We start from the raw sequence: 72,089 nt of genomic DNA on the forward strand, positions 1-72,089 counted from the left end.
ATTATCTTCATTTTAGAAATGCTGGACCTACAGTTCAGAAAGATTAAGAAGCACTTATCCACAGTCCCAGACTTGCTCATAATAGAATTGGGATTTAAATTCTGGTCCACAGACCATAATTCTGGGTGCTTCTATTACCTTGCACTGACTCTTTCTTTTAAGAAAAGCATTCCAGTGGGTCTTATATTCAAATTGTTGTATATACCTGGAGCCACTAGCACCTGCCATGTACACCATGCCTATGCCTATTTCATGAAAACTACTCAGATTCAAGCCTTTGTTTACTGGTTGGAGTAATTTGCATCACACTAGACAAATCACAGAGTAGACCAAATAATTTTCCAGCGTCTTCATCTCTTTCACATTCCATTGTGATTGTTAAGGTTCTTTTAGACTAAAGAGATGTACTGACCTTTAAGAATCTTCATTCAGATACCAACACAGGGATTTTCATTCTGCTCTGGGTTGTGGCTGGTACAGGGCTTCAATTTCCAGTCCATGAGGGTGAAGCAGCACGGATACTTTCCTTGACTTTTAATAATTGATTTTAAAAAATTATCTAGTTTTATTCCATTAGTTGTAACTCTTGAAATTTAACCAAGACTATGTAAATTAACAAATTAAATATATTCAGTGTTAGAAATGTCTAAGGAAGAAGTAGAAAACCCAAAGAGACAAATTTCCATGAAAGAAGCAAGGGGGTGGGAAGCATTGTGGACAAATTACCTCCAAGCAGGAAGGCAGTCCCATAAAGTGTTCCTATCAGCTGTGCCCACGGAGTTGAGGAAGAGGACATTCCCTGGCTTATACAAAATATACCAAGGCATAAAAAGTTTTAAAAGTTTGCAAATTGCTTTACAAAGCTAGCAGAATCCTTACATGTGGTTCAAAATAAATATCACAAAAGAACAAATTACAGGCTTACCTGTGAATCAGCCATGCCCGGATCTTCCCTTGGTGCCGCCATTTTTTCTTCCATTGCACTATTCTCCCCTCGCTGGCAAGAAGAGCTCCCTTCCTTCTTGGCGCACAGTAGGTCCTTTGCAAACATGTGAATGGCTGGTTTATCTGCTGAGGTGAAGCATTCGACAGGACAGTGATGGAGCACAGATGGTTAACTTCATTTTCTACTTCTTAGAATCTCTCACATAAAAACTGCTGAAGAGAACACCCTTCTTGTCAGTGTTCATACTTTAAAATTATAACTAAACTATAACTAAATTATAACTAACTATAACTAAAGGGCAACCTATTGAGACCTCACAGAATTGTAACCAGATAAACTTAAATTAAGCAATGCTTAATTTGGTGTTAAGAGAGTGTGTAATTATTCCTGACACAGCACAAATTGAGAGACACGGCAGTTTGCTCTTACAATAGAAACCTTTCTGAGTATTTAGGGAGCTGTTCCTACTCTTCTCCCTGGGCCTAAGAAAGGCATCTCTCCAAAGTTATATTTCCTGTGCTCACTTCAGCAGCACATATACTAAAACTGCAAAGATACAGAGAAGATTAGCATGGCCCCTGTGCAAGGATGACATGCAAATTTGTGAAGTATTCCATATTTTTGGAGATACCTCAAAAAAGTAGGATTCGAGGTCCCATTTGACCCAGCTATTCCCCTGCTGGGTATCTTCCAAAAAGAATTAAAAGAATCATACCACAATGATATATGTGCACCCACGTTTATAGCAGCACAATTTGTAATAGCTAAAGCTTGGAAACAGCCTAAGTGCCCATCATCTGGAAACTGGATAAAGAGGTGGGGTTTTTTATTAAAATGGAGTACTACTCAACCATAAAGAATGACAAACTAGAGACATTTATAGCTAAATGGATACATATTGAGGCCGTACTCTTAAGTGAAATAAATAGGACACACATGTGTAAATACCAAATAGTTTCTCTGGTGTGAGAAACAGAAAGTGTAAATAAGGATTAAAATGATTAAAATGAATAATTGATACTTTGAAATGGGAAGAAAAGCTCCAAAGGGGTAGGAGAAGTGGGGGGAGTTGGGGAAAGGAAAGAAGGGAAAGGGAAAATTATGAGAAAAGGAAAAAATGGGAACAAAGACTTTGTAAATAGGGAAGGGTGGACAGGGAATAGGGAAAAAATAAGAACCAAGATACATCATGTACAGGTACAAATACCCAATGATAAATGTAAATGTATTGTATACCTAAAATGTACCAATAAAAGAATTTAAGGGAAAAAAGTTATATTTCCTTTTTTTTCTGCAAATAGTACACTTCCCAAGAGTTGAACAGTTGACAAAATGAATCTAAGGATATTCTATTTTTAATTGGTAAGTGATAAGCTTCTTTTCAGGTCATCAACAGCTTTCATCTGAATTTATGGTTTGAGTTGTTCATCTGTTTTTTATTCCTTCCACACAACATTACATGAACAATGTATGAACATCAACGTTACAGGAGCAGATGGTCACAGTACCTATGATGGTAAGAAACAGATCCCCAACCAATGGTGTATGAACACATGTATGAAAATTCCCTTCAACTTTCCATGCTTTGCTGGTTTTAAAAGAGAAACTTTGCTCAGGAGTGAATATCCAAAAACAACCAGACCACAGACGGCCTTTCCAGTACCATCTGCCCAGGTTCTTTGTATGCTCCAGCATCAGATCTTGCGGGCCTCCAAGCTCATCAGAGACTTTCACTCATGCCACTTGCTGTGGCTTGAATGTGTCCCCAAAGTTCACATGTTGGAAACTTCATCCCCAATGTATCAACACTGAGAAGTGGGACCTTTAAGAGCTAATTATGTCATGATGACTCTGAGCTCATGAATGGATTAATGTAGTTATCTTGGAAGTGGGTTAGCTAACATGATATAAGGCTCATTATAGGAGTGAGTCTGTCCTCTCTCACTTCTACCATGTTATGACACAGCAAGAAGGCCCATGCCACAGATACAGCCCTGGATTTTGGACTTCTCAGCCTGCAGAATGTTAAGAAATAAACCTCTATTCTTTATAAACTACCCAGTCTAAGGTATTCTGTTATAGCAGCAAGAAATAGACCAAGATACTACTGCCTCTGGTTAGAATAACTTCGTTAAACCTCTCTTCCTACCAAGCCCCTGCTTATTCTCCCAGGCCAAGAGCTACTGTCACTCTCCCTATGAAATTTTCCACCAAGCCAAAAAAAGTCACTCCTGTGTCCCCAGCAGCCAGCATAGTCTATGATCGCATTATAATTATTTGAACATGACTCTGCTCCCCCTAATAGAAGGATAAGCTCTGTAGGGGAAACAATCATTTTCACACATTTGCACTTGCATTACCAGTGCCTGGAACAATGCACTAGGACACAGGAACTCAGAACACTTTTGTTGAATGGCTCTGTTGAGTGTTTATTGGTGACCAGTTTTAATTTGATATAAGATGTAAGCAAAAGAACTGACAAAGGCATCATAATAATAGAGAAATCATGTTCAAAAAAAAGAAACATTGAGAACAAAGGATTCTCAGACTGGGAAGGCAGATGATATCCAGATCCAACAAGAAGAAGCCTGAGAAAGAGAGGCCTGGATGCCCTAGAAAATATTTGCTCTGCCCTGATTCTCTTGTTCATCAGTCAATTTGGTTTTGAAGTTAACTTTTCTTCAGGGGAGACGGTGGGTGGTACAAGCCAATTGTTTGATTACCTACTGCTCTGTAAAAAACTACCTTGAAAAGGAGAAACTTAAAAAAAATTACTGTTTCGCTTGCTCCCAACTCTGAGAATCAGGAACTCAGACAGGGATAGGTGAATATTCCCGCTCCAGGCACCATCTGCTTGGGTCAGGCACTCACTGGCACTGAGCTGGTGGCCCAGCAGAGCTAGAAGAATCAGGAAAAACTTCATGTACTGTCTGGCACCTTGGGTTCCCTGGCGGCCAATTGCTCTCTCCAGTCTCCACTCCACACCACATAGTTAGCTTTAACTTCCTCATAGCATGCCGGTCTAGGGCAATTACACTCTTGACATGGATCCTGGCTTGCAAGAGGGCCTGCAGTTGGCCAGGGATTTAGCTCAGTGGTTATGGCACCTCCCTCACAAGCGCAAGATCCTAAGTTCGATGCCTGGTACCAAAAAAAAAAAAGAGAGAGACCCTGCCGCATGTGGAGCCGTAGATCTTTTGAGGCCCTCGCCTTAGACACAAAATAGACTGACTTCTGCCACATCCTATTGGTCAAAACAGGCCATCCTGTGTTTAGGAGGAAAATAATTGGGTTCCATCTTTCGATAGGATGGAAAGCAAGGAATTTGAAGTTATCTTTAATCCACCACATTTATTTTGGGGGAAATGATAAACTTTAGATAAACCAACCATCAACATTTCTCTGGGCCTACCAAGATGAAATTATAGAGTCTCACAATTAGACTATTCTTTAGCATGAATAAATTCCTCATCACTATCATACACAGTAAGTATACTTTACTGGGCACTTAGTGTATGTTCTTGAAACATGTCCATACTTTGGTATTTTGTAAAATTAATCACATTTTAAATGCACCAAAGGAGTTGGCTAGCTAAAGGAAATCTATTTCTGCAGGAATATTTTTCACTTGCTCATTTCCATAATGGGTCCAGTTCTACTTATCATTATTCATTTCATCAAAAACTATTTGATAAATGTGATACTGAATATACTCATAAATATTTCATCAAACAAGAACTAATTTTATAAATTGGAACCATTTCACATGAATAAGTACACAAAGAGGAAAAAACACTACTTCAATTACCAGGAATAAACTATTATTTTGCTGAAATTCTACCACAGTTACTCTTGGAAACAACTAATATAACACAGATCAGCAAGTGGCCAAAACATCTTTTCAAAGTCGTAAGCATTTATTCAGCAGAATACTAGGTGGCAGCTTTGAGAGAGGTTACTTAGGAATTATCTATAAGAACTGTCATTTAATCTTTGATCTCTGGCTACATAACAGCTAAAGATGCAATCTGAACATTCTAAGATTTGAGAGATACATGATACATAGTTCATTAACCTAGCCCATGAGAGAAAGAACTAGGATTTCCAGGTCAAATATAATTTTCTCAAAAGGATGAACCTAGTTTTTCCAAGTAGCAGTGAGATCTACTTGTCTCAGTAAATTTTTGTGGAGTTAATTAGTAAGTGAATGCATGAGTGGATATATCACTTGCCCACTTCCTCAATATGCTCTCAAGAATTCCACAGGCACACTAGAGAAGCCATTTAAATACACAGGGCAGTGGCAGTAGGAATGAGAAAGAGAGAGGAATAAATTTCAAAAAATAGATTGAAGGGACCAAACCAAGACATGGTGATCCAGTTCTATGTGACACGTAAGGAAGAGGAACCATGCATTTCAAGGTGTCTGGGCAGATGGTGCTGACATCAAATAAATTAAGGAAAACAGTGAAGATTCCAGCTTTCAGTGAGGGGAGAAGTACATTAGGAGTGGATGGAACTTCTGGAATCCAGGGAAGAGGTCCTCAGGAAGTTGACATATTTGTCCAGTGCCTAGGGAAGAGGCCAGAGTTAGAAGCTAAAGACTCAGGAACTGTCACTTTTATGTGGTAGTGGTTCCTTGATAATCTATGTGATTGCCCAGAGTGTGGAGGGGGAGACTTGGGCAGGGACGGTTCCCAAGGAAACACAAGCACTCACTTTTCAGACCAAGAAGACAGGAAAAGAATAATCAGAAACACATCCGAAATATGCAGAATGGGGTACTTCAGGACCCAAAGAAACAGACTCTCCTTGAAAAGGGAGTGAGCCGCCCAGTATATCTACGGTGTGTGAAAGGGGTAACCAGGCCTCTCCACGTTGTCGTGTGGGACACTCACAGGCCAAGCAGTGAGAAAGTAATCTCCCAATGAATTCGCTGGGGCTGAGGACCACTCCCTTAACTTCGCCGGGCCTCCGCCTCTCCCCTGAAAGGTGGGGAAGGTAATTAAGACGTCCCTTCTCCCCACTTTAAAGGTCTATTCGATTTTGATGAAAAATGCATGCGACTACATTGGGAACTAAAAGGCATGTATTGATATAAAAGCAGTTTTTAATTTGGTAGGCAGATCAATGATCATTAATAAATGCCTGAATTTAACAGTATTTGAGAAAAGCATAAATGCTTTGCATTTGATAAATGCTGCATCGATGGACTCTTTAAATTGTAAACACAGGACTCACGTTGTGACAACAGAGAAGAGAAGCTGTCGAGGCGGACTCCTCCCTATCCGGGTCAGTGCTCGCCCCCGCTAGCCTCGCCCTCAGAGTCCTGGTCCCCCCAGCCACCAGCGCCGTGGACAAGACCGAGCTGATGCAGAGGACCAAGCCGGCCGAGCAGGCCCAGCAATAAGACGACATGGCTACCTGCAGGAAGGCAGTGACCCGAGCAGGGCGCTGAGCTGTCCAACGAGGAGCGCAACCTGCTCTCGGTGGCCTACAAGAAGGTGGCCAGGGGCCACCGGGCCGCCTGGAGGGTCATCATAGAGCAGAAAAATGACACCTCCAAGAAGTTGTAGCTGATTAAGGACTAGCGGGAGAAAGTGGAGTCGGAGCCACGGTCCATCTGCACTACTGTCCTGGAATTGTTGGACAAGTATTTAATAGCCAGTGCAACTAATCCAGAGAGTATCGGTCTTCTACCTGAAAAAAGAAGGGCGATTACTTCCCATATCTTGCTGAAGTTGCATGTGGTGATGATCAAAAACAAACGATAGATAATTCCCAAGGAGCTTACCAAGAAGCATTTGATATAAGCAAGAAAGAGATGCAGCCCACACACCCAATCTGCCTGGGGCTGGCTCTTAATTTTTCTGTTACTATGAGATCCTTAATAACCCAGAGCTTGCCTGCACACTGGCTAAAATGGCTTCCGAGGAGGCCATTGCAGAGCTTGATACACTGAATGAAGATCCCTACAAAGACAGCACTCTCATCATGCAGTTCCTCAGAGTCAACTTAACATTATGGACATCAGACAGAGAAGGAGAAGGGGCTGAAAACTAAGTGCACATGGTATCATTCTTCCTCCCGCCAAGAAACCTTTTCACACATCTCCACTCCTACCCCACTTGGATTTCCTATAGCAAAGAACCCGTTGGTGTGTATGGAAGCAGCCATTTCTAGTCTTTTCACACTGCAGCTTTGGGAAAACTCTGTTCCTTGGTTTGTGTTTGTCTTGGCCTTCCTGATGTGTAGTTAACTGCTGTAGAAAAGTATTAATAACTCCATCTCATATAAACATAAGTAACTGCCAACACTTATGTAGAGGACTAAAAATGTATCTGGTATTTAAGTAATCTGAACCAGTTCTGCAGTGAGTGTATTTTGTAGTGCTGTGAAGATATGAGGACGATGTAGTTAATTACAGTTTAAAGAGTGTTCTGCATAACTTCTTAGTTTCTACATTCCCTCCCTTTCTCTTCTTTGGGGGTTTCCTTTCAGTAAGCAACATTTCCACCCTCCCGCTGTGTTCCTGTTTGGTAGGAATCCGGAAGTGTTAGCCTAAATGGAAAGCACTTGGTGTCACTGGGCTGGGAGGTCACAAATTGAGAAGCCTCATACCACGTTTGGTGGAGGTCATGTCTGTCTGTGACAACAGGAGTTTCCTTATTCACCTTCATTTGCTGCTGTTTAAATTGACAACTTCCCTTCCCAATAAAAATTCACTTCCACCCCCCAAAATAAAATAAAATAAATAGTAAATACTGAATAACACTGAACTCTGGTTTTCCCTAGTCATCCCAGTATTCCTCCAGCATCTGCAACCCTGAGCTGAGATTCAGAGTCCTCAAGCCGGGTCTTGCTCCCAACCTGTGCCTGAGGACTCCGCTGTCACCATGCCCTGGTCAAATGCAGCTGTTTGATGCTAGGGCTGCCTCCCTTCAAGACTGAGCTTCTTAATGGCAGAGCCCACCTTATCCATTCTCTGTCTGTTTATATCTGTGCACAGATAAAAATGCTTGGGACACATTGCTTGGAACATGGACAGAGCACTCTAAGTATTTACCAAAAGAGACAATAAATTAATAGTGACCTCAGACCATTATTTAACCTTACCTTTATTATGAGAGAATAAAACTGGATTATAAGTTTACTGTAAATCCTTGAACATTAATATTTTCTCCAGACACATTAAGCAACACCAAGGAAATGCTTGACACATGATTTGAGTAATTATGAACATATACAATAAAAGATGATAAGCATTTGTGATCGTTCAGTTTTAACAGATCTAAACTCTTCAAGACTGGCATTAGAATTATGTGGTTTGCAGCATCTGTCATGGGTGGAGTAGTGGTTTTCATAGACAACCAAAAATGATAACAGCTCCGGCAACAGGCAAAGCTCCAGTCTAGAAAAGACTCTTGCCCTTGTCTCCCTCCCTCTGTTTCACTGGTTGAGCCACCTGCACATATCAACCCCCACCTCGCCCTACCATCCCATGAAAGATCTTTATGGATTCTTACCCAAATAAAACATGCCAAGAACTTAAGAACAGGAGTGATTAGAAGAGAGGTGATTGTCACCTCCGGATGGCACCTCTTTGACCTGGAGCAGCTGTAACCTACAACTGACAACTGAGCTGCAGGAGGTGTCACTGAAAGTCACAGTAGGACAAGTCTCTCTATCATTTTGTTCAGTGGTTTGAGCAGCAAAAACTACAATTTGCCATCATAGGGATTTGCTGCAAAATATAATTGCATGCATTTATCTCTATGAACTTATACTCATTGCTTATCTGTATAAAAATTTGCATTGAAGGTGTTTTTCCCCAATACTGTCTACCACCCTGGGAAACTTAAAAATAAATGGTCCAAATTCAGAAGTTAAATGTCATTTACGCAATGAGTAAGGTCGGGGGTAGTAGTAACCAGGACTTCCAAATAGGCAGCTGTGTGAGTCCCAAGTCTAGTGGCCAAATTCTGGTGCATATTACTTGCTTTAAAAAAAAATCCCTTTATCCTAAATTAGATGAAGTATATACCTCCAAACAACCAATCAGGAAATGTCCCTCCTCTAGGATAGATACCTCAGAAACAGCTGGAATGCTAGAAGTCTCCCATTTTGGTCCATGCTTCTCATCACAGGACTAAAGGGGAAGAGGAAGTGGGAGGAGTAGGGGAAAGGAAAGAAGGGAAAGGAAAAAATATGAGAAGAAGGAAAAATGGAAACAAAGTCTTTGTAAATAGGGAGGGATGGAGGGGTTGAAGGGAGGGCAGGGGAATGGGGAAAAATAAGAATCAAAATATAACATATAAAGGTACAAATTCTCAATGATGAATGTCATCATATTGTATACCTAAAATGTACCAATAAACTCAATGGGCCCCAGCATCAGCCCTCCATGTGTGGGTGGGGCTTCTCTCTTCTCCTGTGGCTCCAGGGTGAGGATTTCATTGGCATTTCAGACGCAGCTTCACCTCCAGTCCAGGGTAACGCTTTACATTTCATGACCTGGGCTGATCTCGCCAGCTACCAGCCCTCAAGGAGTGTAGCAATCCCTGGTTCAGCAATAATGCTTAATGCTAACACTGTCGCTTTCAATTCTCCATTCCTGAGGGTTTCATAAAAGAAAAACAGCTCCAAAGACAATTTTAGTAATTCACTTGAAATTGCCCTTTTTTCCCTAAAATAATCTAGTGTCACAGAGCAAAGGAAGAGAGAACCAAAAGATGCATAAACTTTGTCAGTGCCAGGAAAATCATCATATAGTAAAGTGCAATTCCACAAAACTGCCTTAAAGCAAAGAGAAAATTGCAGAAAGGGTAGATGTCCTGCTTAGTTTCTTCATTGCTGCCTATAACAAATTTGGTAGACTTGCCTGGAAAGGCCACCAATTTAACACCTAAAAATGCTTTTTATTTGAGAGATTTCCCCATGTAAGATTCATGGTGCACCCCAAGAGAGCAAAGGGAAAAGAACACTAATTCTTCAATAATGTTGCTACTAAATCCTAAATGAGGTTTCAAAAAGTCGTCTCCTTAAGAACTTAATCAATGAAACTTCCTACTTCAGAGCATACATCCAAGTAAAAGCTTCATCTGTAGGAATAGCAGTTAGACCTTTGGACTGGCTGTGCTCCTATAATCTATCTCAATATCCAATACATTTCAGAGTGCATTTTGTCAGAACGCAGCTTTTCCTTACACTATGTCTCTTTTAAGGCATATTTTTGTGTCACTTTTAGACTAGCAGGAAACATGTTCCTTGAATCATTGCCTTGCTTTCTTGTCCAGTGGTTACTGGATACTTTGAACCAGGTACTGTGCTGAGTTTTTCTTCAAACACTGTCACCCTGACTGCAAAATTCACACTCCAGAAAGGGCATCGAGAGATTTCAAAAGTGTTCAAGTTCAAGATCAGAATGAGTATCAGATCTATATTTAAACCTAGTAGAAAATACCTACTTCTTTATGATTATTAGCCAACAGCCACATCATCAACTCCACTTTTGGCATATGGCATATTCTCAAAGCTTGGCTCAAGATGCATTTGAATGAATATCCTTAAATATTACATGATAGCTCGAAAATATCAATTGGAAACAGTCTCCTTGTCAATTTTAATAATCTGCTTAAATAGGGATCCCAATCTATTTTCTTCCGTACTTTGTAAAGTAAGAAATTCAAGTCTAATTTTCAAAAGTGTGTGGATCACAAATATAGAACATTTCACTCACACTACAGAAAGCTAACAATGTAGCCCAAAAGTTTTCATAGGCTTTTGTTGTTATTCTAATCTATTCCATGACAGAAAGATACAAGAATTAGAGCCCGGGATGTCAGAACTAGTAGGGATCTTAAGGGCCTCTACATTTTATCTGATTGCTTTATCAGCTGATCGTTCAAAGACATCTTGTTAGCCGCTCTTCCAAAAAATGGTTGTATCGGATGCTTTCAGCTGCAAGTAACAGAAAACCCAATTAACAGTAATGTAAACAATGGGGAAAAGGTATTACCTGATGTACCAAGAAGTCTGTTGGTGGTCGATTCCCGAGAGCTGGGTGCCATGTACCTTTCCCCTCTGCCATACTCATTATCTTGAGGAAGCCTCCTTCATACATGCTTGGTGACTATAACAATTCCAAATGCTACGTAATGACAAGACACCCAGCAAAGAAGAAGCCATTTTTCCTACACTTCTCTTTGTATATCCCAGGGGACACATTCCCCTGAACATTTCTCACACTTATGTCACAATAGCCCACATTTGCCTTTGGGCATAGTGAGATCTTTATTCTTCTGTTAACCCAATTTTTAAACAAATGCAGTGCTCTACCCGGAAGCAGGAAGAGGATGGTTGCTTTAGGGTAAGTAATCAATAATGTCTAGCACAGAACTTCCCCCCAAATAATCCAGCATACCCTACCTACCTTAAAATTGGTATGAGTTTATTTTTATGCTCACCCTCCTTAATATTTTACCTCTACAGCATGCTTATCCTTCCAGATTTCAAGAAAATCTACCCAAATTTTCAACATACTTTCCTTTCCTATTATGAGCCATCTTTCTCCCAGGGATTCTAAAGAGTACCTAAATACAGAATCATGTGCTATTTGCAGGCCTACCTGGGAATCACACCTCCCCAAGCACACAATTCTGGAAGAAGAGCTACCTGATTTTGATGCTTGTGCAAGGAAACACTTCAAGGCTCCCATAAATCACCTCTCTGGAAATGATTTTTGCAGGAACCTACCCTAAACTTTCCCAGCCCCAACTTTTCTCAGAATATGCAAACTTGCTATAAAGAATAACTGTATTGATCTTCACCTCATTTCTGAGCTCACAGACTCCTACCAATGAGAACCAGGGAAAACAGCCCAATTCTAACCAAGCTGGCATCGCTGATCCAGTGTGCCCCATTCTAACATTGTCCCCTCCCCTATCCCTGACTCATTTAGGTCTTGAAGCACTAGCCAACATGTGAGCCTTTTCTAGGATTTTTCATTTTTGGTTTTGCTTTAGTCTTGGCCACAGGTAGAAATGTAGGATTTGGCTGGTGAGACCATTACTGATAGCCAGGTCCCCATCAAAGAAAAAAAAACCCATAGCAGGGAGCGTTGTCATAATCTATAATTTATAAACCCTGTCACTGTGTTAATTGCCCTTAGAAATTTATTATTGTCACCACCAACAGCATTCACTGATGAGACACAGGTCAGGGCTCCCTCCAGCTGCTGGAAGAGTGAAATGTGCAGGGGGAGGAGGGGAGGCATCAGGAGACACTCCTAGGTGCAAGGGCTTGAACTTCATTAGCCCTTTCCCTGTGGTTGTTTACATATGTATGTGTGCCAGACTGGATACACCGCAGGAAATTTCCACCTAAATCTGAACTGAGAGGATCATAGAATAATGATGGAGATGCACATTCCAGTAAGACACTGTGGAAAACCTCATCCTGGAGGGCCACCCCAAAATCATCTAGCTGCACCCCGTGCAAACCCCACTTGTGGGACCCCCCATAAATACACAGGAATGTACAGACACTTCTTCTTGCTGATGTCTTCCTTTCTGAAGGTTTTCTGTTTCCCTATTAAACTCATCCACAGCTACACTAGAGGACACTTGAATATTGCATTCATTGCAAACCAAGTCTTTGACACGGGTACGAATGGTGCTTTGGGGTGAAGGGCAAGATTTGGAGTTGAAGGGAGGTGATGGACGAGATATATATATTCATTCATTTTCATATGTCTTCAATAAACCCATCAGTATTTGAGGAAGCTTCCGAGTCACACTTTGAGTACCCAAACTTTAATTATACAATATAATTGTTGTTAATAGAACATGTACATTTCAACCCAGCAAGATTGGTGGTGTTTAATGCCAGCATGACATATTTCCCAAATCATTGTCTTTATTTGTATAAATGGGAAAGAAGCAAAAATCCCATCAGCTCCCTGCATAATGAAGAGGGAGGGAATGTGCAGCCTGTGCTATGGTGGCCAGATGCTCTTTTATCTTTTTGCAAATCAACATGCAGAGCTGGTGGTCCTCAAATAGAAAGCATCTTTCCTCAGGGATGGCAGCACTGTATGTTTGGAATGATAACATTCTATAAATAAATAAAAAAGATTATTAGGAACACAGTGTAAATCTCCTAGTCAAACACCCCTTCAAGCAACCATCATCAGTGATTCAGTTTGGTCCCCTGATCCCACTGTATACAAATATGCAACATAAATACAGTATTTAACAAGCTCCAGAGAAGAGGTGGCACTCGTGTAGCAAAGACCCCTTCTGGACGAATGAGCTTTCCTTGCCCCCTGTCTGGCTGGCCACCCCCAGATATCAGTTTGTGGTGTGACTTTCCTGCCTGAGTGAGACATCCACCTCGCAACTGATCTGCAGCATAACCACCTATTTAAACAAAACATGAAAATATTAACTTGGTTCCCACATCCTTTTTGTTCTACTTCAGTGAATCCATAGGGTATCCATTAGAAACCATATCACATTTGCAAATATCCACAGGCTTCCTTGAATTTGACACTCCAACAAGGTTTAAATACAGGATTGAAGGTGGCCATGAAGGCAGATGCAACTTGGGATCCATGAGGAGGATCTCATGGATTCAATCCCTAGTATGGCGACTGGCTTTCCCTGTGACTGTCTAGTTCACTGTCCTTTTCTCTGTTTTCTGTCATTCTCTGTGTGTCTCTTGTACTTGTGTGCTTTCTGCATCTCTTGTTTCTTTCTGAATCTCTATCCTCTCTGTGTCCTTGTGACTCTCCCTCCACTTTATTCTTTGTTGTTCACTATTTGGATGTAGAACCCGGATCAGCATGAGTTGACAGAGAGGGTGACACTCCTTGATTGTGACTATGTCCTAAGCATACTGCCCTGACTTTTCTGCTGGCTAATGGCACGTTGTAGCAACAGTAGCCTCTAGGTTTGGGGCTGCTCAGAAACCAGTTACAGTTGTTTCTTCTGCCTGGTTACCTGCCTGGACATGAGAAACTTTAGCATCTAGTACTTTGTCCTTTCTTGTTCAGCCTGAATTATAGAAATAAGTCACACAGGTACCACCAGAAGGCTCTTTCAACTAGGGGCCCCTGGGTGAGAGGGCATTTCTCAAGCTGCCCACTGAGCATCCCACCACCCCAAGCTGCTTGCTGTGCAAAGGGGAGAGCAGGCTCCTGGATTCACTTCCCACTGGGGACACCTGCCACCAGGAAGCATCCTCAACTACTCTCCTCTTCTCGGACACCTTCTGTATCAGACTGCTTTCCCATCACTGAGACAAAATACCTGGCAGCCACAGTTCAAAGGAGGAGAAGTTTAACTTTGCTCATGTTTTAAGGGGATTCAGTCCATGGTTGGCTGTCTCCCAGGCAGAAACATCATGGCAGAAGGGCTTGGTAAGGCAAAGATGCCTAGTTCATGGCATCTGAGAAGCAGAGCACAGAGGAACAGCGCCAGAGAGGAAAGGGAAGGAATCAGACATAGATCCCAAGGCCATTTCTCTACAGCCCACTCAGACATAACAAGCAGTGTGCTCTTTGAATCCCAAAGTCAATCAAGTTGGTACTCCATGTTAACCCCACCTTCCATTTCAGTCAAGCCCACCTTGATGGAGGCTTCCCAGCACTTGTGTTCCTGCCTTGCTTGGTTCACAGACATGACATGATAGACTAAGGACCAGCCCCAAGGGAACTCCAACCAGACTGAGGCCCCCCAGAACCCCAACCTCAGGCACACCTGAGAATTGCAGCTCACAGATGATGAGACCAATGTGGTTCAGCATGTGACAAGTTTCTCAAGAAGGCTCTAATAGCCAATTTTAAGCCACTGGCAATATTTGATTTCTAGAACATCTCATTTGTAGGATTCATATCTTCTCTTTGTTATAACCAAATTTTAATCAAGTACAGTCAATGAGCTGTATTACTTTGCCAGAGTTTCCATAACAAAACACCGTAGAATGGATAGCTTTAACAGCAGACACTTATTTTCTCACAGATCTAAAGCAAAAATTCCAGATCAAAATGTTAGCAGATATGTCCCAGTTGGAGGAGATGGGTCACAGGGGTGTTATTTGGAAGGGTGTATTCTTGTCCCAAATTCCTCCATTCTCTCTTTCTACTCCCTGGATGCCATTGGTTGAACAGCTTTCCTCTGCCAGGCCTTTCCACCAATACCATTTCTGCCTTTGAACCAGCAAGCCCATGGGCTGAACCCTCTGAAACTGTGAAACAAAAGTAAACCTCTCCTTTTTTTAGGTTTTGTGTGTGAAAGCTGACACAATAATGTAACAATGTAACAATGATACTTAATGAACAGGGTGGTGCTAAAAAAGACAAAAAAATTTCAGCCACAAATTGATTTTTTAAAATCTCTTATGGATTGTCTAATTTCAGCTTCTCACAAGGAAGGTTTTTCTACCTCAGTTTAAAAAAGCAGGGAGAGGGGGCTGGGGATTTAGCTCAGTGGTTTCGCCACCTGCTGCACAAGCTCAAGGACCCGAGTTCGATCCCCGGTACCAAAAAAAAAAAAAAAAAAAGGGGAGGGGGTAGGGTTTTATCTATAGTTTTGTGCAGTGTGTGCATGTGTGTGTGTGCGTGCACATGTTGATGAGGGAAAAGTGGCTGTTTTGCTCTTATCTGTTCTATATGTCACTTTCATTTTTTAAAAAAATTAGTTAACATGTATTATTATATGTATTATGGAGTTCAGTATGATATTTCCACATAGGGATACAGCATGCACCGATGAAATCTACCCTCCCTTTTTTTTACCTCCCACCTATACTCCCTTCCCAATCCCTAGTAATCACTATTCTACTTTGAAACTACTTCTTTTTAGCTTCTACATATGAGAGAAACACGCAGTACTTGTCTTTCCATGTCTGGCTTACTTCACTTATTAAAATACCCTCCAGTTCCATGCATTTTGCTGCAAGTGACAGGATTCTGTTTGGCTTCATAGTTAAATAATACTCCACTATTTATATATAACACATTTTCTTTATCCAGCCATCAGATGGACACCTACTCTGTTTCCATATCCTAGCTATTGTGAATTCTGCATATGGTCCTTTCTGGATTACTAAGCCCTTTGTTGTGTTTTTTTAAATATTTATTACATTCATACACTATGCATTGCTTTGTTTGGTTCTCTCTTGGATTCCTTGTGAGAAACTGAGAAGTTTTAACTGTTCGTGGAGTGCATGGAAGTTGCATCTAGCAGATAGAGAGGAAAGCCTACCCGAAGCCATTCCTGTTTGACAAGCTTTCTGTGAAATGTAACCCAGCTTTGGCTCATCATTTATTTCTCCCTGCAGTAAACACGACCAGCAGTTTGGAGTGCGGGTGAGTATTGTGGATAAATAGGAAAATCACTGCTCAGATATCAATTAATCACACAAAAAATGTCCCAGAAATTTGTCTCCTGTGCTCCAAGGCCTGTGTTTCAGTAGCTGATTGAGGAAATTGAAGCCCTGAGGTCTCTCTGGCCCTAGCCTTGCACAAGTCTGGAAGAGTGAAGCCTTCACAGAAGCCTGAGACACAACTCCTAGGTAGGGCTCCCCCAGTGAGGAGGCTCTGAGACACAACTTCTTGTTTATCACAAACGAAACACAAGCCACACCCTATGGTGCTCTCCATGCCTGGCCTCCTGTGTGTGATTTCTGAAAGTCACAGAAAAAATATATTTTGGTCAAATGTGGCAAATAAAATACACATTTACCTCTTCTCCCATCCAAACCCTGACTGAAATGACCATAAAAGAATTTAAGATATATGAACTCATACATTAAGGAGAAGTAGAGAGGCAACAGATAGAATGTCAAACATTTAGGGGAGGAAAGGTGATACAAAAATGGCAATGGCCTGAGCAGAGTGGAAGAAGCTACAGCCCAAGAACATGCAAGTTGAGCCCAGAACCTGGGGCTCTTGGATTCTTGGTGCTGCAGCTTCCTGGCAGGTGGGGTAGGCAGCTGCAGTCTGGAGCAGAGGCACCGAGGGTGCCCTGAGTGGGTAACGCTCATCCTCTGCATGGCACAGCTCACACCCTCTGTGCAGATGCCTCGCCCCTTACTCCACCCCAGCCATCACACCCCAGCCCGCTCCTAGGCCTCTATCTGCACATCTCCAGCTCAGCCTGTCTGGGAGGCAAATGTGCATTCTTAAAAGGACTTGAACCAGGGAGCATCAGAACTATCAACCAGGTACTGGGTTGAAAGGCTGTTCGCCTTGCCTTTTTCTCTGCTCCCTGAATGCAGGAGTTCAGCTAGCTACCTCCTAGGAAGGAGAAGGATAATGCTCCAAAGAAAATGGCCCTGGGGAAAAGACCTGGAGAGCCTCCCTTTGAAACATTCTTCATCATATAAGCCAGCTCATCTCCCACAGTACCTACAGAGGGACAGGCACCCCATCCACAGAGCCTCCTGTGAGCTCTTATTGTATTAGATCTTAACCTAGACATTTGAGTAAGTCCTCAAACTTGAAAGAAGGAAACAAAAACAAATAATTTTTTTTTTGAGGAGGATGAGGTGGCAGAACTAAGATATGGAGGCAATAGAGGGAGCAGGAGGAAAAAGCAAAGCCAAAAACAAAACAAAACAAAAAACTCTACAGTCATTATCATGAGAAGATTTTGACAAAATATTACATTCATGAAACAAGAATAGGATAAAAATATAATCAGAGAGCTAAAACGAGTATAGGAATTAAATATATCATAACCCAAAATTTAAAATATTCAATAGAACACTGGAAAACAAGGTTGAAAAGCTCCCCTTGTAGAGTCAAAGAAATGAGCAAGAAGGAATAAAAGAAAATTAGAGACCAATCCAGCATTTCCTACATCTAAGATTCCAGGAAAGAGAAAATTGAAAAAAACACAAAAATGGAATGATTCTCCAGTTGGCTAAGTTATTGAGAACTGAAGAGAGTGCCCAGCACACTGTATATAAAAAAATACAACCAAACAACATACTGAAAAAAATATTGCAGAATTTCAGAATACTAGAGATGGAAAAGATATTAAATTTGCAAAAAAGAGAACCTATCACAAAAGACATAAGAATAAAGATGGCCTGGTGACTCTTACAAGCAACTCTGAGGTTGAATGACAACATAGCTATGCCTCTGGGAAACAATTTCAGTCTATGACTATATCAAACCTAGCTCTTAATCCAGTATGAAGGAAGATAAGGAACTTTTCAGATAAACAAAGACAAAGGAAATGTACTTCCTTTAAATTCCTTTTCAAGAAGCTAACTAACTGGAGTTAGTGCTTCACCAAAATTCTTTCTTAGCCAACAACGTAAAACAAAATCAAAAACTGGAAGATAAAGAAGAGGAAAGTAAACTCCAGAACAAAACAAAAAAAAGGAGCCCAGGACAACTGTCCTTTGGAACGAAGAGCAACAAGGGCAGGCAGCAGGAATCTGGAGAATTCCAGGAGAAATACAGTGGGCAAGCAGTAGGGAAAGTCTAGATTATCTGATACATCTACTTTGGGGAAAGTAGTAGGACAAACATTTTACACAGCTATCATAAGATGTGAGGAAAATTAGTGTTCAGACCACAAAATACTAAGTAAATGAAAAACAAAGGCAGTTATTAACTTCAGGGGAAAAATACCATAAACTAAAGATAAATATAGTAATGGTTTAGCTAAGTAGTAGACAATATTTGCATAGTCACAACAATGACTGTGGACAAAGCTGAGGATCTGTGAATATGCAGAGAGAATAGTGAGAGAGGAAGGCAACGATACAGAAAAGCTTCACTGCCATGAAATGAAGTAAATAGACAATGACTAAAATAAAGAAAGAAAGAATTAGCACTACTAGCAAATTATTTATAGCTGTGTAAATACACAAGAAAAGTAAACACTGAGGTAGCTGGAAGGAGTTGCCAATAAAGAGAGTAGAGGTGGGAAGAAGTAGAACTGGGGCAATTGTGTGTCTGGTTTTAAGCCTTTGGGTGTAAATTATTTTAATTAAGTTCATATAAATTATAGATATCCCTCTGTATCTGTAGGTACCAAACTCTGAATGCTCAAGTCCCTTCCATAAAATGGTGTAGTATTTGCATAAAACCTATGAACAGTCCTATCTATTTTAAATCATCCCTACATTACCTATAATGCCCAGTAAGCACTACGTAAGTGCCATGTAAATAGTTGCTATACTGTACTGTTCAAGGAAAAGAGTCTGACCATGTTCGGTACAGATCCAATTTTTTTTTTTGATTTCAAGCCGTGGTTGTTATTTCTTCATTGTTTTTGTTTGTTTGTTTGCTTGTTGTGAATGGTGAAACCGGGAAGTTTAGAGGGACAACCATATTCTAATAAATATGAAAACTATACTGGTAGGTAACATCTAGAAATAGATAAGAGACAGAGAGACAGAAAAGAGAATGGACAAGGATGAGAGTTTGAGTACATAGTCGGGAACATTCTGTTGATGCTAGAAACCACTGAGAGGAGGCCCAGGCAGAGCCAGGCACAGGTGCTATTTTGTTGAAAATGGAAGATGGGCATTGGAAACTCAGGCAAAAAGAAGGCTTCTAGATTCTAGATCTCAGGCTTCTTAGATTCCATAGGAAATATTATGGTTTGGATGGAGAGGAAAATAACATTGGAACTAAGGAAAAAGTCCTGACTTCTGGGAGAGTCTGGCAAAAAGGAACCTCAGATGGTCACGTGCCAACCTTGCATTGCCCAACTTCAGGGGGAGATGTCTCACATCGGATCCAGGTGACCAGTGCTCCCTGGAGTGAGGAAGGTACGCACACCAGCCCTGTGGGTAGAGATGCAAGATCTAAGTGTTACTTTTTAAACTAAACCTCAACTCTTTAAGTTGCACTTGATCCTTGTAGCTGGTAACTCCAGACCTTCAGTGGAGAAAATATGTTACTCTTAGGAATGACAGTGGAGCCTTGAGGAATTTTCCTCTAAGGAGACAGCAGACTACAAGCTCGGGCAGGTTCTTCAATGCCCAACTAGTAGCAGAAGTGTCAACAAAGCCCATGGGTAAGCTTGGGGAGGGGTCTCACTGCCATTCCCTAAGGAAATTGTGAGAACACAGGCAGATCACTTGCCTGGCTGGATGTTGAGACATTCCTGAGAGGAAGAGTGGGCCGAATAAACTGCATGGCCCATTCCAGGTCTGAACTTTCAGTGACATCTAAGCTACCCCTGCTGGAGGAGCAGCCACTACTTTACCATGCTTCATCTTCTGCCCAGAGGACTCCTTCATGTCACTGCAGCTACTCCACTGAATTTTAAATGTGTGCCTTGAGTCAGCCCCAGTAAAATTCCCTCTTGTGTCTTTTCTTCTGATTATCATAAATCCACAGTGATGAGTTGGTCATAATCTTGTACTGATCACTTCCTGGACAGGTGTCTCGGTGGCAAATGTCACACCACATCTTTTGGCACGTCCCTCTTTGTTGTTCCATGTGAAGTGAAAGGTGACTAAAGAGATCTCTAGCAAGCCATGGGCAGCAGAGAAAGCAATCTTCCATGTCGTTGCTAAGGAACTTCTAGGTCATCAAACCCAGAGTCTGTGAGTTGGCCTTAAATTTAAATTCCAATTCTTTTGGTCCACCTCCCTCCCCTGAGTTTATGGAATCTCACTTACGACAAGCAGTGCTTCCACTGACCAGTGGGACTAGGGCAACCAAGATTTCTGCAACCTTAATCCAGGTTGTCTTTGTTGATCTGCTTCTCCCACTACTTGAAATGGCTCCTCTCTGGACATGACCTATTTCACATCCACACTCTTCTCAAAATTCTAAATCTTTGGGATCTTTCTCTTTCACTCTATCTTTGGAGTCTTTTGCACCTTCCACATGTGCACAGACCCCCCACTCCCACCACAGTGCACCTACGCTAAAGCTCACTGGCTGAACAGTTGACTCTGCCCACTGTCTCAGGGCATTGCTTCCCCTCATACATAAATCCGCGTAGCCCTTCCTCTGTCACCTTGAACACCGCTGAATGTATCTTCTATCGGTGTTAATCTCACCAGATTGTAAGTGCCTTAAAGGCAGGATGTGCATCTTGTACTTCTCAGCCCCTCCTACAGCAATTGGCATGCAGCTCAAGCATCCTTTATTTAATTATTATGGTTATTGTTGAATTAGAAGGCTTTCACCCAGATGCACTGCTACATACCTGCAATTCCATCTACTCAGGAGGCTGAGACACAAGGATTGCAAGTTCTAGGCAAGCTTGAGCAACTTAATGAAACCCTGTCTCAAGACGAAAATTAAAAAGGGTTGGGAATATAGATCAGTGGTAGAGAACCTGCCTCATATGGTATATACAGGTCCTCGATTCAACATCCACTACTCCAAAAAAAGAAAAAAAAAAAAATGTTTGAAGCCAAGACACACACCATAGGTCATAAGTGACATAAACAACTTTTACTCAATTCCATCAGGTCTGGTCACCTTCACTACTAGAAGCCTGGAGTTAGCTTCATCTTGTTGGACCCTGGCAAGGTATTGGCAAACAGAGAAGCCACGGGCCAAGACTGATTCACATGATGAGTGATGGTTAACAGCATGGCCGGCCTCCATTTCCTCCTCTGTGAAGCTGGAATAGTAACAGTCCTGATCTCACAGCGTCATTATGAGGATCGATAGCTCAATGACTATAAAAATTGCAAACTGTGACCATCACCCAGCTAGTAAAAGGTATTCAATAAATATCAGTGGATATTACTATGACTTCTTCCTTTAAACCTAGGTCCAAGTCTGTACTGATTTGACTGTTTCTCACTTAGGATTCCCCATCACCACCACCCCCCAAAAAAATCTTTGGTGACCTAACCTCTATTATGATTTTGTATGTCTTATAATTCTTCCTTGATGCAGGGTCCTGCACGGGACTTTGAATGACAACCAAATGAGATGGATCCAACCCTCAGCTGAGTGCTAGGATACCACTTCAGCCTCCCCATTAGCAAGCTCCATAATAAAAAAACACTTCTAATAATAAATGTGAGATTTCTATAGGAACAAACTATAGCAATGTGATGATTAAGTGAGACGAAGCATTTTGAAGAATGTGAGTGACTAAAAAATTGGAACTTCTTTGCATTGCTTTTTAGAAATTCCAAAATTTATCCCTTTTTTTTATTTGCTTGGAGTGGTTATCAGTGCTGCATCTCAACACAGGAAAATAAGCTTCCATCTCCAAATGTGCCTAGTTGGTTTCTCCTCGCACCATCGGAAGTGGGGGGTCGAGGGGATGCTCCCAGAAGAAGCCCTCCCTTGCCCACGCTGAGGGTTGAGATGCACACATCGAATACAAGAGAACAGGTCTGTCTGTACTCAAAAGTCACATCAGTCATCCAAGAGTCTGAAGCAACATTGACTACATAATGACCACCCTGTTATTTGTCCAACTGGCTTGGAAATAAGTTTATATGGAAGATTGGGAGAGGAGGAAAGAATGAAAGGGGAGAGAGAAAGCAGGGAGGGAAGGGGAGAAAATGTGAGAAAGGGAGGGAGGGAGGGAGGGAGAGAGAGAGAGGCAGGCTTCAGACACCTTGACAAGCCACCCTGTGGCCACTGTGTGGAAGGGCTTTGAGGCGTCTTCTCCAGCAAACAGCGGGCCTGGAGCTGCGGGTCTGGGAGTGCTGTGTGGCAGCTGTGTGCAGCCTCTACCTGCTGCCACTGATCTGTGTCCTTAAGGTGCCCAGGAGGCTGCATTTCCAAGAACTGCCAGGGCCATTGATAAGCTGTCAGTCGGGAAGTGAGGACGTTCACAGGTTCAGACCTGAAGCTTGGTCCTTAAAATGAATTGGAAGCATCTGGCTCTTTTGCTGTCAGTAGGTAATGATGCAGCCGCGTCACACACCCAGATGTGATTCTACATTGCTGCAGCTGTTCTGGTGGGAGTTTCAGCACCCAAAACATCTGCTGCTGGGATTCTGTGGTACCATTCTCACTCCATCTCTCTGGGCTCTTATTCTTCTCCCAGAAAATGTACTTTCTTTCCACTCTGTATTTTTTTCTATTTTCCGAAGGCATTATTCCAAGGTCTGTGAAACACAGAAGATAAATTCATATTGTCTTCAAAGTTCACAGCCCAACCGAGGGGGTGTGGCACTAATTAGTTATATGGGGTTTGATGAGATAGAACATCGCAATCAGGCAAAGACTTCACCATTTATTGCACACCTAGAAGAAATGGCTGTAACTAAGTCACTTCTGTATGTTAAACACAATGGGAAGGGAACACATTTAAAATTGAAAATGTTAATCTCCAGCATACTTGTCTGCATCATCAATCTGTGTGCATAAAGCTCTCTCAGTTCTGCATATTTACTAGGTAAAAGACCCTTTTAGAGCACGATCTCTCAAACATTTAGGTGATATAGTAATTTACACAATAGTTGGAAAGATCAACAGGAAATATCTAGAGTCACAAAATATTCACATTTTAACTCAGTAATTGCTGGGAATTTATCCTAAAGAAATCATCTGATGTACGGAAAGGGCTTATGTATAAAGATGCTTATCATGGGATTAATTACAGTGAAAATGGTTTTGATTGATTGTCCCAAAATATGGTATTAGTTAAGATAATGGGAAGCCTCTACTTCCTAGGATACATGGAAAATACATGCAAGGGACTGAATTGTTCCAACTGCCCAGGCAGCAATTAAAAAGATATTTACTGAAACTAATAATAACATGGGAAAATATTTCTGACATATATTAAGCAAAACAGCAAAACACAAACTATTTTGCACAGTATGCTTAGAATCATATCAAAACTCAGCATTTGAAAATGACCTAAAGTAATTACCCCAAAACAATAACAGCCATTGTGCTTGAGTGGTAGAATTACACGAAATTTTCTTCTTTTCTCTATTTTCCTAATTATTTATGAAATGGTTATATTATTTGAATCAATTTTTTAAAAAGCAAAAAAAAGTGGATCCTCACAGTATGGCCAAGATATGGAATCTACCAAGGAAAGTGAGTTTGAATAAAAATGAGAGCGAATCAGATCAAACCCAATGTCATCACACAGAATCTGGAGCTAGCAGACTTCACCTGGGAGCCTGTTCCCCCTCTCAACCCCAGCTTTCTGCCTGTTTTATCCAGCTTTTTAAGGAATCCAAAATGAAACTAATCCAAGATCCCTTCCCTGGATAGAATTGGAAATACACTGTCTGTGAGAAAACCAACCTCACTTGGTATGAAAGTTCATGAAATCAGCACACATGGGGAAATTCATTTTCCTTCATTTCAGGGATAGAAAAAAACTTGGAACACAATTCGTCTCTTTGGTTCCAGCAGGTAACGTTTCCAAGCCCTGGAAACTTGGGAAGGGCGAATACAGCACTTGTTCCCACTGTAGCCGAAAAACTTTGCCAACCTCATATAAACCTGAAGGAGAAAGCAGACCCAGTCCATATTGCTTTGGACTGATTTTTGTTCCCTAACTGCCCTCAAATTTTAAAATAGTAAAATTGATTTTTTAATATCCAAAAATACATTGCTGTTTCTTAGCATTTGGAGGACAGCTTTAATTTAGGTGTGAAAGGCAATGATTGAGTGACCATAAACTGATTAATGTTGGGATTTCTCAAGGAAATGCTGGCCCAGCATCACGGTCTTCATGCACACCATTATAATTCTTTGATTTTCTGTCACTACGGACAGTGTTAAAAAAAAAAAAAAAAGAAAGTAAATAAGAGTAACAGAAAATCCATGTGAGGTGCTGAATTGTTCCAGCTGCTGAGGCTCTGTTAATTACATCATATTTTCATGGAGACACGCAGCTCAGACTTGCCAGGCACCTGCATCTGGAGGCCACGCCTGCCATCCTGCTGGGGGGGAAGCTCCTCTCCCCAGGCATCTCAGGGAACTGCAAAAGAACAAGCTACCCCAGGAAAGCAGCTTGTACAGACCAGCTCTCAGAGGCAAGACATGATGATCATCGTGTCTTCTGTTACCATAGAGATAAGAGGTCTGGGAGCTGGAGAGAGGCCGCTGGAGTGGTGGGAAGCGGGTTAGTCAGTATGCACAGTGTGAACCTGAGGAAAATGAAAGTCTGTTCTACTCGGATGCCCAGGCCTTGGTGGGCTAAGTGGGAGAGAGAGGAGAAGAAGAGATGAGAGGCTGCGGGGAGCAGGCAGAGAGAAACAATGAGAGCAGAAGGAAGGACAGGCCTTAAAGCCAAGTAAAGTGACGGGCCACAGGGAACCACTGTGGATTTCCAGGGCAAAGTCTTTCAGCAGCCTCCTCTCTTGCCAGGGCAATAAAAGGAGGCTCCCAGCACTAGCACAGACTTCAGAGATTGTTTCCATGAAGGCCCTTTAGTCTTTTCCTATCACTGAGACCTCTCCAAGTTCCTCTCTCTGGTTTTCCTTCCTCCTTTCCATCCTATTCCCCTTCCTTTTTCTTCTCTCACATCCTTCTGGAAGTTTCCAAAAGCCTCACTTGCTGTCCATCTTCATGTGTGCAGGGACAAGCTCCTCTGGTGTCTCTATTTCACCACAACTCATTCTCTTCCTCTTTTTTTCTCTCTTCGGCACTCAGTTCCCTTCATTTACTTCTTGCTAATTTTCCTCATTGTAACCTTTTTGTCCCTAATATGGGATTGAACTCAGGACTTTGCTCATGCTAAGCAAGTGCTCTATCACTGAGCTACATCTCAGCCCTTTTTATTTTTTATTTTAAGAGAGGGCCTCACTAAATTGATGCTGTTCTGCCTCAGCCTCTTAAGTAGCTAGAATTACAGACTTGGGCCACTGTGCCCAGGTGTGCTGTAGCTTCTTAAATAGACAGAGGAAAAGAAAATCCAGAGCTATGAAGAAGCTTTGAGACCTTCCCCAATGTCCAGTCCCTGCTGCCCAACCTCCGGCTACATGACAAGATCCTGCTTAAACACAGTCCTGGCCCAGGCCTATGATTTTCAACTCCTTCCCTCAGCCTCCAAGTGTTCTACATATACTGTATTTTAATCTCATTATTTACATATTTACTTTTAAATGTGTGACATCTGCTTCATATTCCCTCCCGGGCCTGAAAAAAAAAATCCATTTTAATGTATATCACACTTAAACGTGCACATGTGTAATATGTATGTACATTAATACAGCACATGTAAGTGTGCATTACCCTGAATTTTAAATATAAATTCAAATCAGTATGGAGACACCTCGAAGAATTAGGGCTAGAGGCCCCATTTGACCCCGGTATTCCCCTGCTGGGTATCTTCCCCAAAGAATTAAAAGAATCATACCACAGTGATATATGTGCACCCATGTTTATAGCAGCACAATTTGTAATAGCTAAAACTTGGAAACAGCCCAATTGCCCATCAACTGGAAACTGGATAAAGAAGATGTGATTTTTTTTATAAAATGGAGTACTACTCAGCCATAAAGAATGAGAAACTAGAGACATTTATACCTAAATGGATGCACATTGAGGCCATACTCTTAAGTGAAATAAATAGGACACACATGTGTAAATACCAAATAACTTCTCTAGTATGAGAAACTGAAAGTGTAAATAAGGATTAAAATGATTCAAATGAAAAATTGATAATTTGAAATAGGAAAAGATTCAAAGGCGTAGGGGTGGTGGGAGGGGAAGGGGAAAGGAAAGAAGGGAAAGGAAAAATTATGAGAAAAGAAAAAAATGGAAATGAAATCTATGTAAATAGGGAAGGGTGGAGGGGGTGAAGGGCACACAAGTAATGGGGAAAAAAGTAAGAACCAAGATATATCATGTACAGGTACAAGCACCTAATGATAAATGTAAATGTTTTGTATACCTAAAATGTACCAATAAAAGAATTTAAGGGGAAAAAATATACATATATATATATATAAATTCAATTTTAAGTTTAAAACCTTGTACGTTTTAATGCTTCGTGAATTTGTGCCAATCAAAAAAATCATGGTGTGAGATTAGAAATAGAGATTCTCCTAGTGTCTAGGAACTGTGTCATTGATTAGGAACGTCATAGGGCTACACCAGAATTTTTATAAATTCAGGCCTGTGCAATTTATTCATAAAATTGTATAAAAGCACACCATAAAATCACAAGAGTCAAGGGCTTAATTCAATACCAAGCAAGGAGTTCTGCCTCTCTATGGAGTGTGTGTGTGTGTCTGTTTGTTTGTTTATTCGTTTGTAATACTGGAATTTGAACCCAGACCCTTCAAGCTGAACCTTTTGTAATTCTGAGACAGAATCTCACCAAGTTGTCCAGGCAGGACTTGAACTCACAATCCTCCTGCCTCAGCCTCCCAAAATGCTGGGATTACAGATGGGCACCTCTGTGACCACCTATGGGACATATTCTTTGTGCAGGGCAATTGCATCGATGCAATAGTAAGACAGATCACCCCATATCAGAGAGGGCTTTTGCTTTTGTTTCTATGTCCTGATTGTTTTCTGCATGACTTTTTCACAACTTTAAAATACAAATTTTGTTCTACTTTTCAAGCGAGAGTCAGAATCCGTCTGATCGATGGGGTCACCCAGCACTGCCTAGCCACCTGTCAAACAAACTTGTCAATTTCCCGGAGCCAGTAGGCTGATTCCAGAAGCTGCTCTGAGGCTGGGACCGTTATCTGTGGCCCCCAATTTGAGTTTTTGTACCCCTTCCAATGGATTCATTTTTGCAATTTGCTGCCCCTTTAAGGACAATTATTATAAATTTGAAATAAAATATATGTAAACTATTATTTAATTTGCCTTATATATTGGGGCTTCCACATAGCTTTCATTTGAAAAGAAATCCTTCAAGAGAAAAACTAAAACAGGAGAAGCCCAGGCTTCCCCTCTGGCCCCTTCTTGCTCGCTCCCGTGACTTCAGCCTTCAGCCCTGGTACCGTCCCTTCAGGCTTCTGTCCAGGTCTGCACCCTGCCTCCCCTCTCTCTGACTGCCCTTGCTCTTGCAGGCTGTTTTCATTTCCACATTTCCTCCATTCAAATTTGACCCAAGGACTCTTCCCCTAAAACCCTGGCCTCCTCATCCACCAAAATAGACAGGCTCATACTGCGTGGTCCTATTGAAAATGACTTAAAGTTACCACCGCATGGGAGGCAGGGTTGGAGGTCAGATCTGCATCTCAGCCAGAATTCCTCAAGTCTTAGCAAACCTACAAAGAACCAAATCATCAGCCATGCATGGAGGTACACACCTTGGATCCCAGCTACTCGGGAGGCTGAGGCAGGAGGATGGCAAGTTCAAGGCCAGCCTGGGCAACTTAGAGAGACCTTGTCTCAAAATAGAAAATAAAAAGGCTTGGGAGTGTAGCTCAGGAGTAGAGCACCCCTAGGTTTGATCCCCAGCAGCAAGCAAGAAAAACAAAAAGGGAAGAGAAGAGACCAAGGAAGGGAGAGAGAGAGAAAGAGAAAGACGGAGAGAGAGAGACTTTGTCAAGCTCATGAGACTAGCATCAGAACCCCTTGTGAAGGGTTCATTTAAAAGCAGGTTCCTGGGACCTGACCTGACCTCTCTGAGGGGCTTGTGACCCAGGGCTCCCTTCTGAGCAAGCTCCTCAGATCGTGCTGTGCTTAGAAGGTCGAGGCCCTGCCCTGGTGCAGAGGGCAGCGTTGCTGGGGACACTACCTGTGCCCCCTTTGCCTCCAGGGGGAGACACCAGCTGAGAGGCGCGCTGGAAAGGGAAAGACACGCACAAGGAGATAAACACACACAGGACAGAAAACACAGTAAGCTATTTTGAAGAGCATAAGAACAATCATTCAAAATGCCTTTTCTCCAGCTCCAAATGAATCCATCAGCAGTGGCAAAGCAGAGGCAGGCTGGGGACACTCTAAGCCATGGCAGAAGCCCAGCTCCCAGCCTGTCCTTGAGGAGATGCAGCCGGGGAAGGGCCATGTAGGGCAGTAAATGGAGGCACACGACAGAGGTACCAACCCCAGCTCTGTCTGTTCTCCCTCTGCCCCACCTCTCCCAGGCAGGCCCGGAGCTCCTAGAAGGCCAGGGCAGAGAGCTCAGGGACAGAGCAAGCAGCCACCAGCCCTGGCCCCTTCTCCAGCTGTCATTTGTATCTCTGTTCCTCCTTAATGAAAATCCACCGTGCACACCAAAAGAAGGACGAGGACACTTCGTTTTTATTCCACATGCATCTCATTTGTCTTCCGTAGGTTCTTCCATAATCTCATCATTATTGCGATGGCCCTCGGAGGACAGCTGACTTGCATTAATCAGCCGAGCCCCTCATCGCTCACCAGATTCTTTACACTTTTACCATGCCCTGGGGCATCCTAACTTACTTGAAAAATTAATAAACCTCCCCCCTCTCATCGTACCTTATTAATGTCTGTCTTTGTAACCCATTATCCCTGCATATCATCAGAGATCACTGGAGGGTGCAGTGGTCACCAGCTTGTTCCCCTAATTCTGTCCTAAAACTGGAACGCCCTCCCTTGAATGGCCAGGAAGAAAATGGCCTTCCCAGGCCAGCAGGGGTTTGTTTACCAGCTCAATGGCACCATGGACCAAAGGCAAGAGAACCCTTAGGGTTCAAGGAAAGGCCATTAAGGCCCATTAAGTTGTTCTCTCCTCCTCCACACCCCTCTCCCCTCTCCTGTGCACCCTAGTAAATCTGACTCATTAGCTTTGGATGTTTTGAAATCCTGGTACATTAATCACTTGTGTTTGTACACCGTTTATGTGGGTTGTTGGTCATGGTTTGTAGTTATACTGGCTGTCTCCCTTGCTTACTTAAAGGTACAATCCAATTGAAAATAAAGATTTTTGCAGGTTTGCTCATTACACACAGTGTCGGCAGCTGGTGAGTGTCTTTTGCAATTCATCAGAGGCCTCCCAGACCACCTGCTCTCGGCATCCCGCAAACAGCTGGCTTGGGTAAGTACCATAAGCTATTACCTTATACAACAAATAAATAAAGAAATGGATGGATGGGTAGACAAATAAATAAAAAAATTGAATTATCACCTCCTGAATCCTTGCTTCTTGAAGGGAAAAGTACATTTTTAAAAGCCGAAGGAAAAAAAGATACATCTAGTTCAAACCTTGGTGATTCTACTTAAATAAAAAGAGGGGCGGGAAATGAAACTCTCAAGACTTGGAGTGGAAATATTTTGTCATTTGAGTAACAAGGCAGTCAGAAAAAGAACTGGATGACAGGCTGGCAGGATGGATTGGTATAGAATGTCAGAAGAGGGAAGACTGAATTTAATTGTTAATGGGTTTTTTTCCTCTCTCTTTTTTTTTTTCTTTTTTCCCTGAAAAAAACCACAGGGAGGCTTTGTGGAGCTTGGGCTAAGGCCACCAGATGCCTCAGGACTGGGAAGCCAATTCTTGTTTCCAAGGTTGTTGCCATTTTAGTTTTTTTGCTGAGTGCAAGTGTGACTCTTAGCCCAATTTTTGACCTTGAGAATGAGCCCCTGGGTGGCATCACCCTGCCTTGGTCCCTAGGCTAGGGACAATGGGAGCAGAGACTGGCTCCTGGGGATATGGCCTCAGCCCCTGTGAATAGGAAGAACAAGGTTATGTGTTGTGGTAGAACTTGACAAAGACACAGAAGCCTTAAATCACTTGGGGGTATGAGGGACAGGTGCTTGACCAGGGGCTATTTTGAGAGAGTTCTGAAGTTTGTCAGAGCCTGAGATTTCCCTGAGGTCTGCTTGGCAACTTGGAGTGTGTGCGTGTGTGTGTGTGCGTGTGTGTGTGTGTGTGTGTGTGTGTGTGGTGCTGCAGATCAAACCCAGGAATACTCTACCACTGAGCCATATTCCCAGCACTTTTTGCTTCTTATTTTTGAAACAGGGTCTTGCTAAATTGCCCAGGCTGGGCTTGAACTTGTAATCCTCCTGCCTCAGCCTCCTGAAGTTCTGGGATTACTGACATGTGCACTGTGTCCAACAGCAAACTTCTTATAATTTGGAGCTAGATATTATAAACATTACCCAGTACAGCTATGATCCCTATTTTTAAAAAGTTATTCATGATACTTGGTTAAAAAAAAAAAACACCATAGCAGACTGTACTCAAGGGGAGGGATACTACAGTGGAATTTTGGAGTAAGGGAGAAAGAGCAGGCTAAATAAGAACAAGTAGAAATCGATAAACTAAGCAAGGATCAGCAGATAGAACATTACAAAGAGGAAATATTAGGGCTATGAGTGGATTTTGCCAAAATTGACCTAACAGGCATCTTGCTTAGGGAAGCCAGGGCGATTAAATATCGCCTGAGGCAGACAGAAGATAAGGAACCCAGTATGGTGTATGTATCAAGGTAATCATATATCAAGACAGGGGATGCTAGGGCAAAATCAAAGTTAGATCACAGGAAGTAGAGAGATACGTCTTTCTCAACTGAGAAGGAGATGGGAGGAAGATGGAGAGAACCAACAGGAAGGGGATTAAGAACAGGAATTAAGATGTGTTATGTGCATGTATCGACTCCACACAAGGAATGTAAACATGATCTACTGCAAACATGGACTAATAAAATTTTAAAAACGGACTTACCAGGTGTATTGGTCGGCTTTTTGTCACTATAACAAAATATTTTCAACAGACTACTAAGGAAGAAAATCAGCTTATTGAGCTCACAATTTGGAAAGATCACAGGCTCTGTCACATCAGGGAAAGTGTGAATGAAGGAGGAAGTTGTCACATCTGCAACAGGGACCAGAGAGCTGGGGGAGGCCAGACACAGGCTGCTATCACAACCTGCTCTAGCAGAAACCTGCAGAAAACCAGCATTCCCTCCAGGGGGCAGTGTTCCCAGTGACCTGAGGAACCCCACCCAGGTCCTATCTTTTAAAGTCCACACCACTGCAGTGTACCACTACCCTGGGAAGCACGCTCCCAACACATGGGCCCTGGTGGGAAAAAAACACATCCAAACCCATGTGTGTGTATGAATTACCAATGGCAATCTATAGTGGACCCTCAACTTATGACCGGCCTGATATACGAACAACTTGAGTTATGACTGGAATTTGAGTTTTAACTTATGATCAAAGTCTTGAGTTATGACCTGAATGCCGACCACTTGTGCTTCCAGATGGGCTCAGATACAGATTTAACCCTTAAAGAGTTCTGGAAGGAACATCACAGCATCCTTTCCTGGGTGGGGTTCAATGAGAAATCCTGGGCTGATGTCTCTCTAAGGGCACTGAGATCTGCCTGTGTACAGGAGAGACTTTGAAGGCTGTGGAGAGGAGCCTGAGCCTTCATTGACCAACTTGAGTTACAACCAGCCCTTGGGAAGGAATCGAGCTCATAAGTCAAGGGTCCACTGTATTAACAAACTCCCTCTTATCCCCTGTTTTAAAATTAATACCTTCTAATTACACAAGGAAAATTATTACATAATTTTACCAGAAGCCAATTATGTAGTGTATATTTTCATTCCTGCCAAACTCCCCAAACAAGAACTATTTATACCTTAATTATTAATAAAATGTAAAATTGTCTCCTCAAATTTTTATTATAAGATTCCATATTTATTTTCACCGACATGTCAGCACTAATTTTTTTTATTCTTTCTTCCTTTTATTTTATTATTGTCCCTTCTCTTCTTTCCCCTTTTTATTTTAATGTTCTTTTTTCTTTCTCCTTTCCCTTATCTTATTCTTCCAATCGCTAAATTCCTTTCCCATTCTATGAATGCCACTTAATCTTTCTTCTATTTACTAAATTAATGTAGCTTATAGTAAAATAAGGCACTGGAAACACCTAGATGAATTTACTTAACTCTATAAACACAAAGGTTTGGTCCTAGCTATTTTATTAATTGTTACCATAACTACGCATGCAAGAATCTTCGCACCAGGGAGAAGGCCCTCTAAATCAACACAGATTAAAAGGCGCGAGTATCAAGCACACTTCCTAGCAGCTCATGACACCTTGTTTAACCACACCCCCCATGGGAAACAGCAGTGATAGATATTAAGCCATAAATGAAAGTTTGACTAAGTCATGCAGCAAACATAAGGATGAATAAATCTCACGCCAGCCACCAAGGTCATACAATTAACCCAAATTAATAAACACCAGCATAAAAGTGTTTTAGAAGACTAAATTAATAAGATTAAATTTTATCTAAGTCATAAAAAAATACAGATAAAAATAAAAATCATAAGCAAAAGCAATCTTAATATATCTGAACACACAATAGCTAAGGCTCAGACTGGGATTAGATATCCCACTATGCTTGGCCATAAACATAAAACTACTGCCCTTGTAAAACTAGAAAAGAGTTCTGGCATGGGCCAGGTAGCTACCTGACACACTGTTTATGAGCTCCGTCAATCAAGTTCCTGAATGAAGCTCTTAGAAGACTATTTTTATTTTCTACCGGCTTAAATTGTAATAAATTTGCAGCTTTATTTTTGCTGCTTTTTTAAAAAGAGTGTTTATGGAGTGACTTAATGTGGAAGAAAAATGTGTCACATTTTACCAAATTGAAAAGGTGAGAAATGAAGGTACACCTACATCCTTAAATTTTTCTTGCTTCAATTCTTCAAGAATTTTGCCACTAAGAACCAAGCTACTCTTTGTGGTAGAGGACTGATACCATCAACCTGGGGGCTTGTCAAAAATACAGACTCCCGGGACTAGAATCCACATTTTAACACTTTAGAACCCCAGGTGGCTTATTTGCACATTAAAGGTTGACAAACCTCTGCTCTCCTGTGCCCTGGATTTTTTTAGGTCGAAAGTTTCTGATAAAGATTGCCACCAGCCACATCAGTACTGAAGTTATCATAAGAATTTGAATAAGAAAATGCAAACCAGGCGATTTCCTTACCAGTTCTTTGGAGCGGCCGCCCAAGGTAGAAAAGAATGAATGAACAGTTAGAAAACTCTGGGTAGACTTTCTGACCTACAACTTAGGAGAATCCTAATTTTGGGGTAGTCACTCCTCTAGGGCTTAATTTCCTTACTTGAGACTGCAGATAACCGTAACTCTAATAGCAAACTTCAGGGTGGTTTAAGAAATAAAGGAGAGCTTATGTTCTATCACATAGTAAGGTTTAAAGAGTGGTATATATGTGTAATTAAACTGTGTTAGTAATAAGTGATGGGATGCTGGGGCTGGATCATTCACCAATTGGATGAGCTCCCCGCGCTGGTGATAGGTGAGGAAGAGATAAACTCTAGTACGCTACAGTGGTACAACAGTTTAACCTTTTCACTGGTGGCGGTGGATTCAGGAGCCAACTCTGGCCCCTGAGAAGTATGAGCCATACAATACGAATACAAAAATTGAGTAACTGTTGCTGAGAACTACTAATTTATTGAAGCAAGATTATGACCAGCTCGGGATCATTATTCAACAATTCAGACAAACATATGGGACCCAGAGGGCCTTCGAGGCAATGTTTAAGGAAATTTTGATCTCCTGTAGCTGGTGAACAGACAGAAAGATGGGGCTCAGAATGTAATTGGTAGAAAAGCAGAGCTTAGAGAAAGTTAAATTCTCTTCCCAAAAGTTTTCCTATGTTGAAATCAAGGTCCTAGAAGGGCATGTGTAGGATTTGAGATTTGGAATGGGTATATCTGAGCAATAATTTGGGAGATTTTACTCCCAGATTTCTCAAAGCCCTATGTCCACTCCCTTTGTTAGAAATAGTGACCTCCAACTTGCCTGAAGATCATTCAGACGCTCAGATGGAGCAGGTGTCTGCATTAGTGTGTCAGAGGTCCCCAAGGCCACCCTCAAGTTTGATGATTCACTAGGAAGACTCACAGGACTCAGCATATGGTCCCACTCACAGCTGTGATTTATTACAGCAAAAAGATACAAAGCGAATTCAGCAAAGGCAAAAGGTGCATGGAATAAAATCCAGAGGAAATCAGGCACAGCCTCGCAAGGGTCCTCTCTCAGAGAAGCCGCAAAGGACACACCTCATTGTTCCAACTGGGGAAGCTCAGAAGAGATTCAGCCTTTAGAGCTTTTATCGGGAGCCAGTCATGTAGGAAGCCTCAGCCTGTTATCTGGGAAAATTCCAGACTGCCAAAGGAAAACGGATTTTGCTATCGTTCATATCTAGATGTTCCCCTCAAAGCCTCATGCACTCATAGGTGGGGCATTTGGAAGGTGATTGGATCATGGAGTGTGACACTTATCCATGGATTAGTCCACTGATGAGTTTTTTGCTACATGTGATGTTGGGAGGTGAAGGCTGGTTGAAGGAGGTGGTCACTGGGGGTGTGGCCTGGAAGGATCTTGCTCCCTTGATCTCTCTCTCTCTCTGCTTCCTGCTACCACACCACGAGCTGTTACTCCTCTGCCATGCCACCTTGCCTTGAAGCCAGCCAACCATGGACTGAAATCTCTATAAAATGAGCCTCTCCTCCCTTGATGGTGTCCCAGCAACAAGAAAGTAACTAAGACAGATCTTCAGCATAAACCATATTGTTTACACAAACAATAGGTATAATGACCCCACTCTTGTCCATTCAAAAAATGATAGAAACCGTCCCCAAATCCAAGTTCTCACATGCCAGTCAAAGGCATTTCAAAGGACTGCAGTCAGGTTTGCTATGTTAACTCTTAACTGCACAATTCACAATCATTTTGTGTAACAAACCAGCTCAAGACTTCGTGACTTAAAATAACCAATCTCTATTTTCTCACAGTTCTGTGTGTTAGCATTTGGGGCTGGGCTCAGTTGGGGCAGTGTGTCTGTACCCTGCCAAGCAGTCACGTGGTAGTCTGGCTGGAGTTGCCGCGTCCCAACAAGCTTCACTCACTCATCTGGCAGTTGGCTGTGGCTGTTTCCCAGGACGTCTCAACTTTCCACACGTGGCCCCTCCACATGGCACAGCTCATAACATCACTAGATTCCAAGAGGGAGAAAAGTAAAAAAAGTGTGCATGGCTTTCTGAGGCCTCAGCTCATAAACCTTCCAACTCTCCTGTATTAGTCAGAACAAGTTCTGTGATCAGCCTGGGTTCAACAGGAAAGAGAAATAGATGGAGGGGAAAGGCAAAGAGGTATGGGAGGAATTTGGCATCATATTTTGCAAGTTAGCATGGTGCTTGTGCAAGTCATCAATTTACTGCCCCTTGGGTCCCATATACCCTTCTTTGCTCTGCTTCATGACCCAGGAACTAGACCTTTTAATGATTTCTTTCTTTTCAAAGGGTACAATATTATTATCAATAAAAGGCATTGGATTACACTGCAAGACCAAAGTCAGAGTAAAGGGCTTATCTTACTGATTCCATTTTGCATTTTTCTTTGGCCTGATTGCCAGCAGATCTGCATGCAGCTACCCTAGTAATAACTTACCAGCTCTTGTGAACCTTTCCAACCTCCCCATACCCTCCAGTCATGCCCGCCACTACCCAGTGGGCTAACTCCTGCTGACCATGTCCATCTGTGCCTTCTAGAATGTTCCTTCATCACCAGCACTCTGTGTTTCCATAGCGACTGCCTCCTCTCCAAAGGAGGTCTGGGCCTCAGCCCCAGGGAAGAAGGAAGATAGGTTCTGAGGTCTTAGTCCTTTTCTTCTGCACTCTCCCTCAGCCCTGCCAAAAGAAGCTGCTTTCCGCGTGTGGCATTTCTATATCCATTAGAGTCCTCTTTTATCCCTTTTCATAGTTAAATAGATTTTACTACTTAATACTTTTTTGATTAAAATTTTTTGGTTCAAATTACTGGTATGAATTCTGTCTCCTGTTTGAACTCTGATTGATGCCAACCCATCCCCTGAAACACAATGCTTGCCCCTCCTCCCCTCCTGAAAAACAAGAAGACAAATAACAAGGCTAAATCTCAGCACACCTTAGCTGGGGGAGTATTGTTCAGCTAAGAGAACAGGGACAGGGCACCACCGATTTGCAAAATCAGGTAAAGTGTGTCAGGAGGAGTTGGGAAAGTGTGCGCAGGAGTGGATGCTGGCAGGTGGGGCTGAGGGACATAGAAGTGAGCAGGGGAGAATTCATCACTGTGTGGAATTCCCCCGTCATACACATTCTGGGCAGGAACTCCAAAGACAGTACTAATATACTACCAGGGTGGATAGTAGAATCTTGGGAAAATATCACGGCCCATGTGAATGGAATGACTAATGAGCTAGAAATACCAAAACTGATGGAGCAAACAGCCTGGTAAAGGAATTAAAGGCTCAAAGAAGTTGATATAATAAAGAAATATACTAGGCCAGTCAGAAAACCCCCAACCAGCCAACAATGTGCCACAGACAAGCCCAGAGTCTGTTTCCACGAAGGAGGAAAGGAACCCAGCCATGCCAAGGGCTCTGGCATTATCTAGAAGCTTGGTGGTAGCTGGCCTTTGTAGGCCAAGGCAAAGAGCAGGAAGTCCCACTGCAGAACTAAACTCTGAAAGCAATGGAAATCTTGAAAGCACAGAGGCCTGCTGGTAGCACCTTGCCAGTAAGAGCAAGGTAGCGACGAATTACCACATTTAAAGGCAAGGTTAGAATGGCAGCCAGAGTCCTTCAGAGAGCTATACACATGGCCAATAGAACATGGTCTTTCTAGGAGCAAGTTTGGCAGACAGTTACAGTACTAATTAATGATCCAACTGAAAGAAATCAGGAATGAATGGTCAAGACTCTGCAGGCAGTTGCCCTAATAAAATCTCATGATTGCTTGACAGAGCAGTGACTGAGAAGCCAGTTCTCAGTTCCAGAATGACTAAAGGAAAAGACAGGTCCCCAAGACAAAAGACTTGCAATACCACAGCAAGTGCATTCAGTAGCAACTCTTCCAGTTTTTCCCCAAAGTTGTCTATACCCATTAAATCAGAAAACTTTCTGGTAGAAAAACTGGAATAGCAAACACTTACAAGGATTATTGTCCCAGGGTTTGAATTGACTGATATTCAAGGACCCAAAGTACCATTAATGCCCATATTATTAGAGGGGACTATGAAGGTCAGTAATGCTCTAGGTCCAGATCACTGGGTCAATAGATCCACCCAGTAATCATTTCCCTGTATCAAAATAGAATGGACAGATACGATAAGTGACAGATGTCTTGTATCCCATCCTTGATCCATGGAATAGGGTTGTTGTGATGGAGAAAGCCAAGTGGAAGCGTCTGAAAAGTCTTCACTACCTCCTACCCACAATAGCAAATGTGAAACAATACCATATCCCGGGGAAATAGCAATAGTGCCATCATCCAAATTTTAAAGAATGCAGCAATGCCAATGGCCACCTTATTCACGTTTAATTCACCACTCTACTCTTACAGAAATATTGATGATGGTAGATGACACTATACATCACCAGTGGTGTTCTGGGAAACATTTAAAAGAGGGTCTCCAGGGGTTGGGGGAGGCTTGCTTCACAGAATATACCAATTTCCTTGGTGTGATATTCTCGCTACAGGTTTAACAACCAGCTCATTCCAGTATGTATTATTCTATCTGAGATCTGGATTCTAAACATGCTCATAGCTACTAGGGTGTCATTGTCCCCAAGCTCATTGATTGAACGGGGCTAGAAAATATGTCTATGTATGAGAGAGAGAAAGAGAGAGACAGAGACAGAGAGAGATTTAAAAATCTATGATTTCATGCTGGCACCTCCAGTTCTAACCCAACAGAATAGGGCTTATTACACCTAAGGGTACCAGATAAAGTACAGGATTCCAGGTTAAATTAGAATTTCAGACCAAAAAAATGTCCTATGTGTTACCCTGTACTTTTATTTGGCAATCTCAGTTCTAGCTGTGTCCATTTCCCCCTTCCGTAGTCAGAGGCCTGACTCCCATTGTCTTCACCATGGCTCTCAGTCCTCCAGGTCACAGTCCAGCTCCTGGGTGCACAGCCCCATTCCCACCTTCCACGGAGAATCTAATCCCTTGCTTGATTTGCCTCCCTCTGCCCTGCTAATGGCCTTGTCAGGACAAATGGAGGGAGGGAAAGAAGGAAGAAAGTCATTTTAAAGAATGTATGGAAAGGGGGAAGGAAAATATTGGAGCTGTAAGGACAGGCCAAAATCTCAGTGACATACCACAATGTTCATCTCTTGCTTCCAGGACTCCGGGAGGGTGGTGGCTCTGCTGAGCCCAGCTTGCTTCTGCTGGGTTCCTAAACCTTCTCACTCCGCATCCCAGGCTGAAGGGGCTCCATGTCCCAAGCTGTCATTGGGGGCTTCTTGTACCACAGGACAGAAGCTCAGGGATAAACCAAACTTACGTGCTTCTTAAAACTTCTGCTCAAAACTGGTCACTGTTCCTTTCATCCACAGTGCACCGGTCACAGCAATCCCACAGCAAAGCCCCAAATCAGGAAAAGGAAGTGTCTCTGCCCACTCCAAAGTGTGGCTAAAGAGAGAAGGGGAAGAAAAACTGGGAACAAGTAATGTGACCTACCACCAATGCAAACCGAGCAAGAACAAACACAGCCAATGTAGCAGCCATACGTAAAGGATAAAGCCATCAATGGAAAGGAAAAAAATCTCATATAGAATTTAAAAAGCTGAACTGCTCTTTGTGAAAAAGATATGCCTAAAATAAAATAACTCAGGATGTTAGAAAGGAAAAGAATAACCATAAAAAAGGGAAAAGGAACATTGTTATTATCTGAAAATTTGACCCCAAAACTCTATACAGAACTCTCTTGTAAATTAAATAATTATTTTATCTACAAGTCAAAGAACATTTCCTTCCCCAGCATACCAAGTTCCAAGTCTCAAACCTTTGTTTTTAAAATGTTCAGACTCACACTTACCAGTAATAGAAATTAGACATGAAAGAGAAGTCAGAAGTCTACACTATATGGAGATTATTCCTTTTGGTCAACATTTACAAAATAAAACATTTACAAAAACTGAACTATATAACACTGTGGAAAAAACCCACAATAATCTCCAACTAATAAGTATTGTTCAAATCACATTCACTGACCACAGCAGGGGGAAAAAAATACCAAATAAAAACATTAATATCATAGAAAGAAGCAAGGACTAAAACCCACTCCCAAAGGATTGGACCATTCTAAATTTCACTGGTAAACAGAAAAAAATCAAAATTGCAATTGTAGAATATTTTAAAGAATAAAAATAATGAGAACATTACATATATATGCTAAAGCTGGCATTTCTAATTAAAGGGAAAAAGATGTTGGAACAATTAGCTAGCCTTCTGGGGGGAAAAAAGTAAATTTGGATCCTTACTGCATCATTCCTTATGCCAAATGAATTCCAGATGGATTAAAAATTAAAATATAAAGAAGGGAATCCATACTTAGCCATAGATTTTTTTTATAGTTTAAGGGTGGCCGAGGCATTTCTTACATTAAACCAAAGGCAGAAAATAAAACAGATAATATTGGTATATTAGACTCCATTAAAATTTAAAGTTCTGAAGAGAAAATAATATCTAAACAGAAATTAAATTCTGAGGGAGATATTGCTAAAATTTTAAAACAAAACTGTTTAGCCTTAATAGGCTCAAGTGATCATATCAGTCCATATTAAAAGTTGAAATCCACCCAGAAAAAAATGCAAATTGCATGAACATTTCAGAAATGAAAATTATAAATAGCTAGGAAGTATATAAGGAGATGTTTGGCCTTGCTAGTAATTCATCCTTAACCCTGTGTGTCAAGGCACAGTAGATGTCTAGGAAGATAGGCACCTAAATGTTAAGAGGGATTATCTCTGGAATGGGTTAAGATATCAGGGTGGGTTTCATTTTCTCCTCTCCCTTTTGAAATGGCCTTAGATTTTTTTTTCATCAGTATATATTCACTTTATATCTTTTTGATTAAACTATCCAGCATACTAAAAGTAAACAAATAAAAAACTGATGAATCTGCTTTTGTTGTTCATGAAAACTCTGAAAATCCATTTGTAATTACATGATATAAGAATGCTATTGACAAGGGGAAATGTTCGATTTTATTAGAGGATTAAAAAAGACAAGCTATAAAATTGTGAGTTAACTTTTATTTTGTAGGGGAGATACACTAAATAACTGATTTTTTTCCAGTGATTGAATTGTGAGTTGTTAATTTTTTGTTTTTAGTTATCTACAATAAATATTTAAGGTGGAAAATCAATATTTCTTAAATAGCATAAGTTATAACTCTATAAGTAGCAATCCCAAACTAGGAATGGGGCCCCCCAAACATGGTAAAGATTAGAGTTTTCAGTTTTCTTTTTCAAGAATAAAGCAGAGGTTCCATCAGAGTTGTAGGGCATTAAGGGGTTGACATACACTTGGTGCAGAAAGACAGATACCATATGATCTAATGTATATCATAAAACGGAAAAATGGGGTAAAATGGTAGTTACGGAGCCTAGGGTGTGTTTTGGTGATGAAATAGGGAATGGGAAAATGTTCCTCAAATATTAGACAAGAGGAAAAAGTTTTAGTGATCTATTGCACAGCATGGTGGCTGTACTTGTTAATAGTGTGTATTTCAAAATTGCTAAAAGAGTAGATTTTAAATATTCTCACTACAAAAAAGCATAAGATATGATGGATATGTTAATTACCTTGATATAATCAGGCTACAATGCATACATACATCAAAGCAACCCACTGTAGCCCGTAAGTATATATAGTTGTTATTGATCAAATAAAAATTTTTAAAATAAACACCCAAAATTTTAAATAAGAGTAGAAGTGTTTATGCAGTGTCTAAGGCTCGCACAATTGCTGATCAGCAAAGATTATTGGGCACCTGCTAGCAGCAGGCATGAGAGGTACAGAGATCGATGGGATGGAAACCCTATCTTCATGGGCCCCATGTCTAAGAGAAAGACCCAGGAACACACAGGTGACATCTTCAAGACCCTCTATACAGGGCCAGAGAGGAAGAGGGTATGAGGGAGGGCACCAACCACAGTTTGCCCTTGTGAAGCCTGGGAAAATCCTGCCTAAAGTAGGACAACCTGGTCAGCCTAGAGTAGGGTTTGGTGTAGAGTGGGGTTTGACCAGAAGTCAGTCCACACTGAGCTCTGAGAGATAATTGCACATGTCTGTAGGAGGCAGGGGCCCTGCCCCCTGGTCTTCTGCCTGCCAGGTCTCTGGAGAGAGGACAATGAATTGTCTTGGAGAACAGAACTGGCTTTGCAGCAGTTCGTTTTCTGCCTTTTGGGTTACCAAGGAATGCCTTTTAAGAGCTGGTTCCCCAAAGAGGTCTCAAATTCTGCAATCCTCTTCTGTCCTGGTGAGGATGAGCAGGGCTCTCCTATTGCTCTGATGGAGAACACCATCTGTGGGGCATAGCACTGTGCACTGAAGGGGCACCATTCACAGAGAAGGTGGCTGTCCTATTAGGGTGAGGTGAACAACCGTCAGGTCCTGGGGAGACTGAAGGCCGCTTGCCGGGTGGGCACCATACATCCCTGTAATTTGACTCCCAGCAGCCTATTCAGCCACACCCAACGGAGAATCCCCTGTGTTCAGGATGAATAGAGACAAAGCAAGTTCCTTCTCTATAAGATGGTGGAGGAGAAAAGGACAGAATGATGGGGCACCAGGAGTGATCCAAGGCTGAGCAAACACCAGGAGCAGATTCAGCAGATGGTGGCCAGCTCAGGAACCAAAGAGAGGAGTCTGTGCAGACACCGTCACAGGAAGGAACTTCCTGGTGACTCCAGGACACCTACAAGGCAGCCTACCATGCAGGAAGGGGAAAGACAGCTGGCCTCAGGTCATGGGCTCCAGCTAAGTTTGCAGGGCCCCTTGTTCACCATGCTACTGCCCGCTGTGTGTATGGTGGCTTGCATCTTTGACACCTTGAAGGGGCTACCATGCTCTGACCTTGCACTCTGACCTCAAAGTCAGGGAAAGAATAAACTGAGCTCCTATCTTTTCCACTTCTGGAAGATAAATTTAGTGGTGCATAAAGTGTGATCAAAACATACAGTGAATATTCAAATAAAAGTTTGTTACAGTAAAAGGCACATTGCCACTAACCCCCCTGAACCCCCTTCCCTTCCCCACTTTAAATACACTTATCCCATTGTTCTTGCTTTCTGAAGCAGTCCTGGGAGTCCTCCTTCATGTTCTTTTATGGCTGCCTCCATGTCCTGAATCCATTCAAAAGTTATGGAAATTTCTGTCAAATAAAAATACTATAGTGTGTCCTCATGAACTTTATTCACCAGTTCCAGCAATACATGATTTCTAGCTCTTCCACGAAGTCAAAAGAATCAGGCAAGGTAAGCATTTTGAATCAATTCAGGACATTGAGGCAACCACGACAGTGCAACTAATGATACTCACCCAAGAAGACTTCCAGAGCTGCTTGAAAAGGTATCAAGAAAAATAGGATAAGTATGTTGGAAGCAAGAGGGAGTATTGGGAGGGGGAAGATTCATGTCAATGTGTCCTTTGTTGTAATAAAAATTTGTAAAATGTAAACATTCACCATAGTTTTTATCACACTTTGCACAAAACCTGTTTAGGAAGTCATTTTACCCCAGCATGCCTGCCCTACCCAATACTCACCAAATTTACTGTGCATTCACTGTTTCTTGAAAATGGCACTGGCATTTCCTTACTTTCTGTCGGGTGCATCCCCTGTGAGCAGAGAGTAGACCTGTTATTTCCTTTGACATAGGAATCCAGCAGACCAGAATTCTAGGCCTGGGAAAAGGTTCCCCAGGGAAAATATTTCAAAAGCTGTGGTACTGTCTCCTGGCAAATCAAGCAAACATTTGCTTAGACATTGCTGAAGAGAATAGAGGTCAAGAGCAGCTGTACTGAAGCATATTTAGGGGCTTCTCAAAAATATACTGCTGCCACCTGCCAAGCCAGGTGGCTCTAGCCAGACTCCATCAGCCTTCTCAACGGCTGCTGTCAGCAAACAACTGAAGCGCCCCATTCCCTTCCGCCAAAATACTCTGGTCTAGAGATTTGCAAAATGTGGCTCTTTGAATACTAATCCCCTGAGGTGCCCCCTATTAAAAAGGAATAATGTGGCCATATCAGGTAGGACATGCAGGAGCCCACTGTCTTGGAGGCCCTGGACACCCCTCCTCTGGGCCTCAGATCTGACAGCATGAACCGTCTTTCATAGAAAATGGGTAGCAATCATAAACTCTGACTGCTCTTTGACACTTTTTATGTCAGAGACAATAAATCCTGTATGCTGCATTGGTCAGGATCCAGCAAAAAACTGGATCCAATTTGGAAGGTCCTGGAGCCTCGAACTACTGGAAGAGACTATAACAAAACTGTGAGGAGAGTGACAGGGAAGGGTGAGGAAAGGGTGAGGCACCCAGAGATTGGCAGCAGTGAGAAGCTGTGACCATCCTCCGTCAAAGGGTGGGAAGACAACAGAGTAACCCTGGAGGCTGGTGAGGGCTAGAGCCATGGAGAAGGCTGCCCTGTGGAAAAGAAGGAGTAGAGGGCTCACCACCCTCCAAAAATGCAACACCAACAAGAGTAGAGCAGAAGAGACTCTCTACTCCACACAGGAAGTTAGGAGGTGAAGGGACATGAGTAGAACCATGTGTGGGAGTGAGTCTCCTGTGGACAGCACAAGGAGGAAAATGGCAGCCTAGGGTATGTGGGGCTGGTGCACAGGGAAGTAGAATAACCAGCACACAGCGAATACATCAACAACCAGGGAACAAGACACAAAAAGGTGGTGTTTCTCCTTTGAAAAATCTCTCCTTTTGTTTGTCTCTCCATGTTCTATTAAGACTAGGGTGGAGGAGCTAAGACGAGAATAAGGGTGTTGAGTTTTGCAGTACCCTTGTTTGGCCCTGTGTTTCTGCCCTGAGGAAAGGAGCAAGAAGCAGTAAGACCCTGTTTCCTAGTTAGAATGGCTGCCTTTTTGTGCCAGCAAGGATGATGCTACACACTAAAGACCCTCCTCTCTCATCCTGCCCCCGAGACAGAGCAAACCAAACCGGGCCTTGGCCTGGATACTTTACCACAACCAGAGGGCAAGTAATTCCCAAGTGGTGTTTTCATTGCATTGTGTAAGAAATAAAAGGACAAGCCTCTTTGGGTCAGTCTCTATCACTTGATGTTCTGAAATTTTACTGCAATAAAAAGGAAATCAAAGGAGGGCTTGATGCAGTGAGGAGAACTATTTCTAACTTTGATGGATCATAAAACACTCCTTCTTGGCGATCTATAACATACATTATTAAAATCTCTAAGTAGTCCTCCAGAAGAAAACCCATGCAACTCTGTTTAATCCAGGTTTCCTCCATTAGGTGAAAATCGATTTTTTTTTTTTATCCAAGTGCCCCTTGGGAAGTACAGTCTTCCGTACATCTTATTTCTGGGTTCCAGGTTGAGCAGGACAGGTAGCTGAGTTGAGTAGGGCCAGTAGGTCTCCGCTCAATTCGTCAGGAAGGTGTGTGAAAGGCCAAAACTCTGCTCAGGCAAACTTAACAAAGGGGATAAGATTTGTTTCAGCCTAAAAAGAAAGGACATGGTGATCTTCATTTTTTCCCCCCGGTACCAAGGATCCAACTTAAGACCTTGCGCTTATGAGGCAGGCATGGTGCCACTGAGCTAAATCCCCAGCCCTGGTGACCTTCATTCAATCCCCCCACACCCCATATTTAAAGAGATGAACACCTATACCACCGATGCTAAGAAATGGCTTGCCTCACAGGAACAAGACCTCTAAGAGAAAAAAGAAATCTGAGCCATATGTGGGAGATGGAGGGAGAAATGAAATCTTTAAAAGCAGGAGTGGTAACTGTGACTTATCAGATGTGACTGTAGGAAGTTGTGTGGGAGTGTGGCCAGGCTATTACCAAAGGAACAAAATCTGAATGGCCCACAGCAGGTGACAAGGACACCTGAGGAAATCAGTGACCAAGGAGAAGCCTGAAAGTCCCAGAGGAGCATTGTGAATTTGCTCTCTAGAGCAACTGGGAGCCCTAGAAACTTTACAGAATCCTGACAATGAAAATAATGCACAATGCAGTGTACAGGCCAGCTTGGAAAAGGACCAGCAAGAGGTCAGAGAGTCAGCTAGAAGGTCCCGCTAGTCCTCATCTACAGAGGCCAGGATCAAAACTAGCACTGTGACTCTGGAGCTATCAAGGACAGAGGTGAATCTAAGGAGTAACTAAGCTAGAAACTGTATTTCTTTCTGGTAAATTTTTTACAGGGAACTAAGGAGGCAAGGGAGTTAAAAATCAACTCTGTTTATGAGGCTAATATGGAATTCAAGGCTTCAGATTATGGTGGATGCTTGAATTTCTTGGCAACTCTTCCTCTTCATTTTAGTGCTTCATCATACTCTGGGGTAGCTGGCTTAAACACTTCAGCACCTTTTGTGCCCATCAGCTCTGATGCCAGAAACAAAGGCAGTTGGCTGGGGAAATTATGGCCAGAAATAATAGAAATCCAACATAAAAGGAAGGCTGGAATGCATTCTTTGGTCCTAAAGGAAAATAAAAAGGAGGCCTGAGGATAACCTCATAAAAAATAAACTACAGGTCCATGTTATCCCATGATCTTGGGCCCAGCCTGCTTCCAGGACCTCAGAACCAAACTTAACCCAACACTAACTACAACACTACCTCCACCAGGCAGACAGACAGCACAGCCGTCAGACGGATGGTGTTAAAATGACCTTCTGCATCTGCAGAAAAACACCTATTCCACTCCTATGTGTCTTATTCTACAAGCACATTCTGATAGCACCTAAGCTCATATTCTCATAGGTTCTAAGAAGTGATAATTTGAGTTCGCCTTCATAGTGAATGAGGACGCCAACCCCAGGCAGACAATGGGGAAGAAGTACCTGTCCACATCATCTGTACCTGTCCATGACACATCTGTCTTATTTTCCCAGGTTTTCACCTATGAAATTGTTGGCATTTGTCCAGTCATTCTCCTGACAACCCAAATACAAAAGTCTGTGGTCATCTTTGACCTGCCGCTCTTTCTCATTCAGGTGTTATTAGGTCTGTCTCCATAGTATCAGTGACAACCATTCTCTCCTTTCTATTGTTTCAAAGCATATCACATAAGCTTGGGCCTTTGTATTAATCCATTTTCTGTCTCTCAAATATAAGAAAATATTTGAGGGTAAATAACTTATAAAGAAAAGAGGATTCTTTAGGTCATGGTTCTGGAAGTTCAAGGGCAGGGCGTCCACATCAGCTTGGCTCTAGGGAGGATTCATGGCAGTTGGCTTCACACTGATAGAGCATAAAAAAGGAGGAATCTCACCCCCAGACAGGAGGCCAGAGAAAGATTGTGGTTCCACAAGTGTACTACATTCACCCCTTCCAAGGACAGTTCTCCCAGTGATTAGTGACATCCTGCTATGTCCCAGCTCCTAAAGGTCTGTGACGGTTGATTGACTGTGTCAACTTGAGAAGTCTGGTTGAGAAGCTCAGCTAAATGGGCTCAGCAATTCCACATCCTAGGGTGCAGGAGATCCACCCTAGGGCACCTCATTGCCTGGATGTTATAAAGGGGAAATGAAGAAGGACACTGCTGCTTCTGTTTGTTCGGAGATGCTCCAGTCTTTGCTTTAGACGTCATCTTTCGCCTTCCAGTGCAGACTTCAGTGTCCATCCTTCAGGGTAGACCCCTAGGCCTCCTGATATGGTCTCGAAGGAAGAGTGCAGCGAGCTCCAGACCTTCGGCTGAATCTTTCGGTCTCCAGACAGACCCTCTGTACTCTGCCTCATCCGACCCTGTGGGTGGCCGCAGTAAGCCAGTCTTGTAAATTCTCATATATTTGCATATCTTGTGTTCGATTGGTTTCTCTAGCAAATACTGACTGATACAAGTTCCCATCGCCATCCAATAGTATTGCACTGGAGATCAGGTGTCCTACACATGAGCCCTTGGGGACAACCCACATCCAAATCACAGCAACTCCCCAAATTTCCATCAAGTTCTAATGCTGCAGCACCCCAAAATGATTTTTATGACCTGCTTCTTGTTCTCCAAATTGATTATACAGCCACGCTAACTCTTTAACACAGAGATAAAGTCAAGCATGCCTGGCTCAGTTGGAACTGCTTTGACTCCAAAATGACCAAGCCCCCTTCACACGAGATACATTTATATGTCATTAACTGCTTCCATGTCACATGCCGACATAATTCTTGCAACATAGGATGGACCCCAGGTCCCCACTATTTACTTTGACCACATTCTGTACCACAAGTACGCCTCTGTTGTCTACTATTGGCCTGATGACATTATGTACTGTATAGCTTTTTCAAAAATTAAAGAACTCACAAGTAGAAAATTACTATTATCTCCATCTGTCAAAATCTTGCCAACATCAAAATCAATGCCCTTTTCAAATGTCATGTACTCCCTGGCATCTCTGCTTATTTCCTTTTACCAAAAGTAATTCCTCTCTCTTTCAACCTGTATGGAAAGTCTGGACACAGTTTGCATTCTGTTATAGTTAATTACATTGCTATTTTAACTTCCCTATTTGAACATAAGCCCCCTGAGGGCAAAGGTGGGACTTTGATCGCATCATACCCTCGTATCTCTTAGCTCTATATCCCACTCAACAAATGTCTTCTGTTTAGTGATCGGATAAACAAACAGTCTTAGTTAGAACCCACACTCCTTAGCAAACTGGAAATAAATGGCGAATATGGAATATCAATGGGAGGCATTGCTCCAGCTGCTGCTGCAACACTGTTAATTACACAATACTTTTATTGAGCAATTCAGTGGTAATTCTTGCCGCTATTCCTCCTTAATCAGATCCATTGTGCACCATAAAATAGTAACTGGGACGCAGTTTGTATTCCACATGCATCACATTTCTTTTTAGCAGGTTCTTCCATATCCATAATCTCATCATTATTACTATTACCCTCCGAAGACAGTTGACTTGCATTAATCAGGCCTGCTGCCATTCCCTTGCCAGATTTTCTGCAGTTTTATTGTGCTTTTGGACATTTTAATTAACTTGAAAAATTAATTTTAAAATCTTACCTTATTAATGCTCTGCCCCCTTGGAAATCCCGTCTTCTTGTTTATTATCACTGACCATTTGAAGATGAGGTCATTAGCGATTAAATCTCCAGAGAACTTCCATGCCATCTTGTCTCCAACTCTGTGCTATTTTTAAATGAGATGAGAATAATAACCCAGAAGTTTCAGGGAGGAAGAGAAGAGGGCTCTGTTGCTTGGGGAGTTAAAAGACTTATAATTTCAATTATGTCATAACATTTACTCCTCAACTACCTGCTCTCCACAGCTCAACAACATTAGTTGATTAATGCCATATACAGGGGAGATTTGTTTTACCCAGTTGCCAAACAGAAACGAATAAGGCAGCAGATTGAGTGACTCAAGAACGGTGACACAGAGCCAAATAAGCAGAATACATCACATAAAACTAACTTCTTGATCCTTGATGCTCCATGTGGACCCTAGGAAATATTACAGGATGGTCACTGAACAACATGAGTTCTTCATTTTTTAAATAAGATTGTGTGCATCCACTTTCTGGCATTTTAATGAAATACCTGAGATGATTCATTTATAAAGAGAACAGGTATATTTTGGCTCACAATGTCAGAGGTCCCAGTCCATGATCAGTTAGTCCTGTTGCTTTGGGACTGTAGCTGGAAGCACATCATGGTGGAAGCTCATGGCTGAGTAAAGTCACTGATTTCATAGCCAGTAAAAAAAAGAGAGAGAGAGTGGGAGGGGCCAGGGTCCCACAGTCCCCTTCAAGGCCACACCCCCAATGGCCTAACTTCCTCCCAGTAGGCCCCACCTCTTTGAGTTCCCATCACCTCCCAGTAGCATCAGCCTGGGAACCAAACCTTTAACACATTGGTCTTTAGGGGATATTAAGATACAGACAATGGTAAAGATATAGCAACACCACAGTTATATTAACTCCATTGGTAATCCCTCCCTGGTCATTATAAAGAGAGTATAAGGCCATACTGGAAACTGCTCCCCAGACTGTCATTTAGAGCTCCCTGCTGGGTGTATAGGATAAGGGAATATGCAGCATATCTGCCTTCCCCATTATAATCTGTCTTTTGGCTATAATTTGTAACAGTGATTCTTGACTTACAATTATGAGAATCTACTTTTAGTTTCATAAGGACAGACCTTGATATAATCCCACAGTGTTGATTGACAAAGAAAATATATGACAGAAAGCCAGTATGGCTTCAGTAACTATTCAACAAGAATTCTTATTTTATTGCTATTAACTGATATTAATTGATATTTATTGATATCACCTCTACATTTAGAACATAACATGTTCCACGTGTGTGCAGAACATATATGCACTTAATTTACAGATGACATGTGATATACACATAAATAGGGTACTCTGTCACTGGACCCACCCCAGTCCTGCTCCTCTGGCAAGGGCTCAGAGTGGAGCAAACTGGAACCATTCAGTTATGCACTGTTTTAGTCATACAAACCAAGAAACAAATATTCAAACCAAAACACTCAGACAGATGTAACTTTGAATATTTTCAGTACGGGACCTATTTTTGCTATGATTCTATTAAAACTCCTGCATTTTATAGAATAATAGAAAGATAGAGATCTACTCTGCCCAGCTGCCTCCAATCTGAGCTATGTTAACAAGCTAATGAGGTATCTGTTGAGTGTAGGAAGCAGACACCCAACAAAACTAGTTTATTGCAAGGATTTTTCTAGGATACAGGGTAGTAATTCATGGCGACTCGTCTGTGATGACTACAGCCATGTCATTTACTAAGTGAGGTTCTTAAGTAACTCACCTACCATCATCGCAGAACTTCAGATATTTTGCTTATAAGATGGAGATGATGTCTGTATGATAAGGTCATTGAGACTATTAAATAAATGCACATCAAGAGATTAGCCTAGCACTTGGAACATAGTAATTACTTAATCAATGTTAGCATGTGACAGCAACGACAACAGCAATAGAGGTAGTGGTGGAAGCTTAGCTAGTCCCCTGGAAACTACATGAGCGCAAATCTCCACATCAGTCTTCTCAAGGGCTGCAGAGTCTCTGACCATCTGCTGAATTCTCCTGGCTAAGGATTGCCTTTCTCTGCTCTTCTTTAATTCTGCTGAATATGGTCCAAAAGAAGAACCATAGAAGATCCCTATGGCAGACATATTGGTTAGCTTTGGTCTCTGGCAAAGAGTTTTGACCTGCTTTAGGCAGTGCATTGGTCATACTGTTGGTGTACATTGGTAGAAAATAAGACTGTTGGAGTCAGGCACCAGCTCCAACATGTCCCATGTGAACCTGAATCACATTATTTAACTTCTGTTCAGATAACAGGGTTTCCCTGCCTGTGCAATGAAGTTGGAAGGACAAATTGCTATATTGTGTTTAAAACAATGAGTAAATTTAATAAAACTCAACACATATTGTCTCTTATCATATTACTGTTATTGTTATTATCATTATTACTACTATTACCACTGGTTGGTCTAATGCCCAAGTGACACTTGGAAGAGAATGAACGAATGAATGATGTGATCGAAGGAACAACAGGAGAATTGTCACAAGGCAGTACATAATTAACTGTGGGTTTAGTGGGTTCTTTAGTTAATCATGTCCTTGCAGCCCCATCTGTCTTTGAAAATACGTGTTCATTTTCAAATCAATCTCAATATTACAACTTGCAGATTTTTCTAATATGCTTCTGGAGCACAATTCCTCTTAGTGGTAGAAATGTTACAGATGTTAATGTTTAACGAATAAATAGTTCCTTAGAAATGGAAAACAGCACTTATTAATCCTCATGCTAGGGAAGTCTGTTTAAAATTTTAATTTGCTTTGTTGAAGGCTGAGGACTCAGGTTGTCACATTCACCCAGAGAGGATACTTCTTAAAAGAGTAAATTGGAAAACTGGATACACAGCTTCAGAGGGACTGTGTGTCCCTTTTAAATGTCTGTTGAGGTCTACTTGAATAAAAGAAGAGACCTGCAGAGCTTAGCCATTGTGCAGCAGGTCAGGGAGAGGAGGATCTATTGGAAAGAGAGGCTATGTAGAAGCATCTAGGAAGCCCAGAGTGAGTGAACAGATGTAGGGAGAAGGTAATTAACACCAGCATTCTGAGTGGAAACGAAGGTCAAGCTGGTGGAAAGGATCAAATAATGACAAAAATGACCTGGGACAACCAAGCAACAAGAGAACCACGGATGTCTCAATCATGGCATTGAGATTATACACACAAAATGAAGTAAAGAGCTGTATCTGCTGCTAGTTTAGAAAAAGGAGTGAGGTCCAATGGAACACACTTGTGGCTTTAGCCTGGCATCATTTCCTGGGACCTTGATCTCCTCCTTCAGCTAATCATTTCTGCATCCACATCCAGCCCATCCCAGGGGCTGGCTTTTAGCTTTTGACATAGAACCATACAGTGTTTTCCTGTTACCTGCTAACTTCAGTCTCGGGATTTCATTTCTGCCCAGCCATTGTCTTAGTCTTTTTGCTGTTTCTGTAACTGAACAATGAGGGGATTCATAAAGACTAAATCATTCATAAAGAACAGAGATTTACTTGGGTTCTGAAGGCTGGGAAGTCCAACAGCTTGGTGTCAGGACCTGCCCAGATTTTAAATAAGGGCCTCATGCTGCTTCAACTCAAGGCAGAAAGCAGAAGGCAAGTGGGCACGTACAAAGAGACAGAATGGGCGTGAGGGGCAGTCTTGCTTTGTAACAGCCCTCTCTGGAGGTAATGAATCCAGTCCTGCAAGAATTAATGCATTCACTTGAAAAACACTTTAATCACCTCTTAAACTTACCACCACCTTTCAACAGCATTCCATTGGGAATTAAGCCATATCCAAACCATAGCAACCATCGTCTAGGAAAAAATGCGTGTCATGTCCCAGAACTGGCAGGTATGAGCTAGGGTGAGCTGAGTGCCAAGGGCCCAGAGAGGAGGCACAGGCAGTAACCCTGGAAGGAGAGGACAGATCCAGGTGGGCAGAGCCTGTGAAGTCATCTGACCACAGATAGTAGCATGGGCAAGGGCAGGTCTCTAACGAACTGGGTGCTCTCTGTACTAGGGACTCCTTTCTAGAATTACCTTGCAAACCTACTGTTTGTATGTAAGTTATTGTTTAAGGTCTCTGTTATTCTTTAATGTGGTTCCTAATTTCAAAAGTAGTCAAATCTCGTTTACCTTGCACTATAAACATGTTTAAGTAATGTCATCCTCCTTTACACTGTTGCCTAATATTGCATATTTTAAATTTATACAGCATTTGCTCTCATAGTTCACCCTTGGTTATATTGCTTCCCCACTGTAAGAAGAAAAACACTTTTTCTGTAAAATTCCACTCTTTCCAGAGAAGAGTCACTCACACAGACCTCACTGCTGTACAGGTAGCACTATCCTTTGATCTCTACTGCCTGTTCTCATGATTGTTTTTCACCCTAAACCGCTATCTCTCTGGGTGCCTAAACCTCCAAGACCTTCCATCCCTACAATCATGAATGCCTGAGGTCTTTGTGAGTTTTGCAATTCAGTAGTTGTAAAGAAAGAATCTGATTGGCCCAGCATGAATCCAGAGTGTACCCCCCATCCAATCAGGTTGAGGTGAACTGAGCCATCTGACATACACAGGCTATAAAGCCCACTCTTCAAAGCAGGACAGACAGACACTTCCAAAGAACAGAGCCCAGGCTGGGCACAAGCTTGCCTACTTCAGATCCCTTTTTCAACCATGACTGCTTCAAGGCAGCATTTACTTGTGGGGACAGTTTTGTGAAACTAAAGAAGTAATAAAGAAAAAGAAACCCATTAACACAATTTGATTCTAACTACATTGTCGCTGATTGCAGTTTAATTCTGAATGGCTTGTTATTCTTTAGTTAACTGGGAAGACAACACATTATAATTTTGAGGGTAAATGAGGAGATGGACCATAATTCAGATTATTGTCTGACTGAAGTCTCTAGGCCTGAATTAAAGTGATGAAACCAGGAAAATAGAGTGTATTTCAAAACAAAGTGCAGTTTATCATATATGTAGTCAAGATATTATTGGGGTTTCCATACTTCTTGGATCTAGAAGCCATGCCTCAAAACCCATTTTATACTTGTAAATAGTCCAATATCTAGCCTGGAACTCCTGGGAATTCAAAGTCACTTTTGTCTCCTAGCTTCTGCTTCCATTAATTAATTCAGGTTATGGATCAACCAACCAGCTACATGTGCTGCCCATACCTCTACTGTTCCCATCGCATGAAACTCAGATATGGGTAATGCCTCTCTCTCTTCTACCCCCCCCCTCCCAAAATAAAAAGTAACTTGTTTTCTTGTCCCTGGGACAAAATATCCAACTCCCACAACTTAAAGGAGAAAGCTCTATTTTGGCTCACAGTTTCAGAAGCTTCAGTCCGTGGTCGGCAGGCTCAAATACAGAAACAGCATGGTGAAAGGGCCTGTCATGGAGGAAAAGCCGCTCACATCATGGAGGCCAAGAAGCAGAGAGAAAAAAAGAGCCAAGGAGGGAGATGTACCCTTTTAGGGTTACACCCCCCAGTGACCCACCTCAACAAAGCCCCCTGCCTCCTCGTAGCATATCCATCTACTGAACTCACTAGTAGATGAATCCACTGATGGGTTTAGCACCACCATGATCCAATAACCTTCAAAACGCCCCAGCTCTGAACCCATGAGAATTTGGGGGGACATCCCAGATCTAACCCATAACACTAGATGTCAATGAATATGTTGGGAGACAGAAGCTGGCATTTCCACACTGAGCCCTCCAATGCTGCCCCCTCAGGTGGTCAGTCCTGAGACACTGGGCTCTACCTTGAGCTTAGCAGCACCATACAGAGAAGAGGAACCTGGGAAATGGCCAGACCTGTATGTGTCACTTAGAAGAGGCCAGGAAGGAAGCAGCCTGATGGAGAGGCTTCTAGAGACATTGCTGTAAAAAGTCTAGAAATTAGCAGTTCAGCATAGCAATAGGAGCCTAGTATGGCTTGTATCTGGATGTCCCTCTAAACCCTCATGCACTCATAGGTGGGGCTTTTCAGAGCTGGCGGGATCTAGAGTGTGTGATGCTGGGATTAAGGGTCCCCCACCCTGGGTGTGGGTGGCACCACCCAAAGGGCAGGTAGCCTGGATGAAATATGAAAGCAAGTTTGCTTGCTTTCTTGCTGTTTCTGCTGCTACTCCCACTTGCTATCTCCTGCCTGCCTTACCATGAACTCTCTCTCCTTTGCCCTGCCCCTCTCCCACGCCATCCTGCCTTGGAATCAGCCCACTATGGACTGAAACCTGTCCAAACTGTGAGGTAAATAACCCTTTCCTCCCTTAACTTGTGGGTGTTGGGTATGTGTCTCAGTAATGGGAAAAGTAACAAAGACAGAACCCCCAGGCTAGAAATTCTAAACTCAAAATTCTTCTACAGTCTTAAATTTTCTTTACTAACAAAAAAATGAAACAAAACAAAAAGCCACAGTATAGATGTGACTTACACACAAATCTATGAAAAACTCTCCAGAGCAAAACCATAAAAAAGGTCTTGACCCTACATCAAAAGAGTGTACATTTTTGTGTTTGCTTTATTTTTTATGCTTAATTATATTTTAAAATTAATTCAACTGCTTAATTATGTCAAAGATGAGGGCTTGTGCTGAACCTAGGAATTGGGAAAACTGCTGTAGTGCTTCACAAAGAGTTCTCTGTGTTCTACAGACTCTCAGTCACCAATTGCAAAGTACAGAATCCAAGAGGAGACCAGGAGGACAGTGAAGTAAGATGTGTCAAGGGGAATAGCCTCAAGATGGCCCCTGAATCTCAGCAAGAAACATGGGCAGACACAAAGTTCAGGACACTGCACAGAAGTGGAGACCTGTACTTTCATTGGAAGCTGAAATTCATGCAACTGGGTGTCCCAGGCTTCCTTTTAAATTCCAAATTCTGAGTCTACTTGGCAGCATAGAGACAGCACTACAGCAGGATTGACTGGAAGGGAGAGGTGAGTGGACATGCACATGTGGAACCCAGAGCGTGTGGCTGAACCACCAGGAAGGTGATCTTCGTCCAACCCCACCTGACAAAACTGGAGATGGTGGAATCGTGGTGATGACTGATCTATGCCATGTCTTAGTGGAGAATGACTCAGAAACAGGAATATTTTCCAGCCTACAGTTGGAGAGGTGATGGACTCAACTTTAAGGAGGGAGAAGAGCAGGAGAAGAGGATCCATGAAGGGATGCAGAGCCCAGAAGCTGGGACCTGTCATGGATCTTTCCATTGCCTGTCACCAGTTTCCAGTGAGTTTAGGACTCAGATGTCCCTTGGTGGTCAGAAAGGCTCTAGGACTTGGGTTGCACAAGAGCTGCAGGTGACTTTAGTATTAGGATGCTGGACTCCAATTCAAAGCTCAATGGGCTCCAGGTTCTGAGGAACCCAAAAGCATTCAGCAGCTTTGTGAGCTTGGAGCAATTAGCATCAATTAGGGTGCATTTTTAGCTATATGGACATCTGTGAGCAGCCTAAGCTCCTAAGCATCATTTAAAAAGATGTTTCTATGAGAAAACTGTGTCTCCAAATGAAACTCTTTTTGTCCCCAAAGCACAACCTGGGTTTTTTTTAACTTATGAGGAGGAGAAAACTAAAGTTATATTGAGCTTGGTTCAACTCAACATGAGTATCTCACATATGGTGTCATTTACAGTGAATAATTTGAATTTGGAGAAATTTATGTCACATCATTGTGTGACTGTCCTGTTAGCACCATGGGTCCAGGTGACATCTCTGTAGTCGGACATGTGACTCTACCTGGATGGAATGAACATTCACTGGGACAATCACTTGAGGAAGAGGTCTGTCTGAGGCAAAAAATAATAATACAATAAAATTTAAAATATACAGAGAGAGACAGAGACACCAGGAAGTACCCCTGATATGGGCAGAAAGGAAGCACTCAGATCTCTGAACCTGGGAACACATTTAGATTAATAATGCTGTGTGGCAGGCACATTCAGGGAGGCGAGGACAGGCTCTCTCTTTCAAAGTAGGAGGCAGAGCGCCAACCTCACTCTGAGGACTCTACCATAGTTCTGCACGTGCCATTGGTTGTTACTAGTTCTCTCTGTTGTGCTTCCTTTTAGCATTCATCAAAACTCTAAGTTGTTCGTGATACAATTCAAATTATCTTAAAGCAAAAATATAATTTATGGACTCCTCGGATTCCAGTAAGGGCTGAAGAACCAAATCTGAAAGGCAGGGATGGAAATGGAGACAGGAATATCCCAACCCAGGAACCCAAATGCCTCCCAAGCTTTCCACTTCTGTCTGTGTGATGACTTGCTTCTCTCTCACCACTTAGGCATCATGTGGTGATACACAGGGCCACCACTAAGTCTTGAATCTCCATCTTAGAACCACACTGCTCTCAGACACTGCCGGGACCTTGCCTGTAGTCGAAAGAAGGACTCTTATTGGCCCAGAGTGGATCACGTGTCTGTCCCTTTCCAATCAGTTGAGGTCAGTTGTAGTGAGCACATCTGCTGTTACCCCGCCCACTCCATCTAGTTGTTTCTACTGCTTCTAGGATGTCGTGGTCCCATGGCACTCACTGTTAGTATGTCTATTTTCTCTTCTTCATTGACAAATAAAAATTGTACAGATTTATGGTGCTAGGCATGATATTTTGACATGATGGGGTGTTCAAATATACAATGAATATTTAAAATTTAAAAACGTTTTACAATAAAAGGCACATCCCACTAATCTCCCTCAGAATACTCTCCCTCACTTCAAACACACCTGATTATTCTTGCTCACTTTCTGAAGCAGTTCTGAAGGATTATATGAAGTGTGATCAGAAATACAGTGAATTCTGCTCCCAAGTGCCATCCAACAGAAAAACAGCCCTTTAAAAACGTGATTGTGGGGCTGAGGATTTACCTCAGTGGTTCTGCTACCTGCCTTGCAAGCACAAAGTCCCAAGTTTGATCCCTGGTACCAAAAAAAAAAAAAAAAAAACTAAAAGCGTTATTGTGTGTCCTCATTCACATTATTCACAAGATTTTGCACCATGAGACTTCTGGTTCTTCCCCAAAATCAAAATGACCATCCAAAGTAAAAGTTTTAAATGGATTCAGGATGTCAAGGCAGCCATAATAGTGCAACTAAAGACACTCACAAAAGAGGACTTCAGAACTGAAGCAGAAAGCAGCAAGAATGATGGGGTGTGTTCAAAGTGAGAGGGTGTATTTTGAGGGGGATTCATGGCAATATGTCTTTTACTGTATTAAATTATTTTATTTAGACACTCATTGTATTTTCCAATCACATCTGATACATTTAAATTGCAGAATGACATAAGCTAAGTAGCATATTGCCTAGCACACTTCTCATTTTTATGATGAGAATACACAAAACTTGGCATGTCTGCTGCCTATGCTCCTAACAGGCACATGAATCTATGAAACTAGATATATTCCACCTTCCTGTGAACCTGGCTTGGGAGCTGAGGTCATGCCCACACCTGAAAGCTGCCAGTGCCCACAGCAAGGAGCAATGCCAGTGGGGCAGAGAGGCAGGGAAACAGTCATGGCAGAAGAACCTAGCTCAATATCTTGTGTTTGGGGACAATTCTGAGACATGCGTATTTCCCCAGTGTAGAAACTGACTGAACTGCCCCTAAATCTTCAGAAAAAAGTCAAGAAATGAGGAAGTGTTTTCATAATTTTATCTAATGCTCCTTGGGATTTGCTCTCCTTACTGTTCATAAAAATTGTACCTCTCAGTTTTTACATAGTGTGATTGTTGATGTCTAAGAGGCCTTAGAGGTTTTGCAGTTCTGCTTCCTCCCACTACACATTGCACACATTGAGCCTCAGGGAGGAGAAATGACAGGACCAGGACTCCACTGTATGGGAATCAGGTTATCCAGAAAAACAGCAGCAGTACAACGTACTGGGAGAAAGAGAGAGACCTATTTTAAGGAATTGGGTCACATGATTCTAAAGGTTGGCAAGTCAGAAACCCAGGGAAGAGCAGATGCAGCAGTTCACATTCAAAGCCTGTCCACAGGCAGAATTATCTCTTGGTCAGGAGAGATGTCATTTGTTCTGTGCAGACCTTCGGTGGATTAAATGAGACCATCCACATTGTCCACCAGTTTAAATGCTGATCTCATCCCCCAAACACCTTCCCACAAATATCCAGAACACTGTTTGGCCACACATCTATGGGTGGCCGAGTTGACATATAAATATTAGGGGCATAGACAGAATCAAAAGCCAAACCTGGTATTCACAAACCTCAACCCTCTTGATCATGTGCCCCAAATAACACCCACCTTTGAAACAACAAAATTCCAGAGTCTTAAATTTTCAAGGCAAGAAACTGAGGGTAGTGAAATGTTCCATACACTTCACACTCACACTCATGTCTGTGCTCTCAGTTATTCTTCCCAGCAATATGCCTGCCTGGACACATTTCAAACCAAGAAAGGAACAAAGCATAAATTAAAGAGACCAAATTCAAGACCCCGAGCTCCACAAAACCCCCTACCACATCCCAACTCTACCATAAAAAATTTTATGTAATTATTTTGAAGCCCTTGAGAACCATGGATATTAGATACAGAACCTCATGAAATACAAACCATGAAGAGGCACATTTGCCAAATAAAGCCTCTCTTCAATTTTTGCCAACCACAGGTTCTCATTGTCTATCCTAACAGTGTATGTGATTCCTGACTAGAGAAGGATGAATTAAAGTCCACGTTTTCTACTTCTCTTATATTTCCATTTCAGCCCTTTGAATTTTACCCCCTATAGTCTTTTTTCTTCATTAAAGGAAAAAGAGAGAAATAAGCTTTGAGTTAACCCCTCGTTGAGAAGGCTCTACTAGAGGAAGAACAGCTCTAATCTACTGAAAGAATGTTTTATTAGCTAAAGGAGCCAAACTACAACCATTTACGATCCCCACCAGCTTCTGCAGTAGCATCATTACAAGAGAAAATCACATATTTCAACTTCATTCTCACCTTTTTTCAGAACTCTGGTAGTTTAATCCACATGAAAATCCTAAATCCATTGGGAAATACTTGGAGACTACAGTTTTTGGTTAGAATCTAAATCATTACAAGAATTAACAAGCAATTTGACTCCATTCATGTGACAAATGTCATCACGTAGGAAGCAATCATTGAGATGAACAGGGCAAAAGCTGCACAATGAACTATACCGCTGCAGTTCTGCTGTTTGTTGTAACAGTCAAAATAATGAGAGCTCGGGTTAAACGATCAATCTATCCTGTTTTTAGGACACCAGTCTTGGCTATGCAATGCATTAGTCAACATGGTCTGCCTTAATAAAATACCATAGACTAGGAGACCTAGACAGACACAACTTGCCTGCAGTTTCAAGATCAAGGTCCTAGCAAGTCAAAGTCTTCCTTGTGGGACACCAGGCCCCTTCTCTCTGCATCTTCCTGAGGACCTTTTCTCTACATCTGTGGACAGAGAGGGGGAGGGAGGACCAGTGTCTCTTTCTCTTCTTAAATCAGGACTCCAATTTTATTGGCTAGGACCACACCCTTACAGTCTTATTTCACACTGATTGCCTCCTATCTCCAAATACAGTCACATTGAAGCCTAGGGTATCAACATAAGAATTTAAAGAGATATAATTCAGTCCCTAACAGGCAATATTAATCTACCTGAAATGTGATTTCTACTGTTTCAACATTATATGGAGATTTTCTCTTTTTCTTCTCCTCCTTCCCACTCTTTCTCCTTCTTCTTGTTTCATTTCTCTGTCACACACAGATTATTTCCCATTCCAAATAAACCTTGGGGTAAATTAGAAAACATTTTTCTTCCATTACTTTTCTTACATGTATTAAATGTTTGGGATACTTTCTTTAGTGAAAAGAGAATGATTCACAATTAACTCAACAAATCCGAAACATAGGGGATTCTCTTGAACTCTAATATATTTGAAAATATTCCCAATAATTCACATTTGCTCTTGGACCACACCCAACTCAACAGGGCAACAAAAACACAAGTGGGTCACATAGGGCCTGACTTCAGGGGTCTTATTTCTGTCATGTATTCAATTTATGCAACTTTAACTATATACACTTGGAAATGGGAGGGACATGCTCTCCATATAATTCTCAAACACAAACCATTTGGTAAACCTTGTATTCTACCAAAAATAGCAAAATGCTCTGATGGAAAGGAAAATCTGGACAGACAGCATAAGACACAAGAATCCATCTTTGCTACAACTGATGGACAACTTAAATTTCCAAGGATACTTTTGACTCTGTGAGTTTTGCCTAAGGACCTGCCTTCAAAAAGTATTGCCAAACTAAGACTCAGTTTTAAAAATGTATCATGATAAGAGTTAAAGAACACAACGAGAATTCAACTGGCCTGCCACAAAAAGATAATAAAATTTACCTAAGTGAAGGGAGGAAAGGACAGCACTGCAGAGAGAGGGAACGGCATAAGCAAAGCCTACTGGCAAGAATGCAGCCAGGACAGACTGGGCAGTGTGCAGAACGAGGTAGGAACTGTTAAAATGCAGACTCCTCTTCCGCCCTGGCAGTGACTTCTGAGATTCTGAATGTTAGTAGGGCTGATGCTACTGTCTGAAACCTTTGATTACAAAGTATCTAGAAGGAGGTAAAGAAGATAAACTGAAAAGGAGTTTGTAGGGAGGCAGCAAAAAAAAAAAAAAAAAAAGTGGCAGACTCCTTTGTTGAGGTCAGGTAGGATAAGGCCTTGAAAAACAGACTCAGGAGTTGGACTTGTGATGAGTTATTACTCTCGAGATGATCAGGCAACCGAGCAGCACAAGGTGTTAGCAGCCAAGTGTTAGGAATATTGTCTGGCGGAGCTATGCAGGGACCAAGCCGAGGAAGAACATTCAGAGTTAATTAAGACAGAAGGTTGGAAGAATTTACTTCTCAAGGAGAAAAAGCCCACTACAGAGGGCAAAGATTTAGAGAGGTAAGAATAAAAGCATCCCCCTTAAAGTCATTTGATTGCAACTTTATGTTCAAAGGCCCTAAAATAAGTGGTAATCGATGTCTTAATAAATATGTTCAAATGAACGATTATAATCTCTATCCTAAGTATGAAAAAACATCAGATTTAAAATATTAGAAATATTGAATTGCTATTCCAGCAAACACTTCAAAGAAGTACCATACTGAGCAAATATGTATACACCTGCATAGTATTAATTCCCAAAATCTCTCCAAAAGAAAAGACAACATTTACAAAATTAACTAAACGGCAGAGATAATTCCTGCTAAAGATAGGCCCTTTTATCCTATGTTCTACGTCAAAATCATTGTGGAAGAAACAGTTCAAGACCGAAAGGCAGATTTTTGTTGTGGTTTTGCTACCAATTGCTTGGCAGTAGTGCTCCAAGGTGAATTGTTTGGGCCTAGCTCTAGATAAAGATAAACATTCAGGCTTCCCCGGGACTGAAATCACAGGAGTGACGAGCAAAGTTCATAGGAGCCGAAAGACCCCGGTGCCAATTAAAACCCATACATCCCATCACAGCAAGGAGGGAAGCTATTGAATAATTGAATAATCTCAAGCCATTCCAAAGGAGAATAAACAGATGATGGCCTGATCCCGTGGAGACTGGATGGAGCTGTGTGCGTTACAGTGCTCTATATTCTCTTCATACTTTGATTAATTATCCAGCTGTGCAACTGTCATTAACAAGGATATCTCTGAATCATGCGGCTCCGACAGTAACCAAATCTGGCTGTTCCTTTCATTTTTTTTTTTTCACATGGGTAAGCACCGTGCTGTTCGTAAGAGAGTGGCCTGGTATGCCACTTGAAACAACCAAATGCCCCATTCACCACAGACAACAATGGGTCAGACTTTAGATTATTTTCCACTCTCCTGTGGACAGGCTTGTTCCAGAGGTACACCCGATAGATGAGAGAAATCTGCCTTCCTAGAACTTGATCTTCCACTGCGAAAGGTCGGAAAACACCAGGGTGGAAGTGAGAAGGATCACTTTTAAAATCTTATTTTCTTGCTTATTTGTTTCTTTCTTTGTGCTAGAAGTCCTCACCTCACCCCACCATCGCTAAAGGGGCTTGAACCTGTAGTTTAGACTCTCTATGGTATTTCTCAAGGGGTTTTTTTTTAGTTTGTAAAGCATCCAGGGCTTGAGCCAAAGAAAATTATTATAGTTTTCTCTGTCAACCAATCACAGTGAGAAATAGAGACATAGGATGGAAAGGTTCCTGAAATAATCCCACTTCAGTGGGCGCCTGTTCCACCAGTTTTTGGTAGCTATGACCAAGGCAACTGTAATCTTGAGTAAGTCACTTAATCTTTCTGCACCACACTCTATCCACTGATTAAATCTGGGTCATGATGCATGTTTTCCCCACTTCCACGGAGGCAGCACAATAGTTGGGGAAGGGAGCGTGTTCACTAATATCCTAACTGCTTGCTGTTTTTCCCAGCCTCTCACAGTTAACCAGGACCTTGTGACCCATTCTGGCCAATGAAATGTGAGCGGTGACGCGAGTCACATCCAGGGATAGGTTTAAAAAAGCAAAGCAAAATAAAACAAACAAATCTTCCACGCATCGTTTTCTCTTCTCATGTTGCAGAGTGGGCCTACTGGCAAGAATGCAGCCAGGACAGACTGGGCAATGGGCAGAATGAGGTAGGAACTGTTAAAATGCAGCCTGGCTTCCTGAGTCAATGTGTACAACAAAGACTCCTTGGAAATGTGCCATGACAAGAATTAAATATTTGTTTGGTTGAGGCTCCCTTTCATAGCTACCAGAGAAATTTTTATTCACCCTTGAAAGTCCATCCCAAGTCACTACCTCCATGGATCCTGTCTTAGTTACTTTTCTTGTTGCTAAGACAAAATACTTGACACCCAAAGCTAAACGAGAAAAGGTTTATTTAGCTCACAGTTTGGAGAGGTTTCAGCCTAAAATCGGCTGGCTCCAAAGCAGGGTGGCAGGGCAGACAGGAGAAACAGCTCATGGTGTGCCAAAGGTAGCAAAGCAACAAGGGATGCCCACAGCTCTTTCTATCCCTAATATTTAATCCAGGCTACTTAGGGTGAGAAGCACTCACACCCTTAATCCTAGTGCCCTTGAGCCTAGCATTGCACCATGAATCAATCCCAGCACACACACTCCAGATCCAGCCACCTCTGAAAAAGCCCCACCTATGACTGCATGAGGCTTTGTGGGGACATCTAGACACAGCTATAACAGACCCTGACCAGATGTGAATTTCCATAGCACTTTGAACCTTCAGTTTTAACACTTACCTCATTCTGCCCAATAGTACTGAAAGTCTGTAAAGCATATACCTCAGGCTCTGGGGCAAAATGTTCCAGGATTCAGGTCTCAGTCCCGGGATCCATAAGCTGTTTAGCTTTAGGGAAATTAGTGAATCTCTGTTTTCCTCCATTTAAAATGGAGTTAACAAGAGGTGCCATGAGATTTAAGTATGATGCATGTAAAAAGCTTGGCACAGGGCCTGACATGCAGTGAAGATGCATTTTAATACCTTCACAAATTGGTCCCAAAATCTTACAGGGTTTTAAGAATCTCATGCACAGTGATGATCAACTTGCTATCTTCTACAAGACCTGGAACACATAACAGGTATGTAGAAAATGTGTAAGGAATGAGAAAACCAAATCAATAAATAAATCACTGAAATTATGAAAGAAAAAAAGAAACAAAACTTCCCGAGAAGTATAAAGGAAATAAGAAAGAAAGAAAAGAAAAAGTTAAAAATGCGTATGGACAGTGGACAAATTTTTAAGAAATCACTTTGATTCGAGAAAAGGAAATAGACTCGCGCTAGGTTTACAGGCAGCCATTTTTAGAGACGGCCTCAGGGACAGAAAGCCAAGGTTAACCTGATCCTCTGCTCATGACACATGTCCTCTTTATTCTCCTGGATTTTAGACTGTTTCTGTGAGACGTTTGCATTTTAAACTTTTAAGGGAGTATAAAACAGATAAATGATACTCTGACTTCTTCGGAGGAAATCCCTTGATATTGCTGACTAAAGTAAAATAGCAATAAATAAAATTTAAAACTATGACATTGGGGTATAGACCAGCTGTTATTATATTGAAAAAAATGCCTTCTCAGTGTTGGTAAGAGTGTCCCCCTACCTAGAATAGTTTTCTGCCTTCCTGAAACTTTCTTCATGGAGCAAGCCTCACAAGTGTTGCTTCCTCTCCACTTTTAAGCAACAGTGACATCATGTGGCCTTTCTGGTAGCCTCCTTGTCTTCTCTCTTGGCTGAATTTCCTCAGGAACAGTAATACTGTATGTGTTTTCATACAAAAACATAAACAAAAATTAATTTGTTTGAAAAACATTCAGTGAGTCAGGTGTGGACTCCACACTTAGGATAGGAACAGTGAGCTGTAGCTCTACGCAAACTTATTTAAAGGACTTTCCCAACACCCCTAAGCTCTTAAACAGCTGGATCCAGCTATTTAGAGACTGAACTAGTCACAGGGCAACTGCATCAACTTTGTGTTTGACTCTAGGCTGATTCAGAAACAATGACACACGGTGTGTGCATGGTCCTTTTCAACTGCTGTTTATAAGAAGCACCCCAGTCCAAGTCAAGACCCCTGGCTTTACACCTAGGATGTGCACCTAGAATCCATCACAAATGTGTGAGTTCCACTGGGCTGAATGGTCCATGAGGGAAGGACGGGAGTGTGGGGCTCACCTTTGTTTCTGCAGCTCTGCTTCTCAGCAGTAGATGCTGAGCTACTAGTTGGTCCCTCAGATACTTATTGAGCACCAGCTGAGAGCCAGGCACCATTCTAAGTGCTACAGATTTTGCAGTGAACAAAACAAAGCCCTTTCTCTCATGAAGCTTAGGTTCCAGGTGGAGTCGGCCAACCAACATGTAAGGGAGATGGCAGTGAGTGCCTCCAGGGTTCCTGGGAGGACACTACTTTCTGCTGGGTGCTCAGGGACAGCAAATACCTGAGGAAAGTAAGGGAACCTGCCATGCAGTAGGCAGGAGAAGATCTCTAGGGAACTGGGAGGAGTTTAAGGGGGAAGGAAGAACTCATGTGCTGCAGCACACTGGAAAGTCTGGACGCAGAGAACCCTGGCTCTCATTACAAGCTTCATGGACTCTCAGTTCCCTTCTCCCTGCCAGGCCTCAGTATCTTTGCTACTCCATGAAGAATTTAGATTCAGTCATTGGCAAAGCCCCAGCCACTCTTAAGACTCTATCATGAAAATTCAAAGATTGGAAAATTTTTGGCACTGTGTGTGGGTGCGTGTGTGTGTGTGTGTGTGTGTGTGTGTGCGTGTGTGTGTGTGCGTGTAGATATGCAGACATGTGTTACTGCTTTCTCAAAGCAATCACAGACATGTGAGTTTCTTTCAAAAGTGACTACACACCCCACAAAACACTCTATTTGCTCACTTAAAAGAAATTGATTTGAGATGATGGTTTAGAAATTGGTTAGTCTCACACTAAGATGCACACTTACAGAAATTTGTCATTATGTGTCCAAACAAATAATTTTGAAAGGATCAACTATAAGATATCATCAACAGTTAAGTACATGACAATTTATCAAGAAGTGAGCTCTTAGTTTTGTAATTCCTCAGTTTGATGGTTTTATTTGTATTGAGGCCTAAGTCTAAGGATCCATGGTGATACAATAGTAGATACATACACATAATAAATCCAACAACACAGAGAGTATAAAAGCAAACTAAGCAGTCCCAGGGTTTAAAACAGTTTCTTAGTAATAAGTTTCTTGAACTTTCAACAACATTCTCACATGTGGAGACAACAACAGAAGACAGAATGGATCATATGTTGGACCTCCATCAATGGACTCATCATTAATTTCAGGTATCACTAAACACCCATTGGCCCAGAAACAGTTTTTTCACTGGACCATCATTTTGCATTAAGTGTCACGAACAGCGATTCATTCTTTGAACTAAGTTGTTCTTTTTAGAATATTCCTGTTAAAATGCAAAGATGTTGCCAGAAGGAGCTAACCATTCCACTTTTGTCATAAATGCCTTAGACAAAGAAGTAGAAGTAGCAAATAAGCATATGAAAAAATGTTCAACATCACTGGTCATTTGAGAGATGCAAATGAAAACAATGCTGAGATTCCACCTCACCCCAGAAAGAATGGCTGCTATCATGAAATCAAACAATAACTAATGCTGTCGGGGGTGTGGGGAAAGAGGAACCCTGCTCCACTGCTGGTGGGAGTGTAGACTGGTGCAACCACTGTGGAAATCAGTATGGAGATACCTCAAAGAACTAGGACTGGAAGTCCCATTTGACCCCGCTATTCCACGGCTGGGGATCTTCCCAAAGAATTAAAAGAATCATACCACAGTGATATATGTGCACCCATGTTCATAGCAGCATAATTTGTAATAGCTAAAGCTTGGAAGCAGCCCAATTGCCCATCAACTGGAGACCAGATAAAGAAAATGTGTTTTTTTAATAAAATGGAGTACTACTCAGCCATAAAAAATGAGAAATTAGAGACATTTATAGCTAACTGGATGCACATTGAGGCAATACTCTTAAGTGAAATAAATAGGACACACATGTGCAAATACCGATAGTTTCTGTACTGTGAGAAACTGAAAGTGTAAAGTGTAAATAAGGACTAAAAGGCATAACAATGTGAAATAGGAAGAAAAGGGGCAAAGGGGAAGGGGAAGTGGGAGGGGTAGGGGCAAGGAGAGAAGGGAATAGAATTAATATGAGAAAATGAAAAATAGAAACAAAGTCTTTGTAAATAGGGAGGGATGGAGGGGTTGAAGGGAGGGCAGGGGAATGGGGAAAAAATAAGAACCAAGAGAGATTATGTAAAGGTGCAAATTTCCAATGATGAAATCTCCCAGTTTGGTTTCCATCCCAAACTGACCCACACCCTAACTGTGTCTGGCTACTCCTCAATGCCAGGAGCACTGGACACCTCAAAGAGGAGGGATTATTGAAAAGGAAAAGGAGGGTGGTAACAGGGTGATAAAGAAACGAAAAACAACAAAATGGCATTTCATCTTGAATTTGCCCTGAGCCTGAGCAGTTGGGAATTATGGGAACACAGCCATCTCTGTGTCAGTCAGGGGTTGCGGGACAGGATTACTTGTGGCCCATTCTTGTCCAATGCTGTCAAGGGTGGCCTGCCTTTAAGTGAGAGGCTGGACAGAGGGGTAAACAAACGATGGGTTTGAAAAGCAGCACTGTCTCTTCAGGACTGTAAGTGCTGGGAAAGTTGACAATACCTCAAAGCTTCAGTCTCCTCCTCTATAAAATGGGGATAAGAATACCTTCCTTGGAGGGTTTTATGAAGCAAAATTATGTCAAGCCTAGCTCAGTGCTTGGCATATTATATACATATGTCAGTATCTGTGATCCCACCCTTTGTTCCCAGAAAGAAACCAGTAAACCCAGGAAACTGGGCCTATTACATCCAACCGGCTTCTTCTCTGCTTGTCCTGGAGCTGTACCTGTTCCCACCCTGGGGTCCACAATGGCCCAAGACCTGCTGGTCCTCTCACTTCCTAGAACTGTCCCTGCACACAGGGACACTTGTTCCTACAGTTCCCCGACCGGCGCTGGCTGAGAATGGAAACCTCTGTCACCTCTGCCACTTGCACCACCTCTGCAGGGAGCACCAGAGCATGTCCTGGCACATGTGAGCCAAGGTCCCGAGGTTCTTTTTAAGTTTGCTCTAGATTGAGGCCTGGAGATTTGAACAGTTGATAATATAGGAAAGGAAAGCAAACCCTCTGTACTTGATTAGAGCCAAGAAATGACCAAACTGGACACCAGGACCAAGCTCAGCGTTTCTCATGTCACTGAGAAAAGGCTCAAGGCTCACTTGGGGGAATGAAACAGGCTACGAGATAGCCCTGCCCCAGGCTCTTTCCCCATCTTCATCCTCCTCCTCTGTGTCTCTTAGAGTGTCTTGTACAGAGTAGGAACCTTCAATAAATACTTGATAAATGCATCAATGAATTATAAATAAAGATTGAATGAGTGGACGGGTGAACCTTTATATAATTGCATTTCTACCAAGTTTGAGTGTGATGTTTTTTTAACCTGAGGTCTATACACTAACAACATGGTTTGTCATGGCAGTGTCGCTTTGTTTGCTAATATTTGCTCCACCAAGAGAAGGCCCTAGCCCAACACCCAAATTAATTATTCTCATTTCTTATATCCTCTGGGCCTCAAAGCTTGACCAGATAACACAGCCATGTCAAAAGATAGAATCCCGAAGAGAAGCAAGTTTCAGCAAATGTTAGCACGATACCGCTGAAAGAGGAAAGCATATATTTCTTGAAGTTAGAGATGGGTGCATAGGTATGGGTTGCTTTATTGCTCTTGAAATTGTATGTGATTTATATACTCGTATGCACATGTATTTCAAAAGATGTTAATAGAAATGTTTCAATGGAAGAAAGGCAAAGAGCGGGTTAACACCTGCCTCAGCCTTTGCTGCAAAGAATACATCTGTCACCGGAGGCCTCGCGCCTTCACTGTGGTGGGCAGCTCCTCCGAAGGCAGCCACACAGCGTGGTGCCCAACGAACAAGTAGACAATGAAAGAAAGAGATCCTGTGATCTTTACATCCTTGGACACTCTTGAATTCCACACAGCTGTTCCCGGACAAAGGGACATTCTGGAACTGGAGTCTTCTCCCTCGGGATTGATCTCCGTGTCCTTTATTCCCTGAGAGTGGCGCGTCTTTGGCACCAATGATGAAAGCCCGTTCACAGGCCACCGTGGACATAAAGGCTTTTGTGATGTCCAAGTGTGAGACAGGCAGACAGGAGCAGGCACCCGGCACTCAGGCAGCTCTGCTCAGATCTCAGGGCGACCAGGGAGCCTGCCCCTCCCCACTGACCTGAAAGGGCCCAGAAAAGCCACTCCAAGCAGAGCACCTCATGTCTGTCTCACAGCTTTTTCTGGGTTTCCGCAAGGTGGTTGTCTGGACATAACACACACTGGCAGATCAGCCTGATAAAAGGCAGAAGGGAAAGAGACCGATAAATCCACACCTAAAGGAACTTGAAGCAGTGTTTTTCCAAGGGCCCACAGCTCCCCTCAGCCCAGACAGAATGCAGAGCTGGGCTGTCCAGGTCCAGAAAGAGGACCAAGGAAATCCAAGTTTGGCACAATGCAAGTCCCAGTTCTCCCTTGGGCATCTCCACCTATGCTTTGGAGACTGCAATAGTCTGATTAAAGTTTTGCTTTTTTAAGAGTAAAACTGACCTCAAGTTTACATCTATTCTAAGATTGAGCTAATTAATATTTTGCATATTTGAAATAAATTGAACACAGATTGCAGTGACCTCAAGCACCCCATGTCACCAATTATCCCAACTTCATCCTCAAGCGGAGACACAGTGGAGTCCACACATGTGAGATTATCTAGCTCTCCCTGACTGACTTCTCCCTTTCTCCATTTGCCCCCTTGAATCCGGCGCATAGGTCTTTCTGAGCAGGCTGTATCCACTCACTGCTGCTGCTATGATGCAGTACCACAGAGAGGGCGGCCCGGCCCGAACAGAGACAAATCAGCTCCCACTCCAGAGTCTACACGCTCAAGCTCAACACGCAGGCGTCTGCAGGGCTGGTTCCTCTTTGGGGCTGAGAGGAGAGACTGCTCCAGCCCGCTCTGCAGCTTGCAGGTGTCTGTCACCTCCCTCTTCCCTCCACGTCCTCCTCCCTCTCTCCCTGTCTGTGTCTCTCCTTCCTCTCTCATGACAACACAGGTCACGCTGGATTAATGCTCAACCCCATGATCTCATCTCAACTTCGCACCTCTGTGAAGCCTCTCTCTCCAAAGAAGATCACGTTCTATGGTACTGGGGTTAGGAACTGAACATATGAATTTGAGCAGAGGCACACGATTCAACTTACAACATGGGACTTTGCCAAAACCCCCTCTCCAATGGTGACTGATACCTTTAGAACATGGCGACTTCTTCAAGCCAGGATGCTGTGGGAACTAGAGAAAGCTTTGTGCTGAAGGCAGACATGTGCTCAAGTGGGCATGTTCGGTAAAGTATCAAGGAAAGTGTGAGTGAATGAAAACACCACGAGAAATGGGAACATCTCTTCCCAAACCAAGATACGAATTCCTTTTATGCTGAGCATCAAACAATAGAAATTATATGTGTTGACACCACATCTGTTTCCTTAGTGTGTTTCCATTAAGCACACTATTTTTTCTTTTCCATTATCTTTGTGTTTTATATTTTCCATATTTATTCACACTTAGTGAGATCTTCATTTAATCTACCCCATGATTCTTTGGCAATCTAAATGGCATACCACCAGGGAGGCGGGGAGCACAGATACAATCACTACCAGTCCTCTCTCAGTTTATTCTCTGTTTCCTAGGTTCCTTTTTAATTGGTGTAATAAATGTCTGGCTAATAAATAACCATGTAGAAGCAACTGAAAACTGAGACTATGGCTTCAACTCTACTGTGCATCCAAATCAGGGCTGGGGTCTAACAGATCTGGACACAAGCCAGCTCCTGTCCCCAGGAGGATTTGCATACAGTGTCACAGACGAGGGCCTGTCAAACCAGAGTGTCACCTGTCCCAGAAACACCAAGATAGGGCAAGTGGGCTTGCTTCCTTTTGAGGAATTCTCCTGACTTTTGGTTCCTTACCACCTAAGAAAAGTGAGGGTTCCACTGAAGAAGGATAATGAGGTGATTAAAACTGAATGTTGCATTGTTTGAGAAGGAGCTGAAGGAATTTTCTTGGAGAAGACTAAGGAGGAAACTTACGTTTTTGACACAAAGTTTCCCAAAGTCACTAGGTTGCTCAGGCTGGGCTCAAACTTAAAACCTACTACCAAAGCTCCCAGAGTGCTAGGATTACAGGTGTGCATCACCTTACTCAGCAAAGGAAGAAAATTTTGAATGCTGTCAAACACAAAAAGATAGCTGAATCGTATTGAGAGAAGGTCAGGAAAAGGTAGGTTAATGTTACAAACTTGAAAAACCTGTCCAATAAGCAGTGAGATTCCAGTCACAAAGGTGTGGAAAGAAATGACATCACACCAAAGTAGAGAGTTGTTCCAAAAGCACAGGCTTTGAGAACTTGAGTCTGGCCTCATTTCTTTCTCCCTATGAGACCTTAAATAATTCCTTAACCTCTCTGAACCACAGTCCCCTCTCACACAGAATGGC

At 42.2% G+C, this 72,089-nt stretch overlaps 1 long non-coding RNA gene, 1 other non-coding gene and 1 pseudogene across 2 annotated transcripts; 2 read left to right on the plus strand and 1 right to left on the minus strand.

Annotated features, from left to right (window-relative positions):
• The first annotated feature begins 1,462 nt into the window (after window positions 1-1,462).
• LOC147830140 (U6 spliceosomal RNA) lies at window positions 1,463-1,569 on the plus strand. Its single transcript, XR_015445043.1, has one exon. It is a non-coding gene; the product is annotated as a U6 spliceosomal RNA (small nuclear RNA).
• Window positions 1,570-6,305: 4,736 nt separating this feature from the next.
• Window positions 6,306-7,113, plus strand: LOC101708100 (14-3-3 protein theta pseudogene; annotated as a pseudogene).
• A 5,390-nt stretch (window positions 7,114-12,503) lies between these two features.
• Window positions 12,504-49,159, minus strand: LOC147830141 (uncharacterized). The gene is made up of 5 exons (XR_015444259.1): window positions 48,844-49,159; window positions 43,396-43,467; window positions 38,943-39,255; window positions 35,645-35,792; window positions 12,504-13,060 (listed from the first exon to the last, which is right to left on the minus strand). It is a non-coding gene; the product is annotated as an uncharacterized LOC147830141 (long non-coding RNA).
• Between the last annotated feature and the right edge of the window lie 22,930 nt (window positions 49,160-72,089).

This window comes from Heterocephalus glaber, unplaced genomic scaffold (genome assembly GCF_053883595.1).
Source record: "Heterocephalus glaber isolate CG9 unplaced genomic scaffold, H.glaber_assembly_v1.0 deba00000331, whole genome shotgun sequence".
NCBI classification, from domain to species: domain Eukaryota; kingdom Metazoa; phylum Chordata; class Mammalia; order Rodentia; family Bathyergidae; genus Heterocephalus; species Heterocephalus glaber.